Source organism: Siphateles boraxobius, unplaced genomic scaffold (assembly GCF_051911475.1).
Source record: "Siphateles boraxobius isolate OS27281-9 unplaced genomic scaffold, OSU_SipBor_1 19, whole genome shotgun sequence".
Classification (NCBI taxonomy): domain Eukaryota; kingdom Metazoa; phylum Chordata; class Actinopteri; order Cypriniformes; family Leuciscidae; genus Siphateles; species Siphateles boraxobius.
In genome coordinates, this window is record NW_027508799.1 from 4,150,544 (window position 1) to 4,222,632 (window position 72,089).

The window sequence follows — 72,089 nt, forward strand, 5'->3', positions numbered from 1 at the left end:
CGTCGTGAGGGTAGCCCAGCGGGCCCCGGGGCGAGATCCTTAGTTTCAAGGTTCTACGTGGTTCCCAAGTGTGCGTTTCGGCGGTTCGGCCTGATCCACACATGGTTCAGCTTTCTCCATCCCCCAGGGTCTTTCTGGGCCCCAGTGACAGCAGGCAGATCAAGTTTGGGGCCGCCAGGGCCCCCGGGGGCCGAACGGCAAAGCGTCCCACGTACAACTTATCCCATTGATTTTCATAGGTGTTCTGTGGACATTGGGCCACAAGTGGTTTTTTTGTGTGACTAGACGCTCCCCTCTCTGTGTGCCTTCCGGGGCCGAGTGACGCAGCTTTCCAAGAAGTTTCGGGCCCCTAGCACCTCCAGGGGCCGAACGAGGTTCAGTGACACGTGCAACTTATTCAATGCGATTTCACAGGTACTTGGTGGACGGTGGTCCGATCGGCCCGAAATTGACACGTACGTCCCGTCACGGGCCCCTGGGACGGGTTCTGGAGTTCCGCGTCCCTCTTACCTTTTTTCGCGCTAATTGGCCACCAACAGCCCCATGGAATAAGTTGCACGTGGGACGTCAAAAAATCAGGGGCCAAAAGGGGTCGAAAGGTCGCAGCGGCCCCAAATTCGGCACGACGGTTGTCCGGGGGCCCCCGGTTCTAGATCACGGGTTTGGTGGTTCTAGATCGGTTCTAAGTATGTGTTTCAGCAAAACGGTTCGAAGGAAACGCCCGACCGGCCCGAAACAGACATATGCGTCCCTTCACGGGCCCCGGGGACGGGTTCTAGAGTTCCGTGCCCAAAACTGCTCGTTTGGCCGAAAAAAGCCCCCCTTGACCTGGAAGCGCCTGTGAAGTTTAAACTGAATAAGTTGCACGTGGGAGGGCGGAAATACAGGGGTCGAAAGGTCGCACCGCCTCCAAATTCGCCGCCCTGGTAGTCGAGGGGCCCCCGGTTCTAGATCCCGGATCGCAGGGTTCTAGATCGGTTCCAAGCGTATCATTTTTTAGTGCAAAAATCTCCTCACTTTGGTTCTACTGAGCATATGTCTTTCTGTGTGTGCAAGAGGGCTGCCATTAATTGGGCCATGTGCTCGGTGAAGGGTGGACAGAAAGGTCCGATCGGCCCGAAACTGACGTATGCGTCCCGTCACGGGCCCCTGGGGCGGGTTCTAGAGTTCCGTGTCCCTCTGACCTTTTTTCACGCTAATTGGCCAGCAACAGCCCCATGGAATAAGTTGCACGTGGGACGTCAAAAAAACAGGGGCCAAAAGGGGTCGAAAGGTCGCAGCGGCCCCAAATTCGGCGCGGCGGTGGTCCGGGGGCCCCCGGTTCTAGATCACGGATTTGGTGGTTCTGGATCGGTTCTAAGTATGTGTTTCAGCCAAACGGTTTGAAGGAAACGCCCGATCGGCCCGAAACCGACACACGCGTCTCGTCACGGGCCCCGGGGACGGGTTCTAGAGTTCCGCGTCCCTCTGACCTTTTTTGGTGCAAATTGGCCACCAACAGCCCAGTGGAATAAGTTGCACGTGGGACGTCAAAAAAACAGGGGCCAAAAGGGGTCGGAAGGTCGCTGCGACCCCAAACTCGACACGGCGGTGGTCCGGGGGCCCACGGTTCTAGATCCCGGGTCGCAGGGTTCTAGATCGGTTCCGAGTGTGTTTTCAGTTTGACCCTTCAAGAGGGAATGCCAGTCTATGAGCTGACTATGAGTGCAAGTGGCCTTTGAAGAGAAACTTGAACAAATTTGGAAAAAAAATTAGCTCTGAGTTCTAGAGACTCGTCCTCCTGATATGTCGTTCGGGGGCCCGAGGGGGCCCGGCACGCAGTGTTTGGGGCCCGTGGGACCTCCGGGGGCCGAACAGGGGCCACTGACACGTGTGACTTATCCCATTCATTTTCACAAGTGTTTGGTGGACGTGTGACAGAAAGGTCCGATCGGCCCGAAACTGACGTATGCGTCCCGTCACGGGCCCCTGGGACGGGTTCTAGAGTTCCGCGTCCCTCTGACCTTTTTTGGCGCAAATTGGCCACCAACAGCCCAGTGGAATAAGTTGCACGTGGGACGTCAAAAAAACAGGGGCCAAAAGGGGTCGGAAGGTCGCTGCGACCCCAAACTCGACACGGCGGTGGTCCGGGGGCCCACGGTTCTAGATCCCGGGTCGCAGGGTTCTAGATCGGTTCCGAGTGTGTTTTCGGTTTGACCCTTCAAGAGGGAATGTCAGTCTATGAGCTCACTATGAGTGCAAGTGACCTTTGAAGAGAAACTTGAACAAGGGTTGAAAAAAAATTAGCCCTGAGTTCTAGAGACCCGTCCTCCTGATATGTCGTTCGGGGGCCCGAGGGGGCCCGGCACGCAGTGTTTGAGGCCCGTGGGACCTCCGGGGGCCGAACAGGGGCCACTGACACGTGCGACTTATCCCATTCATTTTCACAGGTGTTTGGTGGCCGTGTGACAAAAAGGTCCGATCGGCCCGAAACTGACGTATGCGTCCCGTCACGGGCCCCTGGGACGGGTTCTAGAGTTCCGCGTCCCTCTGACCATTTTTCACGCTAATTGGCCACCAACAGCCCCATGGAATAAGTTGCACGTGGGACGTCAAAAAAACAGGGGCCAAAAGGGGTCGAAAGGTCGCAGCGGCCCCAAATTCGGCACGGCGGGGGCCCGGGGGCCCCCGGTTCTAGATCGCGGATTTGGTGGTTCTAAATCGGTTCTAAGTATGTGTTTCAGCCAAACGGTTCGAAGGAAACGCCCGATCGGCCCGAAACCGACATATGCGTCCCTTCACGGGCCCCGGGGACGGGTTCTAGAGTTCCGTGCCCAAAACTGCCCGTTTGGCCGAAAAAAGCCCCCCTTGACCTGGAAGAGCCTGTGAAGTTTGAACTGAATAAGTTGCACGTGGGAGGGCGGAAATACAGGGGTCGAAAGGTCGCACCGCCTCCAAATTCGCCGCCCTGGTAGTCGGGGGGCCCCCGGTTCTAGATCCCGGATCGCAGGGTTCTAGATCGGTTCCGAGCGTATCATTTTTTAGTGCAAAAATCTCCTCACTTTGGTTCTACTGAGCATATGTCTTTCTGTGTGTGCAAGAGGGCTGCCATTAATTGGACCATGTGCTCGGTGAAGGGTGGACAGAAAGGTCCGATCGGCCCGAAACTGACGTATGCGTCCCGTCACAGGGCCCTGGGACGGGTTCTAGAGTTCCGCGACCCTCTGACCTTTTTTCACGCTAATTGGCCCCCAACAGCCCCATGGAATAAGTTGCTCGTGGGACGTCAAAAAAACAGGGGCCAAAAGGGGTCGAAAGGTCGCAGCGGCCCCAAATTCGGCACGGCGGGGGTCCGGGGGCCCCCGGTTCTAGATCACGGATTTGGTGGTTCTAGGTCGGTTCTAAGTATGTGTTTCAGCCAAACGGTTTGAAGGAAACGCCCGATCGCCCCGAAACCGACACACGCGTCTCGTCACGGGCCCCGGGGACGGGTTCTAGAGTTCCGCGTCCCTCTGACCTTTTTTGGCGCTTATTGGCCACCAACAGCCCCATGGAATAAGTTGCACGTGGGACGTCAAATAAACAGTCGCCCTAAGGGGTCAAAAGGTCGTAGGACCTCGAGATTCGTCACGGACGACCGCCACGGGCCCCCGAATCGGGCCCCAGAGTATCGTGGCTCTAGATGCTTCCTGAGCCTAGTAGGCCCTCTAATCCTAACTGCTGAATTAACCCTAGCAGACACATGCTCCCATAGAGATCAATGGGAGACAGAGAGGTGCATAAAAAATAGCTAAATATAAACTTGGCATGTCTCGACCTAGCCCGCTCGGTCTGACGCAGAGGGCCACGCGACGCAACTTTATGCCGAGTTTGGGGCCCCTCGGACCCCCGGGGGCCGCGCGGGAGCCACTGACACGTGCAACTTATCCCATTCATTTTCATAGGCGTTGGGTGGACATCCGCACGTAACGGTCCCAATAGCTCCGAATGGCTCCAATTTGAAATCTGTGGCCCCTCAGGGTCCCCTCAGACGGTCCGCAAAGACTGGGGTCCGTAGTACCCCGTTAAGTGCGTTAGAGTCAAAAACAGCATCCCACCTGTAACCTATTTGACTGGTGCCCTAAATGCTGTCCGTGGACAGTCCATTTTTAGGCTAATTATGCATAATTAATAGCTTTAATGTACATCAGTGTGTTGTATTGTGGCCCCTGTGTGGTGTACAGTAGGTTTCACCTAATAAAACCACTGTAATTATGAAATATGACCTATTAATGCATTGACCACGGGCTGCCTATTTGGACCCCGTCAAATAAGTTGCAGGTGGGACTTCACCACATGTGATGAAATCGCCTAATCTTTACGGGGATTCACCCGCTGAAAATGTCTAAGTAAAAAACAGCATCCCACCTGTAGCTTATTCGACAGGGTCCAAATAGGCTGTTCATGGACAGTCCATTCGTGATCACATATGCGGTCAGTGGGACGAATAGGCTCTCTGTGGTCAGTGGGCAGGGCCACGGGCTGTCACTTAGATTGGCCGTGGACAAACAGGCCATTCAAATAAGTTGCAGGTGGGATGCTGTTTTATATTTTGATGTCATGACTGATAAAAATGAATAAAATTGATTAAATATCAATTTTACGTTCATTTCTGGGCCCCCCTGAGCGATTTGCAGCCTTCAGAACCCCGAAATTCCACTGTCCACGAACAGCCTAAATTTTTGAATGGGATAGATTGTACGTGGGACGTCCAGATCTCAGCCTCTGGACACAATTTGGAGCTGAAACCTGCGCTCCTGCACTCATCTGGACGTGCCCAGACAGTGCTGTGAATTTCAGGGAGTTTGGAGAAACTTGAAAATCCGACCCAAAAAATCTCAAAGATTTTGAGATTTTTTGGGTCGGATTTTCAAGTTTCTCCAATCTCTTTGAAATTCACACCATGGGCAGGGCATGTCCAGATGAGAACAGGAGCGCAGGTTTCATCTCCAAATTGTGTCCAGAGGCTGAGATCTGGACGTCCCACCTGCAACTTATCCCATTCAAAAATTTAGGCTGTTCGTGGACAGTGGAATTTCGGGGTTCTGAAGGCTGCAAATCGCTCAGTGGGGCCCATAGATTATCGTAAAATTGATATTTAATTATTTTTATGCATTTTTTAATCAATCATGACATTAAAATATAGAAAAGATCCCACCTGTAACTTATTCAACAGGGTCCAAATAGGCTGTTCGTGGACAGTCCATTTTTAGGCTAATTATGCATATTTAATAGCTTTAATGTACATCAGTGTGTTGTGTTGTGTCCCCAGTGTGGTTTACAGTAGGTTTGACCACATAAAACCACTGTAATTATGAATTATGACCTATTAATGCATTGACCACGGACAGCCTATTTGGACCCCGTCAAATAAGTTACAGGTGGGCCCTTACTTTGCCCACCTGTAACTTATTTGACAGGGTCCAAATAGGCTGTCTGTGGATAGTCCATTTTCAGTGGGCCCTTACTTTGCCCACCTGTAACTTATTTGACAGGGTCCAAATAGGCTGTTCGTGGACAGTCCATTCGTGGTCACATAGGCGGTCACATAGTGGGACGAATAGGCTGTCCGTGGTCAGTGGGCAGGGCCACGGGCTGTCACTTAGATTGGCCATGGACGAACAGGCCGTTCGTGGTCACTAGGCGGTCAGTGGGACGAATAGGCTGTCCATGGTCACTGGGCAGGGCCACGGGCTGTCACTTAGATTGGCCATGGACGAACAGGCCGTTCGTGGTCACTAGGCGGTCAGTGGGACGAATAGGTTGTCCATGGTCACTGGGCAGGGCCACGGGCTGTCACTTAGATTGGCCATGGACGAACAGGCCGTTCGTGGTCACATAGGCGGTCAGTGGGACGAATAGGCTGTCCATGGTCAGTGGGCAGGGCCACGGGCTGTCACTTAGATTGGCCGTGGACCTAACAGGCCGTTCGTGGTCACATAGGCAGTCAGTGGGATGAATAGGCTGTTCGTGGTCACATAGGCGGTCAGTGGGATGAATAGGCTGTCCGTGGTCAGTGGGCAGGGCCACGGGCTGTCGCTTAGATTGGCCGTGGACGAACAGGCCGTTCGTGGTCACATAGGCGGTCAGTGGGAAGAACAGGCTGTCCATGGTCACTGGGCAGGGCCACGGGCTGTCACTTAGATTGGCCATGGACGAACAGGCCGTTCGTGGTCACTAGGCGGTCAGTGGGACGAATAGGTTGTCCATGGTCACTGGGCAGGGCCACGGGCTGTCACTTAGATTGGCCATGGACGAACAGGCCGTTCGTGGTCACATAGGCGGTCAGTGGGACGAATAGGCTGTCCATGGTCAGTGGGCAGGGCCACGGGCTGTCACTTAGATTGGCCGTGGACCTAACAGGCCGTTCGTGGTCACATAGGCAGTCAGTGGGATGAATAGGCTGTTCGTGGTCACATAGGCGGTCAGTGGGATGAATAGGCTGTCCGTGGTCAGTGGGCAGGGCCACGGGCTGTCACTTAGATTGGCCGTGGACGAACAGGCCGTTCGTGGTCACATAGGCGGTCAGTGGGACGAACAGGCTGTCCATGGTCACTGGGCAGGGCCACGGGCTGTCACTTAGATTGGCCGTGGACCTAACAGGCCGTTCATCGTCACATAGGCCGTCAGTGGGACGAACAGGCCGTTCGTGGTCACATAGGCGGTCAGTGGGACGAATAGGCTGTCCATTGTCAGTGGGCAGGGCCACGGGCTGTCACTTAGATTGGCCGTGGACCTAACAGGCCGTTCGTGGTCACATAGGCAGTCAGTGGGATGAATAGGCTGTTCGTGGTCACATAGGCGGTCAGTGGGATGAATAGGCTGTCCGTGGTCAGTGGGCAGGGCCACGGGCTGTCACTTAGATTGGCCGTGGACGAACAGGCCGTTCGTGGTCACATAGGCGGTCAGTGGGACGAACAGGCTGTCCATGGTCACTGGGCAGGGCCACGGGCTGTCACTTAGATTGGCCGTGGACCTAACAGGCCGTTCGTCGTCACATAGGCAGTCAGTGGGACGAACAGGCCGTTCGTGGTCACATAGGCGGTCAGTGGGACGAATAGGCTGTCCATGGTCAGTGGGCAGGGCCACGGGCTGTCACTTAGATTGGCCGTGGACGAACAGGCCGTTCGTGGTCACACAGGCTGTCAGTGGGATGAATAGGCTGTTCGTGGTCACATATGCGGTCAGTGGGATGAATAGGCTGTTCGTGGTCACATAGGCGGTCAGTGGGATGAATAGGCTGTACGTGGTCAGTGGGCAGGGCCACGGGCTGTCATTTAGATTGGCCGTGGACGAACAGGCCGTTCGTGGTCAAATAGGCGGTCAGTGGGACGAATAGGCTGTCCATGGTCAGTGGGCAGGGCCACATGCTGTCACTTAGATTGGCCGTGGACCTAACAGGCCGTTCGTGGTCACATAGGCAGTCAGTGGGATGAATAGGCTGTTCGTGGTCACATAGGCGGTCAGTGGGATGAATAGGCTGTCCATGGTCACTGGGCAGGGCCACGGGCTGTCACTTAGATTGGCCGTGGACCTAACAGGCCGTTCGTTGTCACATAGGCAGTCAGTGGGACGAACAGGCCGTTCGTGGTCACATAGGCGGTCAGTGGGACGAATAGGCTGTCCGTGGTCAGTGGGCAGGGCCACGGGCTGTCACTTAGATTGGCCGTGGACGAACAGGCCGTTCGTGGTCACACAGGCTGTCAGTGGGATGAATAGGCTGTTCGTGGTCACATATGCGGTCAGTGGGATGAATAGGCTGTTCGTGGTCACATAGGTGGTCAGTGGGATGAATAGGCTGTTCGTGGTCACATAGGCGGTCAGTGGGATGAATAGGCTGTACGTAGTCAGTGGGCAGGGCCACGGGCTGTCATTTAGATTGGCCGTGGACGAACAGGCCGTTCGTGGTCACATAGGCTGTCAGTGGGACGAATAGGCTGTCCTTGGTCACTGAGCAGGGCCACGGGCTGTCATTTAGATTGGCCGTGGACGAACAGGCCGTTCGTGGTCACACAGGCGGTCAGTGGGACGAATAGGCTGTCCGTGGTCACACAGGCGGTCAGGGGGACGAATAGGCCGTTCGTGGTCACATAGGTGGTCAGTGGGATGAATAGGCTGTTCGTGGTCACACAGGCGGTCAGGGGGACGAATAGGCCGTTCGTGGTCACATAGGTGGTCGGTGGGATGAATAGGCTGTTCGTGGTCACACAGGCGGTCAGGGGGACGAATAGGCCGTTCGTGGTCACATAGGTGGTCGGTGGGATGAATAGGCCGTTCGTGGTCACACAGGCGGTCAGGGGGACGAATAGGCCGTTCGTGGTCACATAGGTGGTCGGTGGGATGAATAGGCCGTTCGTGGTCATATAGGTGGTTATGGGGACGAATAGGCTGTTCATGTCAGTGGGCGGGGCCCCGGGCCGTCACTTTGGTTGGCCGTGGGCGAAAAGGCCGTTCGTGGTCACACAGGCGGTAAGGGGGACGAATAGGCTGTTCGTGTCAGTGGGCGTGGTCAGGGGGCGGTCCCAGGCTGTTCGCAGGTCACAGGTGGGACGAACGGGCGCTTCGTGGTCGGTGGTTGTGGTCAGGGAATTGCGCGAAAAGGCGGTCAGGGGGATGCGCGTGCGCTCCGTGGACGCCCGCCCGCAACCTGTTCGGCGCGCGTCGGATCGACTGCGGGTGGTCGGCGGGTCGCCCCCTTATGGCCGATGCCCGGATTGCGAGCGAGGGGGCCGGATTTCGTCGTCCTCCCGCGGGGCCCCCGAGGCCCCCGGGCCCGAGGCGACGCCTCTGGCCCGCCCCGTCGGGCCCCCCCTGCGGCTTGGCGCCGTCGGCCGGGCCCCGAAAAATCATCTAGGGGGCGTCGCGCGGGGGTCCACTAACCTCCTACCACGAACTACCTTTTAAGCTGTCCGCGGACCCCTTCCCTAACGTGGTGGCCTAAAGAGAGTGGGGGAAGTTTGAGATGACAAGAATGAGCTTTAGTCAATGATTACGATTAAAAATGAAATAAAACCTTTTACATACACCTTTAAATTATCTTTTTTCCTTTGAGGATGTTAACTCAAAGAGTGAATGTAGATTGACACCTGAGAAGTGCCATTCCTCTGTGTTGTGAAATAAAATAATATGTCATTTAAAAAATAACTGTTTTGTTTTATTTGTAATTGTTTGTAAAATATTGTTTAAGATTTACATACCTTGAGGAAGTTGTTCCTCAGCTTGCGAGGCTACAGTTGCCATCTCCAGGTCATCTTCCTCCTCAAAAAAATCCGTAGCAGCAGAGTCTGTAAAATAACATAAAACACTAAGCACATGTCACCAACACACTTGTATGCGTTAAGTGATACTCACCACATGTAAAGAGCTGTCTCCGGGCTGCGGACTCAGACGCAGGTGGTACACGTGGTCCTGCAGCTGTTGAACACGTATTTTCGTTAGACATATATACTGCATAATATATACTGTAATGATTTTAAAGCTTGCAAATCACTTACAGGGTTTGGCTGGAGACAAAATCTTTTGTGCCAGCTGTGAAGCAGATAAATGCTTCCCCCACGCCAACAGGGCCTTCACATTGGTCGCCAGCAGTGGGCTGTTCTTAGTGGCAGTAGGTGGAGGAGGAACAGACACAGTGGCAGTGGGCACAGCAGCAGTGAGGACAGATGCAGTGGGCAAAGTGGTGGTGGGCACGTGGGCTAGAGCCTGCCTCTTCAGCACGTATGGTTTGAAAAGGGCCATATTGGTGTTAGGCCTGGCCTTTGCCTTCTTCAGGTAGGTGATGAGAGCCTGGGCCTCCTTGCTTGGGTCCTCATACACCTCCTTCATTGACCTACCCTTAAAATCCCCAAACTCCACCATCAGACATCCAGAGTCTCCTGTCCTCTGGGCCTCCTGCAGCATGACCTGTTTTTTTCTGATACACCTCTACAGCCTCGCCTACCTCCCTGATCTGCGAGGTGTATCTGAGGAACAGGTGTTTGTTGTCCGACAGCGGGTTGTCCCTTTCCTCCTCCCCCAAAACGCTGCTGACCAGATAGCAGGCATACCACAGTGAGTTCTTCAGCAGCCACAGGAACCTCTGACCCTGGTGTTTCCCAAACTGGATCTTGCAGTGAGCCAGAACCAAGAACTGGTCTCCAGGATTCCCTCCATTCTGCCTCACAAAGGCAGTGGCCTCAGCCAGGACCTCCTCTTTACACCTGGCCCTCCCTGCCAACACGATCTTCCTCCTATTGGCCTCCTCAGTTGGCCCCATAAGGAGTCGACCCTCAGAGGTTCTTCGTAAAACCGGGTATGCATACATAATCTGAAAGGACACAGGCATAAACAGAACGTTACATAGCTGTCATATTCCAACTGAAAGTATTTTACTACAGCATTTTTTTTATGTAATTAATTATTATAATATTATAATAATTAATGATTATTATTATTATGAGCATAAGCATTATTGTTTTTTATACAACTGTGAATCACTTTGAATTGCCTTGTGTACAAATTGTAAATAGTGTGATGAACTAATTAATAAGAAAATAAATAACACTTCTTGGTACAATCTTGCTGGTATCATGCCATGCTTAAATCGTTTTGTTTTGTTTAGCTTTTGTGGCAGAGATTACTAAGAAACACCAAATATAACATAAAAGCGTTTATGACAATTCATAATAATATGATCATCAAACAGATCTAAAACTTAAAATGGTATATCAAATCGTTTTGGTATATCTTTTATAACATAGTTGAGAATCATTTGTTGAAACAAAAAAACACTTGTTTTTGCCTATTCATGTCTTTTTAAATATGTATAACATAGTATTTAAAAAGATAACATAAATATGTATACTGGTGTATAACATAGTATAGTATAACATATATGAATTAAACTTTTTTTTTAAAGGTTTTAGTAAAAATCTCCTTGTGCTCAAAATAATGTAATGAATGACACAAAAAATACTAAATTAACAACAACAAAAAAAATGGTTTAAGGAGGATATAGCTTAATTAGCGGTCGGCTAATTATCTTGACAGTAGTGGCATGTTTTTTACTGTATATCATGGTAAAGTTGCAGGTTCACATGTACAGAAGAAAACGTGTGCTATTACACGCTAGCTAGCTTTATTGGCATGTTTAATTGTCTAAAAACAAACACTGTTTATTAATAAATAATGATCGATTATACAGTCGTGAAGAATAGACTTACCTGTTGCAAAGATGACGATAATTACTACGGATGACGACTACTTCCTGCTCAGCTACTGTTCGGACGCTCTCGCTTACTGCTCCGCGCTTTGCTCTATCGCTTTTATATTTCTATAATTTATCTCCTTTTATCACCTAATTTTAACTTCAGCAAATCAGCACAGTGCTCAAACGCTTGGATTACTACAAAAAAAAGCAGAATTATTTAATTCGACCAGCCTCCCACTGAAAGCTTACATTCCGGGGAAGAAAAAACACAACTGCCTACATTCATAAGGATAAGAAAATGCCTCCTCTGGAATCTACTTGCTGCTCCAACTGCCACAGACTTTTACAAAGGATTGCAATTCTTGAAACAAAGTTAATTGCGGGACCACCAAACCAGACGGAACACACAACAGAGCTTTGTCATGGACGTCCTCAGCATACAGCCGGTGAGTCCTATGAATCTAGTGCTTCTCGACAGGCCATGCTGAGTGTAGAGAAACAAGCCGATCGTTTTACTAATCGATGGCACAAACAGGGTGCGAGACCCAAAGGCACTCGAGACATCAGATTGTCACGAGCATCACATATTACTGCAGTAGCATCCTCTACCCCAGATACGGCACTGACAAGGACTGCAAACACTGGTCTCCTACCACCGCCTATACATCTTGAGAACAGATTTGAAGTATTAATGAATGAGGAATCCCCAAATTTGATGAATGTGATCGCACACAGACAGAATCAGCCAGTAGCTAACACTGATGCTAACTGGGGCTCAAGGTCGAGCAGACAGCGGCACTCAGCTCACAGTGCAGCCGAGCCCAGGACTCTGATAGTGGGCGACTCCGTAATCAGAAACATTAATAGCAGGGATACAACAACGTGCTGCCTTCCACAAGCAACAACTTCTGATGTAAACAGGGAACTTCAGAACATTCTGATGAAACATAAGACTGCAAATCGACTCATCATTCATGTGGGGAAGAATGATATTCATAAAGAGCAGTCGGAACTTCTTAAAAAGGATTTCAATGAACTTTTTGAAACACTTAAAAGACTGAAAGTTCAAACATTCATCAGTGGACCACTCCCAGCAAGAGGAACAAACAGGTTTTCACGGTTGCTTGGGCTTAATACATGGCTGCAAAAAACCTGCAATATAAAAGGAGTGAACTTTATTGACAACTTCAATCTTTTCTGGAGTCAGAGGCAACTGTTTCAACAGGATGGCCACCACCCAACCAAACTTGGTTCAAGAGTGCTAAAGGACAATATCTACTTCTCCCTCCGTCATCCTTCTGCAATGTGTGCCAATCCACTCAACCTGAATGGCACACACACACCTGGATACAGTATGAATGACCACAGGATTTCATTTCAGCACCTGAATGGACATGCGGTTGACACATCACACAAGGACAGTGATAACACCACTCAGCCACAACAACCTCTGCTCACGGACACAATCTCAGCTGAGCCCTGCCCACAGAGCTCACCACAGACAGACTGTGACATACCAGCACTGCTCCAAGATACAGCACCCATAGACGACTTTCTGGAAAACAGCCAGGGAAACCAGGACAGCATATTACAGCCTCCAATAACACCAGAGCAAAAATCCCTCTCACCGGAAACATTATCACTCTCTCCAGCATCTCCACTTCTGTGCTTCTCAGAGAAAATGGAACAACTGGTGCATGCTGGAACTAGACTATCCCACTCTTTTGCTGCGAGCCCCCAGATACCAACCAAAAAACGCCAGGCCCCACAACCACCAAAGCCTGCGGGCCCAGCTCGCCCTCCCCCTCCTCCTGTGAGCTCTTCGGCCTCTGCCACAGCGCCAGGGCCCACACCCTCCCCCAGCGGCTCGAGGTGAACCAAAAACAACTGATACCAGCTCTCAGTGATATGTGTCGGGTCCCCGCTATGATAACAATAACTTTCTCAAATGTTTACAGAACCAGCGGGAACCCAGTGTGCCTGTATCTTTTTCTATTGCTGTTCGATTACATGATAGAAAGTCTAAGGCCTTCAAAAGCCGTACAGCATACCCATCTAATCTGGTGCCTATTACACGACATACCAAGATTGCTGTGGGGACAAAAAGTAAGACTGTTAAGTTAGCACTTTTATACATCCGCTCACTTAAAAATAAATCCCTTTTAGTCAACGACTTAATAACCACATACAACCTGGATTTTATGTTGCTAAATGAAACTTGGCTAGAAGAAAGTTGCAGTGCAACAGTCCTCAATGAAACAGCCCCTCCTAACTTTACTTTTATGAGTGTCTGCAGAGCTGTCAGAAGAGGTGGAGGTTTAGCTGCTCTTTATAAAGATGTCTATCAATGTAAGCAAATATCATTTGGGAATTACCCGTCTTTCGAGTATCTCGGTATTGTGTTAAAAGGTGCTCCACGCATTTTACTTATCATTGTTTACAGGCCTCCAAAATACTCTCCAGCTTTTGCTGAGAACTTAACAGAACTGTTATCAACAATTTCCTCAGAGTTTGACTGCTTTGCCATTGCTGGAGATTTTAACATTCACATAGATAATGCAGAAAACAATATGGCAAAAGAAATCAAAACTGTTTTAAAAACTTTTGATCTGACTCAGCATGTACATGGACCCACACATAATCGTGGACACACTCTAGATTTACTTATCAGTAAGGGTCTAAACATTTCATCAATTGTTATTAAGGATGTAGCACTGTCTGATCATTTTTGTATTTTCTTTGATATATTGATCTCTCCTGCCATTGAAGCTAGATCTGTGTCTGTCAAGAAGAGATGCTTAAATGAGAACACTAGTTTACTATTTATGAAGGCTATATCTTTAACACCAAGCATATCTGCTGACTCTGTTGATTTTCTCCTTGATTCTTTTAACTCAAAAGTTAAGAGTGTAATTGATGATATTGCTCCTGTGAAAGTCAGGAAGAAGAGTGGCAGACAAAAAGCACCTTGGAGAAACTCAACAGCAGTGCAAAATATGAAAAGACAATGCACAAAAGCAGAGCGCATGTGGCGGAAGACAAAACTTGTAGTCCATTATAACATCTACAAAGAGAGCATCCATGCTTTCAATAAGGAACTAAGCAAAGCTAGACAGACTTTTTTCTCGAATATTATAAACAGCAATATAAACAACACGCGCACTCTTTTTGCTACTGTAGAGAGACTGACAACCCCCCCAAGCCAGATTCCCAGTGAAATGCTCTCAGTGAGAAAGTGCAGTGAGTTTACTTCTTTCTTCTCTGAGAAAATCAATAATATCAGAAAGGTGATCAGCTCATCCTTGAGTTGCGCTGGGGTCAGGCAGATCAGACAACAGCACGAGAAAGTAGCCACTATGTCTGATTTCGAAGAAATTGATGGCAAAATTTTGGAAGAAACCGTACAGCAACTAAAAACATCAACCTGCGCCCTTGACGCACATCCCACATCTTTTTTCAAAAATGTGTTACACAGCTTAGAAGCAGATCTCCTGGAAGTGGTAAATGCCTCACTTCTCTCTGGGAGTTTTCCGACCTCCCTGAAAACTGCTGTCGTCAAGCCCCTCCTGAAAAAGAGCAATCTGGATAAGACCATATTAAACAACTATAGACCGATATCAAATCTTCCTTTCATAGGCAAGATCATTGAAAAAGTTGTCTTCAATCAGCTGAACAAATTCTTAAGCTCGAATGGATACTTTGACCATTTTCAATCTGGTTTCCGACCGCACCACAGTACAGAGGCCGCGCTCATAAAGATAATAAATGATATTCGCTTAAATACTGATACAGGCAAATTATCAGTGCTGGTACTACTCGACCTCAGTGCTGCATTTGACACTGTCGATCACAAAATACTTCTTGACAGGCTGGAAAACTGGATCGGGCTTTCTGGGATAGTCCTAAAATGGTTCAGGTCATACTTAGGAGGCAGAGGTTATTATGTGAGTATAGGAGACCATAAGTCTGAGTGGACATCCATGACATGCGGAGTCCCTCAAGGCTCAATTCTTGCGCCACTCCTATTCAACCTGTACATGCTCCCAATGAGCCAAATAATGAGAAAGAACCAAATCGCTTACCATAGCTATGCAGACGACACACAGCTCTACTTATCCCTATCGCCTAACGATTACAGCCCCATTGACTCCCTTTGCCAATGCATTGATGAAGTAAACAATTGGATGTGCCAAAACTTTCTTCAGTTAAACAAAGACAAAACTGAAGTCATTGCGTTTGGAAACAAAGATGAAGTTCTCAAGGTGAACGCATACCTTCAGTCTAGGGGTCAAACAACTAAAAATCAAGTCAGGAATCTGGGTGTGTCTCTAGAGTCAGACCTTAGTTTCAGTAGTCATGTCAAAGCAATAACTAAATCAGCATATTATCACCTGAAAAATATTGCAAGAATTAGATGCTTTGTTTCCAGTCAAGACTTAGAAAAACTTGTGCATGCTTTCGTCACCAGTAGGGTGGATTATTGTAATGGACTTCTCACTGGCCTTCCCAAAAAGACCATAAGACAGTTGCAGCTCATACAGAACGCTGCTGCTAGGATTCTGAGCAGAACCAGAAAATATGAACACATCACACCAGTCCTCAGGTCTTTACACTGGCTGCCAGTTACATTTAGGATTGATTTTAAAGTATTATTACTGGTATATAAATCATTCAATGGCATAGGACCTCAATACATTGCAGATATGCTCAGTGAATATAAACCCAACAGATCACTCAGATCATTAGGATCACATCGGCTAGAAATACCAAGGGTTCACTCTAAGCATGGCGAGTCTGCTTTTAGCTACTATGCCAGCCGCAGCTGGAACCAGCTTCCAGAAGAGATCAGATGTGCTCCTACAGTAGTCACATTCAAATCCAGACTCAAAACACATCTGTTTAACTGTGCATTTACTGAATGAGCACTGTGCCACTGTTCGTCCGACTGTTTGCACTGTATTTTATTTTATGTTTTAATTATTCTGATTTCATTTGATTATTTCTGTATTTTATCTTTTATTCCAAACTGTTTTAATTATTCTGATTTCTTTTGATTATTTTAATTTCTTCTATGTAAAGCACTTTGAATTACCATTGTGTATGAAATGTGCTATATAAATAAACTTGCCTTGCCTTGCCTAATAATAGCGGTCGCCGATTGGTCAAAGGTAAGCCACAGGAGAGAAACGCGATTGGTCAAAAGTAAGCCACAGGAGAGAAAGGCGATTGGTCAAAAGTAAGCCACAGGAGAGAAACACGATTGGTCAAAAGTAAGCCACAGGAGAGAACGCGATTGGTCAAAAGTAAGCCACAGCAGAGTAACACGATTGGCTCACGTGGGCTTACTTTGGGCTTACTTTGGCTCAATCGGTAGGAAGCAGTAGGCGCAAGCGAGAGGTAGTGGGATCGATGCCTGCATTCTCCAGTGCTGTCCATCCTTTTTACGCCCCCCTTCAAGGGGCACTACCTAGATGAGCTCTTGCGGCTCAGTGCTGCCTAAAAAGTTTTTTCGAACGAGGTACTGCACACATTCCTGGCAAAAGCAGGTCCCACCGAGATTTGAACTCGGATCGCTGGATTCAGAGCCCAGAGTGCTAACCATTACAACATGGAACCTTGGCGTGTGTCAACTTTTCCCATGAGCAGCAGAGATTTAAGTCATTGAGTCCAGAAGCACGAAAGCAAGGATTTAAGTCATTGAGTCCAGAAGCACGATAGCAAGGAGCAAATGAAGCCTTTGCTTTTTAAGCCCATGTTTCCCCAATTCCGACTCGGTTTGAAAGTGCCAATTTCACCGCCACGTCAGCAGTTGGGCATCACCTCTGTTTTTTCCCTCCCTTCCGCAAAGAACCTAAAAAGGTTCCACCGAGATTTGAACTCGGATCGCTGGATTCAAAGCGCAATTTTTTGATTAAATCTACAATTAAAAAGTTGCCAGCACAGAGGAAATGCGGCCTGTTTTTTTGTGGTCATTGGAAATCACGCTGCAGCACCTGCACACGTGCTAGGGATCGCGCCTCGTCTTTGTCTTTGAGAGCGATGGACACCTTCTCTCCATCATCGAGGGGAATTAGCTCAAATAGTAGAGCGCTCGCTTAGCATGCGAGGGGTAGCGGGATCGATGCCTGCATTGTCCAGTGCTGTCCATCCTTTTTACGCCCCCCTTCAAGGGGCACTAACTAGATGAGCTCTTGCGGCTCAGTGCTGCCGAAAATGTTTTTTCGAACGAGGTACTGCACACATTCCTGCAAAAGCAGGTCCCACCGAGATTTGAACTTGGATCGCTGGATTCAAAGCCCAGAGTGCTAACCATTACACCATGGAACGAACACACCCTGCTAGCTGGCTGTCTGAGAGGCAGATAGCGATGAGGCTAGGTGGAATCAGGTAGATAGGAGCTGGCGATTGGTCAATGGACCACCTCGACTGAGAGAGGCAGACGTGGTTCCTCTGCCGAAACCCTAGATTGAACCAGGGACCTTTAGATCTTCAGTCTAACACTCTCCCAACTGAGCTATTTCGGCCAGTTACTTGTGCGGTTTAGCCAGCAGGCATGTCTGGGAGACCGCCAGTCATTTTCGAGAAGAGCAGAGTGAAGGTCCCAGAGAGAAAATGAGTTGCCCGCACGGGGATTGAACCCTTGACCTTGGCGCTATTAGCACCACGCTCTAACCAACTGAGCTAACCGGCCTCTCTTTGGCTCATTTTATCCCCACTTTCTCAGAAATATCCTGGTTGCCCTAATCAGGCTGAAGAGATTAAAAGCAAAGGCTGATAATGGGCTCGTCCGGGATTTGAACCCGGGACCTCTCGCACCCTAAGCGAGAATCATACCCCTAGACCAACGGGCCGAAAACATTTCAGCTTGCATGGCTTAAAGTGCAATACTTTAATTAAATCTACAATTAAAAGGTAGCCAGTGCAAAATTACCAGCACAGAGGAAATGCGGCCTCTTTTTTTGTGGTCATTGGAAATCACGCTGCAGCACCTGCACACGTGCTAGGGATCGCGTCTCGTCTTTTTTATTTTTAGAGCGATGGACACCTCCTCTCCATCATCGAGCAGAATTAGCTCAAATGGGGCACTACCTAGATGAGCTCTTGCGGCTCAGTGCTGCCGAAAAACTTTTTTCGAACGAGGTACTGCACGTATTCCTGGCAAAAGCAGGTCCCCCCGAGATTTGAACTCGGATCGCTGGATTCAGAGCCCAGAGTGCTAACCATGACACCATGGAACCTTGGCGTGTGTCAACTTTTCCCATGAGCAGCAGAGATTTAAGTCATTGGCTACGTTCCAAACCGCATACTCAATGAGTAGGTACTTAATTTCAATAAGTACTTACTTAACGAGCGCTAAAAGAGTAGGTACTTTATAGCCAAATCTCGTTTAGTATGAATGCGAACCGGACATCTGCCATGTTGACGTTATCATGTGACCTACGACGCGTTATCACAAGTGCAACAACTTAAAAGATATGAACGACACGTTTAATTAATCTCTGTAATATCTTGATATTGATTAAACCTGCTTATTTTGTTATTGTAGTATAACCAATACATTTAGGGTCGATTTAAGTTCTTATTTGTAACGCTTCTAATGTGACCCACAGTTTAAATATGCTATATATATATTAATACTTATATATAACACCTTAAATATATAATTTTTCATTACAAAAAACCTAAATCGTCATCTCTTGAATATGTTTTTAATTTCTTTATTTTAAATCCAAAATGTTCACCCACCAGCAAAAAGCCCTTTTGGGCCCCTAAGGGCTGTCCTTTATGTTTTCCTCTTTTTCTTGTTGAATGTTTCATCCCTCTGGATTATAAATAACAACAACAACATCAGTTTGTTTGTACCGCTATTATTCAAAGATATTTAAACTTGTCATTGTTCTTTTTTTCCTGTGTATATAATATCATATTATGATGGATGCAAACCCATATTTATGTTTTCTGTCATTATGATTGTTCATCCTGATCTTGTATGTAACTATAAGTTCTGCAATAAAAAATGATATGAGCGACAGGTGCACTAACACCTCATAACATCAGTAACTCGACAGCCATACCTAGAACAGTTTTCCTCAGCGTTTGTAATGTCTGCACATTGCTCACAGCACACGACTGCTCGAAGATCTCACCTTTGGAGAAGACTGTTGATTTTTATACTAGAAAAATGTAAGTATCACTCCTTAAAAAACAAGATTACCCCAGAATGAATTGCATCGCTAGCCCACCCCAAAACTTACACAATAATAATGATAAATGCTGACCAAAACTTGTTTTTACTGAAAATTGTATATTTTAGTAAAAACAAGCAAAATGTAATTTGTTTTGTCATATGACATATGCATGAATACACACTAGATAAATGCAGTAAATACAGTTATAGTCAAGCAATGAATTAAAGCATAAATATATTAAATAATTGTATTTTATTTACTGAAAACAACAATAAGAAACATGGATAAGTAAAATAATGAATAAAAGTAACCATCAGAATAAACAAATGCATATACAAGTCAACAACACAAACAAAGCTTTATTCAAACTACAAGCATGTATTTACAGGCGCTGAACCCCACATCCTACTGCCATCTCCACACAGCGGTTCTCATTCTGTGGCTTTATTCTGATGAATCAGCTGACCACCAGGTGACCGTGCCTCCGTGCCGGAGGTTGTTCTGAGGCGATAAGGGCCGGTGGAGTGATGGAGGGTCTCATCCATGGCACCATTTCCAGGATTCAGCTCCGGGCTCTCCATCCTCAGTGCTCACACCAGTCTGCAGACATTTCAGATCCGAATGAGAAAAGTGCTGTAATAACTGTGTTTGAAATTACAATAATTAAAATAAACTACAACTTAAGATTTAAATAGATTTTGTTATTCATTTCTGTAGTATACTCATTCAAAGCCTTTGATGCAGCATTCAGCTTCATGAGCCACTCTCCTCTCCCCCAAATGTTCCTCAATTTATCAACAGTACTAATGGACAAATAAATAGATAACATGTTTAGTTACTTTATAGATTTGTGTATTTACCTTACTTACAGCACATTTATCTAATGTAAACAGTGTTGCCACAACAGTAAATTCTAAAATAGCACACATACATCAGATGTCTATTTCATGTTGTGATGTGCTCATCTGCAATACTTATAGAAGATTTTCCTGTCAGATGTAAATAGACATTTAAAATAAGCATCTTTAAGAGGTATATGGTTTATGTACATCTACTTTGGAGATGTGTGCTTACTGGAGCTCTCCTGATAGCAATACACAATAACGTGTTTTTACAGCAAAATCACAACTATACTATACTGTCTAACGTCTTTAAACCTTCAACAATTCGACAGTTTACTGTAGTCTTCTGTATTTCAACACGTTTTAACACAAGGAACCGTGTTTACTCACATTTGAAAACACCCGCGTCGCTGATCGTAATTTTGGATAATGACGTATCCTCTCCCGTGGCCTCCTGGGATAGAAAAGTATCCGTCGATGGTTGCTTCAGAATCTGGGCTGAAGCAGTAAGCCATCCGGGAACTTCTCGCCTACTCTTTTATGAGTACTGAGGTTTCGGACATACTACTCCTTTCAAATACTGTTTTCGCCTACTATATAGTAGGAAAGTAGGAATATTCGGACGCACTATAAGTATACGTGAGCCCGAATCTCGCGATAATTAGTATGTCACTCTGGTAATTCTCGCCTACTCTTTTATGGATACTAAGGATTCGGACATACTTATTCGCTCGCCTACTGCTTTTTCCCTACTATATAGTAGGGAAGTATGCGGTTTCGGACGCAGCCTATGAATGCGATCCGGACATCATCCGCCATGTTGATGCTATCATGTGACCTACGACACGTTATCACAAGCGCAACAACTTAAAAGATGAACGACACGTTTAATTCATCTATCTGTAAACATCTTGATATTGATGAAACTTGCTCATTTTGTGGTATTGTTGAAGAAACAGCTGCCAATTTATTTTGTGAATACATTTAGGGTTGATTTAAGTTGTTATATTTTAAACCCTTCTAATGTGACCCACAGTTCCTTATAACGATTTTTTAAGAAACCCCAAAATCGTTATCTCTTGAATATGTTGTTAATTTCTTTATTTTATACCCAAAAAGTTTCTCCTTCAAGTTTTCCTCTTTTCTTGATGAATTTACCTCTCGTTTCATCCCTCAGACAATAACAACAAAACTATTTTTTAATGTATTATGAAGAACTATTTATATTTAAAGATATTTAGCCTTGTTATTGTTCTTTTTTCCTGTGTATAAATATCATATTATGATGTACACAAACCAATGATCTTTATGTTTTCTGTTTTGTCATTATGATTGTTCATTGTTAGATACAACTAGTATCTTTCCATGATCTTTATGTAATAAGTTTATAAGTTTAAATTATATGAGCGACAGGTGCACTAACACTTCATAACATCAGTAACTCGACAGCACAACCTAGAACAGTTTTCCTCTGCGTTTACTGTCTGCAGTGCACAAGGAGACGGGCCGCTGCTCGAAGATCTCCTTTGGAGAAACTGTTGACTTTATACTCGAAAAATGCAAGTATCGCTCATAAAAAATTAATATTACCTCAGAATGAATTGCATTGTTAGCCCACCCCAAAACTTAAACAAAATAATATTAAATGCTGACCAATACTTAAGTATATTACTTTTTTTATATACTAAAAATGATATAATTTAATAAAACAAGCAAAATGTAATTTGTTTTGTCATATGAGTTATGGATGAATACACGTGAACATCTCAATTGTCAGTCAAGCAATGAATTAATGCATACATTAAATAATTATATTTTATATACTGACAACAATAAGAAACATGAGTAAATGAGTAAAAGAACAAATAAAAGTAACCATCACACAATAAACAAATGCATGCACATGAAACAAATCTTTATTCAAACTACAAGCATGTATTTGGGCGCTGAAGCCCACATCCTACTGCCATCTCAACACAGCGGTTCCCATTCTGCGGCTTTATTCTGATGAATTCACCAGAGGTGACCGAGCCTTCGTGCCGGAGCTTGTTGCTGCTCTGCGCATCACAATCTGAGGCGATAAGGGCAGATGGAGAGATCTTATGACAGTCTCATCCATGGCACCGTTTCCAGGATTCAGCTCTGGGCTCCTCATCCTCAGTGCTCACACCAGTCTGAATAAAAACATGTTTAGTTACTTTATAGATTTGTTTATTTACCTTATTTACAGCACATTAGTCTAATGTCAACAGTGTTGACAACAGTGAATTAACGTTATCCTATCCTATGATAATGCCACACATACATCACTCAGATGTCTTTTTCATGTTGTGATGTGCTCATCTGCAATATGTCAATACTTACAATATTTTCCTTTCAGATGTAAATAGACATTTTAAATAAGCGTGTTTAAGATGTATATGGTTATGTAAATCCACTTTAGAGACGTTACATGTGCTTAGAGCTCCCCTGTTAGCTAGCTATACAAAACATGTTTTTACAGCAAAATCACAACTATACTATACTGTCTAACTACTTTACACCTTCAACAGTTAAAACGTCTACTCTATTGTAGTTTAACACATAAGGAACCGTGTTTACTCACATTTGAAAACCCCCGGCGTCGCTGATCTCCGTGATGTTTGATAATGACGTATGCTCTCGCGTGGCCTACTGGGATAGATGAGTACAAGCTGAAAAGCACTCAAATGTCTGGGCGAAAGCAGGAGATCATCCGGGAACTTCTCGCCTACTCTTTTAGGAATACTGATGTTTCGAACGTACTGCTTCTTTCACGTACTGTTTTCGCCTACTATATAGTAGGAAAGTAGGCATATTGGAACGCACTTATTTGGACGCATCGTCCAAATCTCGCGATAATTAGTACGTCAACCAGGTAATTCTCGCCTACTCTTTTATGAATACTGAGGATTCGAACTTACTTTTTTTGCTCGCCTACTCTTTTTCCCTTATTATATAGTAGGGAAGTATGCGGTTTGGAACGCAGCAATTGAGTCCAGAAGCAAGATAGCAAGGAGCAAATGAAGCCTTTGCTTTTTAAGCCCATGTTTCCCCAATTCCGACTCGGTTTGAGAGTGTCAATTTCACTGCCATGTCAGCAGTTGCGCATCACCTCTGTTTTTTCCCTCCCTTCCGCAAAGAACCTAAAAAGATTCCACCGAGATTTGAACTCGGATCGCTGGATTCAAAGCCCAGAGTGCTAACCATTACACCATGGAACCAACACACTCTGTTAGCTGGCTGTCTGAGAGGCAGATAGCGATGAGGCTAGGTGGAATCAGATAGACGTGGTTCCTCTGCCGAAACCCAGGATTGAACCAGGGACCTTCAGATCTTCAGTCAAACGGTCTCCCAACTGAGCTATTTCGGCCAGGTACTTGTATGGTTTAGCCAGCAGGGATGTCTGGGAGACCGCCCATCATTTTCGAGAAGAGCAGAGCGAAGGTCTCAGAGAGAAAATGAGTGGCCCGTACGGGGATCGAACCCGTGACCTTGGCGTTATTAGCACCACGCTCTAACCAACTGAGCTAACCGGCCTCTCTCTGGCACATTTTATCCCCAATTTCTCAGAAATATCCTGGTTGCCCTAATCCCGGGATTTGAACCCGGGACCCCTCGCACCCTAAGCAAGAATCATACCCCTAGACCAACGAGCCGAAACATACATCGTCCCTGCTGCTGCCGGGCCGCAAAAATTTCAGCTTGCATGGCTTAAAGCTCAATTTTTTGATTAAATCTACAATTAAAAGGTAGCCAGTGCAAAGTTTTCAGCACAGAGGAAATGCGGCCTCTTTTTTTGTGGTCATTGGAAATCACGCTGCAGCACCTGCACACGAATAATGAGAAGCTTACTTACAGGAGCCTGGTCTGCAACACTGGACCCAGTTGATGTTGCAGGAGCAGAGGCAACACTTGGCTGGACAGAAGGCTGTGGAGGAGACTGCAGAGGAGGCTGAGCAGGGCGCAGAGGAGGAGACGGCAGAGGAGGCTGGGCAGGGCGCAGAGGAGGAGACTGCAGAGGAGGCTGGGCAGGGCGCTGCAGTCCTGTGGGTGGCTGTAGTGAGGATGGTCCTGGTGCAGAGGGACAGGGGTTGAAGGCCTTGCTGGAAAGATGGGAGTTGCTCTTTCCAGTGGACAGGAAGCTCTGCAGGCGACTGGGACACCTGGCCAGGGGTCCACAATGCTGGAGGAGCAGGATAAGGGGCAGGAGCAGGGGCAGTAGCACGAGCTGGGGCAGGAGCAGGGCCTCTCGAGCCTGCAGTGGCTGGAGCGTAAAAAAACACAACAAAATTATCTTATTGTTTTAGACTTTCACTGCATGACTTTCTCAGCTCTGCTGGACAGCTACTGCGATTACAAGGTTTACTGCAAAGCATGTATGATTAGTAGAGAGATGACATGATGATGAAAAGATGGAAGGAAGCAGTGAAAATCATCCTGTTTTTCATCCAAGCACCATTAGAAGAAATACAAGAAGAAAAAAAGATGGGATCAGCCAAGTGTGAAGCGAAGCAGATCAAACACTACAACAGCCACTTATTCCAAGGGGAGTGTGAGATGACAAGAATGAGCTTTAGTCAGTGATTACGATAAAAAATGAAATAAAACCTTTTTACATACACCTTTAAATTGTCTTTTTTCCTTTGAGGATGTTCACTCAAAGAGTGAATGTAGATTGACACCTGAGAAGTGCCATTCCTCTGTGTTGTGAAATAAAATAATATGTCATTTAAAAAATACTGTTTTGTTTTATTTGTAATTGTTTGTAAAATATTGTTTAAGATTTACATACCTTGAGGAAGTTGTTCCTCAGCTTGCGAGGCTACAGTTGCCATCTCCAGGTCATCTTCCTCCTCAAAAAAATCTGTAGCAGCAGAGTCTGTAAAATAACATAAAACACTAAGCACATGTCACCAACACACTTGTATGCGTTAAGTGATACTCACCACATGTAAAGAGCTGTCTCCGGGCTGCGGACTCAGACGCAGGATGTACACGTGGTCCTGCAGCTGTTGAACACGTATTTTCGTTAGACATATATACTGCATAATATATACTGTAATGATTTTAAAGCTTGCAAATCACTTACAGGGTTTGGCTGGAGCCAAAATCTTTTGTGCCAGCTGTGAAGCAAATAAATGCTTCCCCCGCGCCAACAGGGCCTTCACATTGGTCGCCAGCAGTGGCCTGTTCTTAGTGGCAGTAGGTGGAGGAGGAACAGACACAGTGGCAGTGGGCACAGCAGCAGTGAGGACAGATGCAGTGGGCACAGTGGTGGTGGGCACGTGGGCTGGAGCCTGCCTCTTCAGCACGTATGCTTTGAAAAGGGCCATATTGGTGTTAGGCCTGGCCTTTGCCTTCTTCAGGTAGGTGATGAGAGCCTGGGCCTCCTTGCTTGGGTCCTCATACACCTCCTTCATTGACCTACCCTTAAAATCCCCAAACTCCACCATCAGACATCCAGAGTCTCCTGTCCTCTGGGCCTCCTGCAGCATGGCCTGTTTTATATGATACACCTCCACAGCCTCGCCTACCTCCCTGATCTGCGAGCTGTATCTGAGGAACAGGTGTTTGTTGTCCGACAGCGGGTTGTCCCTCTCCTCCTCCCCCAAAATGCTGCTGACCAGATAGCAGGCATACCCCAGTGAGTTCTCCAGCAGCCACAGGAAAATCTGACCCTGGTGTTTCCCAAACTGGATCTTGCAGTGAGCCAGAACCAGGAACTGGTCTCCAGGATTCCCTCCATTCTGCCTCACAAAGGCAGTGGCCTCAGCCAGGACCTCCTCCTTACACCTGGCCTTCCCTGCCAACACGATCTTCCTCCTATTGGCCTCCTCAGTTGGCCACATAAGGAGTCGACCCTCGGAGGTTCTTCGTAAAACCGGGTATGCATACATAATCTGAAAGGACACAGGCATAAACAGAACGTTACATAGCTGTCATATTCCAACTGAAAGTATTTTACTACAGCATTTCTTTTTTATGTAATTAATTATTATAATATTATAATAATTAATGAATATTATTATTATTATTATGAGCATAAGCATTCTTGTTTTTTATACAACTGTGAATCACTTTGAATTGCCTTGTGTACAAATTGTAAATAGTGTGATGAACTTATTAATAAGAAAATAAATAACACTTCTTGGTACAATCTTGCTGGTATCATGCCATGCTTAAATCGTTTTGTTTTGTTTAGCTTTTGTGGCAGAGATTACTAAGAAACACCAAATATAACATAAAGGCGTTTATGACAATTCATAATAATATGATCATCAAACAGATCTAAAACTTAAAATGGTATATCAAATCGTTTTGGTATATCTTTTATAACATAGTTGAGAATCATTTGTTGAAACAAAAAACACTTGTTTTTGCCTATTCATGTCTTTTTAAATATGTATAACATAGTATTTAAAAAGATAACATAAATATGTATACTGGTGTATAACATAGTATAGTATAACATATATGAATTAAACTTTTTTTTTAAAAGGTTTTAGTAAAAATCTTCTTGTGCTCAAAATAATGTAATGAATGACACAAAAAATACTAAATTAACAACAACAAAAAAATGGTTTAAGGAGGATATAGCTTAATTAGCGGTCGGCTAATTATCTTGACAGTAGTGACATGTTTTTAACTGTATATCATGGTAAAGTTGCAGGTTCACATGTACAGAAGAAAACGTGTGCTATTACACGCTAGCTGGCTTTATTGCCATGTTTAATTGTCTAAAAACAAACACTGTTTATGAATAAATAATGATCGATTATAGAGTCGTGAAGAATAGACTTACCTGTTGCAAAGATTGCAAAGATGACGATAATAACAGCGGTCGCCGATTGGTCAAAAGTAAGCCACAGGAGCAGAGCCAGGAGAGAAATGCGATTGATCAAAAGTAAGCCACAGGAGAGAAAGGCGATTGGTCAAAAGTAAGCCACAGGAGAGAAACACGATTGGTCAAAAGTAAGCCACAGGAGAGAACGCGATTGGTCAAAAGTAAGCCACAGCAGAGAAACACAATTGGCTCACGTGGGCTTACTTTGGGCTTACTTTGGCTCAATCGGTAGGAAGCAGTAGGCGCAAGCGAGAGGTAGTGGGATCGATGCCTGCATTCTCCAGTGCTGTCCATCCTTTTTACGCCCCACTTCAAGGGGCACTACCTAGATGAGCTCTTGCGGCTCAGTGCTGCCGAAAAAGTTTTTTCGAACGAGGTACTGCACACATTCCTGGCAAAAGCAGGTCCCACCGAAATTTGAACTCGGATCGCTGGATTCAGAGCCCAGAGTGCTAACCATTACACCATGGAACCTTGGCGTGTGTCAACTTTTCCCATGAGCAGCAGAGATTTAAGTCATTGAGTCCAGAAGCACGATAGCAAGGATTTAAGTCATTGAGTCCAGAAGCACGATAGCAAGGAGCAAATGAAGCCTTTGCTTTTTAAGCCCATGTTTCCCCAATTCCGACTCGGTTTGAGAGTGCCAATTTCACCGCCACGTCAGCAGTTGCGCATCACCTCTGTTTTTTCCCTCCCTTCCTCAAAGAACCTAAAAAGGTTCCACCGAGATTTGAACTCGGATTTCTGGATTCAAAGCCCAGAGTGCTAATCATTACACCATGGAACCAACACACTCTGCTAGCTGGCTGTCTGAGAGGCAGATAGCGATGAGGCTAGGTGGAATCAGGTAGACTAAAAGAGGCGGACGTGGTTCCTCTGCCGAAACCCGGTATTGAACCAGGGACCTTTAGATCTTCAGTCTAACGCTCTCCCAACTGAGCAATTTCGGACAGATACTTGCATGGTTTAGCCAGCAGGGATGTATGGGAGACCGCCAGTCATTTTCGAGAAGAGCAGAGCGAAGGTCCCAGAGAGAAAATGAGTGGCCCGTACGGGGATGAAACCCGCGACCTTGGCATTACTAGCACCACGCTCTAAGCAACTTAGCTAACCGGCCTCTCTCTGGCACATTTTATCCCCAATTTCTCACAAATATCCTGGTTGCCCTAATCAGGCTGAAGAGATTAAAAGCAAAGCCTAATAATGGGCTCGTCTGGGATTTGAACCCGGGACCTCTCGCACCCTAAGCGAGAATCATACCCCTAGACCAACGAGCCAAAACATACATCCTCCCTGCTGCTGCCGGGCCGCAAACATTTCAGCTTCCATGGCTTAAAGCGCAATTTTTTGATTAAATCTACTATTAAAAGGTAGCCAGTGCAAAGTTTCCAGCACAGAGGAAATGCGGCCTCTTTTTTTGTGGTCATTGGAAATCACGCTGCAGGACCTGCACACGAATAATGAGAAGCTTACTTACAGGAGCCTGGTCTGCAACACTGGACCCAGTTGATGTTGCAGGAGCAGAGGCAGCACTTGGCTGGACAGAAGGCTGTGGAGGAGACTGCAGAGGAGGCTGAGCAGGGCGCAGAGGAGGAGACTGCAGAGGGGCTGGGCAGGGCGCAGAGGAGGAGACTGCAGAGGAGGCTGGGCAGGCCGCAGAGGAGGAGACTGCAGAGGAGGCTGGGCAGGGCGCAGAGGAGGAGACTGCAGAGGAGGCTGGGCAGGGCGCTGCAGTCCTGTGGGTGGCTGTAGTGAGGATGGTCCTGGTGCAGAGGGACAGGGGTTGAAGGCCTTGCTGGAAAGATTGGAGTTGCTCTTTCCAGTGGACAGGAAGCTCTGCAGGCGACTGGGACACCTGGCCAGGGGTCCACAATGCTGGAGGAGCAGGATAAGGGGCAGGAGCAGGGGCAGTAGCACGAGCCGGGGCAGGAGCAGGGCCTCTCGAGCCTGCAGTGGCTGGAGAAAAAAGAAAAAACTTACCCACTTACAGGGTTTGGCTGGAGACAAAATCTTTTGTGCCAGCTGTGAAGCAAATAAATGCTTCCCCCGCGCCAACAGGGCCTACACATTGGTCGCCAGCAGTGGCCTGTTCTTAGTGGCAGTAGGTGGAGGAGGAACAGACACAGTGGCAGTGGGCACAGCATCAGTGAGGACAGATGCAGTGGGCACAGTGGTGGTGGGCACGTGGGCTGGAGTAATGTATATAATAATGTAATGAATGACACAAAAAAATACTAAATTAACAACAACAAAAAAATGGTTTAAGGAGGATATAGCTTAATTAGCGGTCGGCTAATTATCTTGACAGTAGTGGCATGTTTTTTACTGTATATCATGGTAAAGTTGCAGGTTCACATGTACAGAAGAAAACGTGTGCTATTACACGCTAGCTAGCTTTATTGGCATGTTTAATTGTCCAAAAACAAACACTGTTTATGAATGAATAATGATCGATTATACAGTCGTGAAGAATAAACTTACCTGTTGCAAAGATTGCAAAGATGACGATAATAATAGCGGTCGCTGATTGGTCAAAAGTAAGCCACAGGAGCAGAGCCAGGAGAGAAACGCGATTGATCAAAAGTAAGCCACAGGAGAGAAAGGCGATTGGTCAAAAGTAAGCCACAGGAGAGAAACACGATTGGTCAAAAGTAAGCCACAGGAGAGAACGCGATTGGTCAAAAGTAAGCCACAGCAGAGAAACACGATTGGCTCACGTGGGCTTACTTTGGGCTTACTTTGGCTCAATCGGTAGGAAGCAGTAGGCGCAAGCGAGAGGTAGTGGGATCGATGCCTGCATTCTCCAGTGCTGTCCATCCTTTTTACGCCCCCCTTCAAGGGGCACTACCTAGATGAGCTCTTGCGGCTCAGTGCTGCCGAAAATGTTTTTTCGAACGAGGTACTGCACACATTCCTGGCAAATGCAGGTCCCACCGAGATTTGAACTCGGATCTACAATTAAAAGGTAGCCAGTGATCGCGCCTCGTCTTTGTCTTTGAGAGCGATGGACACCTCCTCTCCATCATCGAGGGGAATTAGCTCAAATGGTAGAGCGCTCGCTTAGCATGCGAGAGGTAGCGGGATCGATGCCTGCATTCTCCAGTGCTGTCCATCCTTTTTACGCCCCCCTTCAAGAGGCACTACCTAGATGAGCTCTTGCGGCTCAGTGCTGCCGAAAAAGTTTTTTCGAACGAGGTACTGCACACATTCCTGGCAAAAGCAGGTCCCACCGAGATTTGAACTCGGATCGCTGGATTCAGAGCCAAGAGTGCAAACCATTACACCATGGAACCTTGGCGTGTGTCAACTTTTCCCATGAGCAGCAGAGATTTAAGTCATTGAGTCCAAAAGCACGATAGCAAGGAGCAAATGAAGCCTTTGCTTTTTAAGCCCATGTTTCCCCAATTCCGACTCTGTTTGAGATTGCCAATTTCACTGCCACGTCAGCAGTTGCGCATCACCTCTGCTTTTTCGCACCCTTCCGCAAAGAACCTAAAAAGGTTCTACCGAGATTGGAACTTGGATCGCTGGATTCAAAGCCCAAAGTGCTAACCATTACACCATGGAACCAACACTTCCTGATAGCTGGCTGTCTGAGAGGCAGATAGCGATGAGGCTAGGTGGAATCAGGTAGACTAAAATAGGCGGACGTGGTTCCTCTGCCGAAACCCGGGATATAAATATCCTGGTTGCCCTAATCAGGCTGAAGAGATTAAAAGCAAAGCCTAATAATGGGCTCGTCCAGGATTTGAACCCGGGACCTCTCGCACCCTAAGCGAGAATCATACCCCTATACCAATGAGCCGAAACATACATCCTCCCTGCTGCTGCCGAGCCGCAAACATTCCAGCTTGCATGGCTTAAAGCGCAATTTTTTTATTAAATCTACAATTAAAAGGTAGCCAGTGCAAAGTTTCCAGCACAGAGAAAATGCGGCCTCTTTTGTTGTGGTCATTGGAAATCACGCTGCAGCACTTGCATACGAATAATGAGAAGCTTACTTACAGGAGCCTGGTCTGCAACACTGGACCCAGTTGATGTTGCAGGAGCAGAGGCAGCACTTGGCTGGACAGAAGGCTGTGGAGGAGACTGCAGAGGAGGCTGAACAGGGCGCAGAGGAGGAGACTGCAGAGGAGGCTGGGCAGGGCGCAGAGGAGGAGACTGCAGAGGAGGCTGGGCAGGGCGCAGAGGAGGAGACTGCAGAGGAGGCTGGGCAGGGTGCAGAGGAGGAGACTGCAGAGGAGGCTGGGCAGGGCGCTGCAGTCCTGTGGGTGGCTGTAGTGAGGATGGTCCTGGTGCAGAGGGACAGGGGTTGAAGGCCTTGCTGGAAAGATGGGAGTTGCTCTTTCCAGTGGACAGGAAGCTCTGCAGGCGACTGGGACACCTGGCCAGGGGTCCACATTGCTGGAGGAGCAGGACAAGGGGCAGGAGCAGGGGCAGTAGCACGAGCCGGGGCAGGAGCAGGGCCTCTCGAGCCTGCAGTGGCTGGAGCGTAAAAAAACACAACAAAATTATCTTATTGTTTTAGACTTTCACTGCATGACTTTCTCAGCTCTGCTGGACAGCTACTGCGATTACAAGGTTTACTGCAAAGCATGTATGATTAGTAGAGAGATGACATGATGATTAAAAGATGGAAGGAAGCCGTGAAAATCATCCTTTTTTTCATCCAAGCACCATTAGAAGAAATACAAGAAGAAAAAAAGATGGGATCAGCCAAGTGTGAAGCGAAGCAGACCAAACACTACAACAGCCACTTATTCCAAGGGGAGTGGGGGAAGTGTGAGATGACAAGAATGAGCTTTAGTCAGTGATTACGATAAAAAATAAAATAAAACCTTTTACATACACCTTTAAATTATCTTTTTTCCTTTGAGGATGTTCACTTAAAGAGTGAATGTAGATTGACACCTGAGAAGTGCCATTCCTCTGTGTTGTGAAATAAAATAATATGTCATTTAAAAAATACTGTTTTGTTTTATTTGTAATTGTTTGTAAAATATTGTTTAAGATTTACATACCTTGAGGAAGTTGTTCCTCAGCTTGTGAGGCTACAGTTGCCATCTCCAGGTCATCTTCCTCCTCAAAAAAATCCGTAGCAGCAGAGTCTGTAAAATAACATAAAACACTAAGCACATGTCACCAACACACTTGTATGCGTTAAGTGATACTCACCCCATGTAAAGAGCTGTCTCCGGGCTGCGGACTCAGACGCAGGTGGTACACGTGGTCCTGCAGCTGTTGAACACGTATTTTCGTTAGACATATATACTGCATAATATATACTGTAATGATTTTAAAGCTTGCAAATCACTTACAGGGTTTGGCTGGAGACAAAATCTTTTGTGCCAGCTGTGAAGCAGATAAATGCTTCCCCCACGCCAACAGGGCCTTCACATTGGTCGCCAGCAGTGGCCTGTTCTTAGTGGCAGTAGGTGGAGGAGGAACAGACACAGTGGCAGTGGGCACAGCAGCAGTGAGGACAGATGCAGTGGGCACAGTGGTGGTGGGCATGTGGGCTGGAGCCTGCCTCTTCAGCACGTATGCTTTGAAAAGGGCCATATTGGTGTTAGGCCCGGCCTTTGCCTTCTTCAGGTAGGTGATGATAATAGCCTGGGCCTCCTTGCTTGGGTCCTCATACACCTCCTTCATTGACCTACCCTTACAATCCCCAAACTCCACCATCAGACATCCAGAGTCTCCTGTCCTCTGGGCCTCCTGCAGCATGGCCTGTTTTATATGACACACCTCCACAGCCTCGCCTACCTCCCTGATCTTCGAGGTGTATCTGAGGAACAGGTGTTTGTTGTCAGACAGCGGGTTGTCCCTCTCCTCCTCCCCCAAAATGCTGCTGACCAGATAGCAGGCATACCCCAGTGAGTTCTCCAGCAGCCACAGGAACCTCTGACCCTGGTGTTTCCCAAACTGGATCTTGCAGTGAGCCAGAACCAGGAACTGGTCTCCAGGATTCCCTCCATTCTGCCTCACAAAGGCAGTGGCCTCAGCCAGGACCTCCTCCTTACACCTGGCCCTCCCTGCCAACACGATCTTCCTCCTATTGGCCTCCTCAGTTGGCCCCATAAGGAGTCGACCCTCAGAGGTTCTTCGTAAAACCGGGTATGCATACATAATCTGAAAGGACACAGGCATAAACAGAACGTTACATAGCTGTCATATTCCAACTGAAAGTATTTTACTACAGTATTTCTTTTTTATGTAATTAATTATTATAATATTATAATAATTAATGATTATTATTATTATGCGCATAAGCATTATTGTTTTTATACAACTGTGAATCACTTTGAATTGCCTTGTGTACAAATTGTAAATAGTGTGATGAACTTATTAATAAGAAAATCAATAACACTTCTTGGTACAATCTTGCTGGTATCATGCCATGCTTAAATCGTTTTGTTTTGTTTAGCTTTTGTGGCAGAGATTACTAAGAAACACCAAATATAACATAAAGGCGTTTATGACAATTCATAATAATATGATCATCAAACAGATCTAAAACTTAAAATGGTATATCAAATCGTTTTGGTATATCTTTTATAACATAGTTGAGAATCATTTGTTGAAACAAAAAAACACTTGTTTTTGCCTATTCATGTCTTTTTAAATATGTATAACATAGTATTTAAAAAGATAACATAAATATGTATACTGGTGTATAACATAGTATAGTATAACATATATGAATTAAACTTTTTTTTTAAAGGTTTTCTTAAAAAACTTCTTGTGCTCAAAATAATGTAATGAATGACACAAAAAAATACTAAATTAACAACAACAAAAAAATGGTTTAAGGAGGATATAGCTTAATTAGCGGTCGGCTAATTATCTTGACAGTAGTGGCATGTTTTTTACTGTATATCATGGTAAAGTTGCAGGTTCACATGTACAGAAGAAAACGTTAAAATGGTATATCAAATCGTTTTGGTATATCTTTTATAACATAGTTGAGAATCATTTGTTGAAACAAAAAAACACTTGTTTTTGTCAGGAATCAATCAGATTCATTCCCATCCACCACTCAAAGGTCACTCTCCCCGGAATATTAACCAGTCACACCTGTTCACAATCAGTCACCTCGTTACCCAGCCCTATAAAACACTCACGCACACCCCAGTCATTGTCAAGCCTCCAACAGGAGAAGACCGTTACCCACGATTTCCCGAAGTTTCCAAGTCTGCCAACGAAGATCCATCACGTAACTATACTCACCCCTGAATATACTCACCTTTGTCTCCCTGTCTTGCTGTCTCCAGTATTCCAGTCTGGTTCCCTGTTTCCCGAGTCCTGCCATTTGAAGCCAAGTGCTCCACGTGTCCACCGAGATCTCCCTGTTCCTCCCTGGATCTGAAACAGAAAAGTATTCGTATCACTGGACATTGTCTACCCACGTCCAACTCTCTGAAGAAGGGTCTGCTCACCTGGGATCCTCTGCACGACGTGATCGTCAACGCACCTGCACATGAACTTTGTCTCTGCACATATATCACTGTAAATAAACTCACGTTTGCTTTCACTTACCTCCGCCTCTGTGCCTGTATCCTGACAGAAGGCTTGACCAGAACAGAAAAGTTAAACAGCGCGATGGAAGCTACCCGCCATGGTGATAACCCTGTACAGTCTACAGCCGCTGTTCAAAATTCCGGTCAGTCTACGCTCAGCACTTCCGCAGACTCCACTTCTTCGATGATATGCTTCGCTAACCAAGCATCACGTCCAGCGCCATTCTCCGGACGGGTGGAGGATTGCAACGGGTTCCTGCTTCAGTGTTCGCTCGCTCTGGAACAGCAAAATCAGTTATATCCCACAGAAAGATCGAAAATCGCTTTTATCATCCAACAGTTATCCGGGGCTGCTTTGAGATGGGCTGAAACCATGTGGTTACAGGAGTCCACTACAACCTCATCGGTACAAGGGTTTGTAGACCATTTTAAAGAAGTTTTCGGACGACCAGTTGATGATTCTTCCACCAGTGACAAACTACTGCAACTATACCAAGGTCGAAGATCGGTTTCTGAGTATTCGTTGGAATTTCGCACTTTATCCTCTGCAAGTGGGTGGAACGAGAAGGCGCTCATTTCTGTTTACTGACATGGTCTGAATCCTGCTCTCCGTCTGCAAATGGCGATATATGATGACAGTCTGGGTGTTGAAAAATTTATCCAACAAGCTCTCCGTGTGCATCAACGATCTCAGGGCTGTTATCTAGAAAATCGCCGACCCACTAGTAATTCTCAGTATCCCACGGAAGCTCCGCCCGAAGCAGATGGAGAAAAGATGCAATTGGATACTTACCGACTGTCCCCAGCGGAACGTGCCCGGCGCCGTGAACTCAGGTTATGTCTGTATTGTGGAATGGGAGGACACTTTCGTCAGTCATGTCCGACTCGACCCCCCAGAATGCTTGTGAGTTCTGTCTTTACGGCCGATTCGGTATCAGCCCCACTAACTATTTCAGTGGGGGTGTAGGTGTGCATCCAGAACTGCCGAGTTGGCGACCACATCCATCGTTGATGCACTTAACATTGTCCCAGTAAACTCAACCTCCATCGAAAGCCCCACTGAGAGTCTGTCCGTTTCCATACCTACCTGTTATTCCTCGTTTGCAGATGTGTTCAATCCTGTCGAGGCTGCTAAATTACCCCCTCATCGAGCTTGGGATTGTGCGATCGACCTTGTTCCAGGAGAACCCATTCCTAAGGGACGAATCTACTCCCTGTCTATTCCCGAACAGAAAGCCATGCAACAGTACATTGAAGAGGCTCTGAAACAGGGGTATATCCGTTCCTCCACGTCACCTGCTGCTGCCAGCTTTTTCTTTGTTCCTAAGAAGGATGGCGGACTACGTCCTTGTATCGACTATCGAACCCTGAACAGAATAACCTTGAAGCTCAGCTATCCACTACCGTTGGTTCCTTCCTCACTGGAGCAGCTGCGTGAGGCCAAGATGTTCACTAAACTGGACTTGAGGAGTGCATATAACCTCATCCGAATTCGAGAAGGCGACGAATGGAAAACCGCGTTCATCACCCCTGCTGGCCACTACGAATATTTGGTTATGCCGTATGGACTGGTCAACGCTCCTTCCATCTTTCAAAGCTTTATGGACGAGGTACTCTGAGATTATCTGAACCGATTCGTAATAATCTACATCGATGACATTTTAATCTATTCCAAGGATCCAGTGGAACACCAACGACACGTCTCCTTAGTCCTCCAACGGCTACGTGAGTTCTCTTTGTTCCTAAAAGCAGAAAAATGCTCATTTCACCAAACTTCAGTCGAATTCCTAGGCTATCAACTCAGTGAAAGAGGAGTACAGATGGACGATCGCAAGACCAAGGCGATCACTTCCTGGCCAACCCCACAGACGGTAAAAGAATTGCAAAGATTCCTTGGCTTTGCCAACTTTTATCGGAGGTTCGTTTACCAGTACAGCCTGCTAACAGCTCCTCTAACGTCACTCCTAAAGGGAAAGCCAAAAACGCTGCTCTGGACTGAGGAAGCCGACCACGCATTCCAGTCTTTGAAAACCGCCTTCACCACTGCCCCTCTACTCCGACATCCTAATCCCGAAGAGATGTTCATCGTAGAAGTCGATGCCTCCACCACTGGAGTAGGAGCAGTGTTGTCTCAGTATTCCAATTTGTCACCCAAACCTATGCCATGTGCGTTCTTCTCCCACAAGTTGTCACCCGCCGAAGTAAACTATGATATTGGCAATCGGGAACTCCTGGCGGTAAAACTTGCGCTTGAAGAATGGCGACACTGGTTGGAGGGCGCCAAACACCCGTTCCTGGTTCTCACCCACCATAAGAACCTCCAGTATCTGAAAGAAGCAAAACGACTCAATCCACGCCAGGCTAGATGGGCGCTTTTCTTCACTCGATTTCACTTCCAGATCTCCTATCGTCCAGGCTCCAAGAACGTCCGAGCGGATGCTCTGTCTCGTCTCCATGCTCCTGAAACTCACCATGAAGAACCCGAGAACATCTTGCCAGAGAAAATCTTTGTCAATCCCATTCAGTGGGACTTAAACGAACAACTGATGGAATTGTCTCGAAACCAACCCAGTCCTACGGAATGCCCAGCTGGGAAAATCTACGTACCCGATGAATTCCGTATATCACTTATCTCCTCAGCGCACTCCTCCGTTGGTACGGGTCACCCAGGAGTCACCAAAACCTGCTCCACTCTCCAAAACTGCTACTGGTGGCCCAACATGCTCCGAGACCTCAAATCATTCATCCAGGGGTGCATCCTATGTGCAATGAACAAAAACCCTCGTCATTTGCCCGCAGGAAAACTCATGCCTCTACCCGTTCCCCAAAGACCCTGGTCGCACATTGGGGTGGATTTTGTGACTGATCTTCCACCCTCCGAAGAGAACACCTGCATCCTGGTGGCCGTCGACCGCTTTTCGAAAGCGTGTAAGCTGATTCCCCTGAGAAACTTACCCACAGCATTTGCAACCGCAGAACTTTTAATGGAACATGTCTTCCAGAATTTCGGCCTCCCAGAGGACATTGTATCAGATAGGGGGCCTCAATTCATTTCAAAAGTTTGGCGAGCCTTCTTTGCACTGATGAATGTCACCGTAAGTCTCACTTCAGGGTATCACCCACAGGCTAATGGTCAGGCAGAACGAAAAATCCAGGATGTCAGCCGTTTCCTCCGAACTTTCTGCCATGCCAATCAGCACCTCTGGAGTCGTTACCTCGTGTGGGCAGAGTATGCCCAAAATTCCCTTAGACAAACCTCCACCAACCTGACTCCGTTCCAATGCATTCTGGGTTACCAACCTCCACTGTTCCTGTGGTCCGGGGAACCCTCAGAAGTCCCAGCAGTTAACGCCTGGTTCCGGGACAGTGAGAGAATATGGAACCAAGCTCACCATCACCTCCAACAAGCCATAAACCGTCACAGTCACTTTGCAGACACTCACCGAAGCAACACCCCCGAATACCAACCTGGACAATTGGTTTGGCTCTCAACAAAAGATATCCGGTTGAGACTACCCTGTCGCAAGTTAAGTCCAAGATACATCGGTCCATTTCCCATAACAAGACAAATCAATCCAGTTACCTACCAGCTCCGTCTGCCAAGTCACTTCCGCATCCACCCCTCATTCCATGTTTCCCTCCTGAAGCCCCATCACTCACCTGTTCCAGTCCCCTCTACAGATCTAGCACAAGATGAAAATCCTCCGGTACCCCCTATTGAAACAGAATCCATCTTCGCTGTAAGAGAGATCCTGGACTCCCGACGTCGGGGTGGTCTACTCGAGTATCTGGTTGACTAGGAAAATTATGGACCGGAAGAGAGGTGTTGGATACCTCGTAAGGACATCCTTGATCCCATGCTACTCACTGCCTTCCACGAACAACACCCTGACAAACCTGCTCCTCGACCTCGAGGTAGACCCCCACGACGTCGGGGTCCTAGGTCCGCTGGCGCGGACGCTGGAGGAGGGGGTAGTGTCAGGAATCAATCAGATTCATTCCCATCCACCACTCAAAGGTCACTCTCCCCGGAATATTAACCAGTCACACCTGTTCACAATCAGTCACCTCGTTACCCAGCCCTATAAAACACTCACGCACACCCCAGTCATTGTCAAGCCTCCAACAGGAGAAGACCGTTACCCACGATTTCCCGAAGTTTCCAAGTCTGCCAACGAAGATCCATCACGTAACTATACTCACCCCTGAATATACTCACCTTTGTCTCCCTGTCTTGCTGTCTCCAGTATTCCAGTCTGGTTCCCTGTTTCCCGAGTCCTGCAATTTGAATCCAAGTGCTCCACGTGTCCACCGAGATCTCCCTGTTCCTCCCTGGATCTGAAACAGAAAAGTATTCGTATCACTGGACATTGTCTACCCACGTTCAACTCTCTGAAGAAGGGTCTGCTCACCTGGGATCCTCTGCACGACGTGATCGTCAACGCACCTGCACATGAACTTTGTCTCTGCACATATATCACTGTAAATAAACTCACGTTTGCTTTCACTTACCTCCGCCTCTGTGCCTGTATCCTGACAGTTTTTGCCTATTCATGTCTTTTTAAATATGTATAACATAGTATTTAAAAAGATAACATAAATATGTATACTGGTGTATAACATAGTATAGTATAACATATATGAATTAAACTTTTTTTTTTAAAGGTTTTAGTAAAAATCTTCTTGTGCTCAAAATAATGTAATGAATGACACAAAAAAATACTAAATTAACAACAACAAAAAAAATGGTTTAAGGAGGATATAGCTTAATTAGCGGTCGGCTAATTATCTTGACAGTAGTGGCATGTTTTTTACTGTATATCATGGTAAAGTTGCAGGTTCACATGTACAGAAGAAAACGTGTGCTATTACACGCTAGCTAGCTTTATTGGCATGTTTAATTGTCTAAAAACAAACACTGTTTATGAATAAATAATGATCGATTATACAGTCGTGAAGAATAGACTTACCTGTTGCAAAGATGACGATAATTACTACGGATGACGACTACTTCCTGCTCAGCTACTGTTCGGACGCTCTCGCTTACTGCTCCGCGCTTTGCTCTATCGCTTTTATATTTCTATAATTTATCTCCTTTTATCACCTAATTTTAACTTCAGCAAATCAGCACAGTGCTCAAACGCTTGGATTACTACAAAAAAAAGCAGAATTATTTTATTCGACCAGCCTCCCACTGAAAGCTTACATTCCGGGGAAGAGAAAACACAACTGCCTACATTCATAAGGATAAGAAAATGCCTCCTCTGGAATCTACCTGCTGCTCCAACTGCCACAGACTTTTACAAAGGATTGCAATTCTTGAAACAAAGTTAATTGCGGGACCACCAAACCAGACGGAACACACAACAGAGCTTCGTCATGGACGTTCTCAGCATTCAGCCGGTGAGTCCCATGAATCTAGTGCTTCTCGACAGGCCATACTGAGTGTAGAGAAACAAGCCGATCGTTTTACTAATCGATGGCACAAACAGGGTGCGAGACCCAAAGGCACTCGAGACATCAGATTGTCATGAGCATCACATATTACTGCAGTAGCATCCTCTACCCCAGATACGGCTCTGACAAGGACTGCAAACACTGGTCTCCTACCACCGCCTATACATCTTGAGAACAGATTTGAAGTATTAATGAATGAGGAATCCCCAAATTTGATGAATGTGATCGCACACAGACAGAATCAGCCAGTAGCTAACACTGATGCTAACTGGAGCTCAAGGTCGAGCAGACAGCGGCACTCAGCTCACAGTGCAGCCGAGCCCAGGACTCTGATAGTGGGCGACTCCGTAATCAGAAACATTAATAGCAGGGATACAACAACGTGCTGCCTTCCACAAGCAACAACTTCTGATGTAAACAGGGAACTTCAGAACATTCTGATGAAACATAAGACTGCAAATCGACTCATCATTCATGTGGGGAAGAATGATATTCATAAAGAGCAGTCGGAACTTCTTAAAAAGGATTTCAATGAACTTTTTGAAACACTTAAAAGACTGAAAGTTCAAACATTCATCAGTGGACCACTCCCAGCAAGAGGAACAAACAGGTTTTCACGGTTGCTTGGGCTTAATACATGGCTGCAAAAAACCTGCAATATAAAAGGAGTGAACTTTATTGATAACTTCAATCTTTTCTGGAGTCAGAGGCAACTGTTTCAACAGGATGGCCACCACCCAAACAAACTTGGTTCAAGAGTGCTAAAGGACAATATCTACTTCTCCCTCCGTCATCCTTCTGCAATGTGTGCCAATCCACTCAACCTGAATGGCACACACACACCTGGATACAGTATGAATGACCACAGGATTTCACTTCAGCACCTGAATGGACATGCGGTTGACACATCACACAAGGACAGTGATAACACCACTCAGCCACAACAACCTCTGCTCACGGACACAATCTCAGCTGAGCCCTGCCCACAGAGCTCACCACGGACAGACTGTGACATACCAGCACTGCTCCAAGATACAGCACCCATAGACGACTTTCTGGAAAACAGCCAGGGAAACCAGGACAGCATATTACAGCCTCCAATAACACCAGAGCAAAAATCCCTCTCACCGGAAACATTATCACTCTCTCCAGCATCTCCACTTCTGTGCTTCTCAGAGAAAATGGAACAACTGGTGCATGCTGGAACTAGACTATCCCACTCTTTTGCTGCGAGCCCCCAGATACCAACCAAAAAACGCCAGGCCCCACAACCACCAAAGCCTGCGGGCCCAGCTCGCCCTCCCCCTCCTCCTGTGAGAGCTCTTCGGCCTCTGCCACAGCGCCATGGCCCACACCCTCCTCCAGCGGCTCGAGGTGAACCAAAAACAACTGATACCAGCTCTCAGTGATATGTGTCGGGTCCCCGCTATGATAACAATAACTTTCTCAAATGTTTACAGAACAAGCGGGAACCCAGTGTGCCTGTATCTTTTTCTATTGCTGTTCGATTACATGATAGAAAGTCTAAGGCCTTCAAAAGCCGTACAGCAAACCCATCTAATCTGGTGCCTATTACACGACATACCAAGATTGCTGTGGGGACAAAAAGTAAGACTGTTAAGTTAGCACTTTTAAACATCCGCTCACTTAAAAATAAATCACTTTTAGTCAACGACTTAATAACCACATACAACCTGGATTTTATGTTGCTAAATGAAACTTGGCTAGAAGAAAGTTGCAGTGCAACAGTCCTCAATGAAACAGGCCCTCCTAACTTTACTTTTATGAGTGTCTGCAGAGCTGTCAGAAGAGGTGGAGGTTTAGCTGCTCTTTATAAAGATGTCTATCAATGTAACCAAATATCATTTGGGAATTACCCGTCTTTCGAGGATCTGGGTATTGTGTTAAAAGGTGCTCCACGCAATTTACTTATCATTGTTTACAGGCCTCCAAAATACTCTCCAGCTTTTGCTGAGAACTTAACAGAACTGTTATCAACAATTTCCTCAGAGTTTGACTGCTTTGCCATTGCTGGAGATTTTAACATTCACATAGATAATGCAGAAAACAATATGGCAAAAGAAATCAAAACTGTTTTAAAAACTTTTGATCTGACTCAGCATGTACATGGACCCACACATAATCGTGGACACACTCTAGATTTACTTATCAGTAAGGGTCTAAACATTTCATCAATTGTTATTAAGGATGTAGCACTGTCTGATCATTTTTGTATTTTCTTTGATATATTGATCTCTCCTGCCATTGAAGCTAGATCTGTGTCTGTCAAGAAGAGATGCTTAAATGAGAACACTAGTGTACTATTTATGAAGGCTATATCTTTAACACCAAGCATATCTGCTGACTCTGTTGATTTTCTCCTTGATTCTTTTAACTCAAAAGTTAAGAGTGTAATTGATGATATTGCTCCTGTGAAAGTCAGGAAGAAGAGTGGCAGACAAAAAGCACCTTGGAGAAACTCAACAGCAGTGCAAAATATGAAAAGACAATGCAGAAAAGCAGAGCGCATGTTGCGGAAGACAAAACGTGTAGTCCATTATAACATCTACAAAGACAGCATCCATGCTTTCAATAAGGAACTAAGCAAAGCTAGACAGACTTTTTTCTCGAATATTATAAACAGCAATATAAACAACACGCGCACTCTTTTTGCTACTGTAGAGAGACTGACAACCCCCCCAAGCCAGATTCCCAGTGAAATGCTCTCAGTGAGAAAGTGCAGTGAGTTTACTTCTTTCTTCTCTGAGAAAATCAATAATATCAGAAAGGTGATCAGCTCATCCTTGAGTTGCGCTGGGGTCAGGCAGATCAGACAACAGCACGAGAAAGTAGCCACTATGTCTGATTTCGAAGAAATTGATGGCAAAATTTTGGAAGAAACCGTACAGCAACTAAAAACATCAACCTGCGCCCTTGACGCACTTCCCACATCTTTTTTCAAAAATGTGTTACACAGCTTAGAAGCAGATCTCCTGGAAGTGGTAAATGCCTCACTTCTCTCTGGGAGTTTTCCGACCTCCCTGAAAACTGCTGTCGTCAAGCCCCTCATGAAAAAGAGCAATCTGGATAAGACCATATTAAACAACTATTGACCGATATCAAATCTTCCTTTCATAGGCAAGATCATTGAAAAAGTTGTCTTCAATCAGCTGATCAAATTCTTACGCTCGAATGGATACTTTGACCATTTTCACTCTGGTTTCCGACCGCACCACAGTACAGAGACCGCGCTCATAAAGATAATAAATGATATTCGCTTAAATACTGATACAGGCTAATTATCAGTGCTGGTACTACTCGACCTCAGTACTGCATTTGACACTGTCGATCACAAAATACTTCTTGACAGGCTGGAAAACTGGGTCGGGCTTTCTGGGATAGTCCTAAAATGGTTCAGGTCATACTTACGAGGCAGAGGTTATTATGTGAGTATAGGAGACCATAAGTCTGAGTGGACATCCATGACATGCGGAGTCCCTCAAGGCTCAATTCTTGCGCCACTCCTATTCAACCTGTACATGCTCCCAATGAGCCAAATAATGAGAAAGAACCAAATGGCTTACCATAGCTATGCAGACGACACACAGCTCTACTTATCCCTATCGCCTAACGATTACAGCCCCATTGACTCCCTTTGCCAATGCATTGATGAAGTAAACAATTGGATGTGCCAAAACTTTCTTCAGTTAAACAAATACAAAACTGATGTCATTGCGTTTGGAAACAAAGATGAAGTTCTCAAGGTGAACGCATACCTTCAGTCTAGGGGTCAAACAACTAAAAATCAAGTCAGGAATCTGGGTGTGTCTCTAGAGTCAGACCTTAGTTTCAGTAGTCATGTCAAAGCAATAACTAAATCAGCATATTATCACCTGAAAAATATTGCAAGAATTAGATGCTTTGTTTCCAGTCAAGACTTAGAAAAACTTGTGCATGCTTTCATCACCAGTAGGGTGGATTATTGTAATGGACTTCTCACTGGCCTTCCCAAAAAGACCATAAGACAGTTGCAGCTCATACAGAACGCTGCTGCTAGGATTCTGAGCAGAACCAGAAAATATGAACACATCACACCAGTCCTCAGGTCTTTACACTGGCTGCCAGTTACATTTAGGATTGATTTTAAAGTATTATTACTGGTATATAAATCATTCAATGGCCTAGGACCTCAATACATTCCAGATATGCTCAGTGAATATAGACCCAACAGATCACTCAGATCGTTAGGATCACATCGGCTAGAAATACCAAGGGTTCACTCTAAGCATGGCGAGTCAGCTTTTAGCTACTATGCCAGCCGCAGCTGGAACCAGCTTCCAGAAGAGATCAGATGTGCTCCTACAGTAGTCACATTCAAATCCAGACTCAAAACACATCTGTTTAACTGTGCATTTACTGAATGAGCACTGTGCCACTGTTCGTCCTACTGTTTGCACTGTATTTTATTTTATGGTTTAATTATTCTGATTTCATTTGATTATTTCTGTATTTTATCTTTTATTCCAAACTGTTTTAATTATTCTGATTTCTTTTGATTATTTTAATTTCTTCTATGTAAAGCACTTTGAATTACCATTGTGTATGAAATGTGCTATATAAATAAACTTGCCTTGCCTTGCCTTGCCTAATAATAGCGGTCGCCGATTGGTCAAAAGTAAGCCACAGGAGCAGAGCCAGGAGAGAAACGCGATTGGTCAAAAGTAAGCCAAAGGAGAGAAAGGCGATTGGTCAAAAGTAAGCCACAGGAGAGAAACACGATTGGTCAAAAGTAAGCCACAGGAGAGAACGCGATTGGTCAAAAGTAAGCCACAGCAGAGAAACACGATTGGCTCACGTGGGCTTACTTTGGGCTTACTTTGGCTCAATCGGTAGGAAGCAGTAGGCGCAAGCGAGAGGTAGTGGGATCGATGCCTGCATTCTCCAGTGCTGTCCATCCTTTTTACGCCCCCCTTCAAGGGGCACTACCTAGATGAGCTCTTGCGGCTCAGTGCTGCCGAAAAAGTTTTTTCAAACGAGGTACTGCACACATTCCTGGCAAAAGCAGGTCCCACCGAGATTTGAACTCAGATCGCTGGATTCAGAGCCCAGAGTGCTAACCATTACACCATGGAACCTTGGCGTGTGTCAACTTTTCCCATGAGCAGCAGGATTTAAGTCATTGAGTCCAGAAGCACGATAGCAAGGATTTAAGTCATTGAGTCCAGAAGCACGATAGCAAGAAGCAGATGAAGCCTTTGCTTTTTAAGCCCATGTTTCCCCAATTCCGACTCGGAATTGAGAGTGCCAATTTCACCGCCACGTCAGCAGTTGCACATCACCTCTGTTTTTTCCCTCCCTTCCGCAAAGAACCTAAAAAGGTTCCACCGAGATTTGAACTCGGATCGCTGGATTCAAAGCGCAATTTTTTGATTAAATCTACAATTAAAAGGTAGCCAGTGCAAAGTTGCCAGCAGAGAGGAAATGCGTCCTGTTTTTTTGTGGTCATTGGAAATCACGCTGCAGCACCTGCACACGTGCTAGGGATCGCGCCTCGTCTTTGTCTTTGAGAGCGATGGACACCTTCTCTCCATCATCGAGGGGAATTAGCTCAAATGGTAGAGCGCTTGCTGCACAAAAGAATGGGCCCAATCTTTGCGCCCCCGCACACAAGCCAAAAAGACGCGAAAAACGAGAATTTGCCCACAAATTTCCCCTGCAACATTATTAGGGCTATATTCCTGTGCATTATGAAGGAGTTTAGTCACATTTGAAACAAGTCACCCTCCGCGGGCTGGATTCGAACCCGTGTTCTGCGTGTGATCAACTGCGCCTGCGTCTTCATTTATCTATGACATCATTATATTGATTTATATTTTTGTTGTGTGTATTATTATTTTTAAATATTGCACATTACATGTAGTTGATTATTTAATAAAATGAATAAAAATGGAGGGATATGATTTCATTGACATGATTTATCAGATTTGTTGTAAGACACTTCAAATGTTTTATTAAATGTTTTTTTTTGTGTATATTATTTTTTAAAAATTGCATATTACATGTTGTTTATGATTGAATAAAATGAATACAAATGTTTCTTCAAATATGTGTGTTTTTTGTGAGGGATATGATTTATTAGATTACTTTAAGACACTTTAAATGTTTTATTAAAATGAATACATACAAATATTTCAATGACACTTAAAATGTTTTATTAAGGACTAGTGACAATGACCCAGGTGCTGAAATGGGCTGCACAACTCCTGATGCTGTGGGGGCAGGTGCAATGGGGCACACCATGGTGGTGGCAGCAGCAGGCCGTCGACCTGGTCGCAGAAGAGGAGCCTGTCCTTCTCAATTTGGCGGAAGGGTAAATGTATGTTTTGGGCGTGAGGTCGATGCCGCTTCATCCAATTTTTCCCTCGGTGGAGGAAGCTGCGTATCAGCCACAGCAATTGGGTCAGGTGGAGTCAGTCCCTGAGCGAGGACACTCATTTCCTGTTTTTTCTGCTGCCGTTGAAACCTGAAAATAAATTACATGTATTATATATATGTTTAAAAAAGTATTCAGTTAATTTGAAGAAAATAATGTGCCTTGCTTACCACTGAATGAGTGTCTTCTGGTTTAGCTCAAACAGCTGGATCATTGTTTCATCCATCAGCCTGCGATTGTTAAGCAACAGCTCTCGGATGTGGTGGTAATCCGAGAGGATTTTAGACCACCTGGGGCGGCAAACTCCAGCCTTCTTGGTCGGCGACTTGTGTAAAGCACACAGCTTTGTACAAATGGCCTCAACCAAGCGGCTGGTGCTGGGCCACTGTGCTGGTCCCCCGGGATGTCCAATCAGACACCGTTTTACAATCTCCACACCCGGTGTGACTCCGGACCGCTTTGGTGCCTTAAAGCGTCCATGTGTCAGCTGAGGCTGATGTCGAGGCTGATAGTTGACCCGCTGTTTGTCTATGTCATGGAGAGCTGTCCACAGCTGAATGGCCTCTGTCACCTGCAGGTCAGTGAGGTAAGGAGCCTCACGAAGACCAACCAGGTAACCTGCCATATCCTGGACCTTGTCCCACCCAGCAATGCCATCGGGCCCAATGACTGCTCCCTAGTAAATTCAGATTAATGTTAATATATGTGGAATAAAACGAGATTGAAATTAAATAAAGCCCTTAAAGTGTTTTACCTGAGCCTCGTCGGAGAAACTGCTTCCAGTGTCAGATGGCTGTGACAACACTGAAGGGGCAGGGGCAAGTTGGTGTCCTTCTCTAGTTGATGTGGATGGCTCAGCCAGTGACACGTCAGCCATTGATACATCAGCCAGTGATGCTGGGGACTGAGGCTGAGGCAAAGATGAGGGGCTGTTTGCGAGATCATGGCAGGGGTCATTCTCGTACAGCACTGGAACTGTGATGTCCTCCGTGATCTCTTCCTCAAACCCCTCATCTTGCAGGTCTTGGTCATCAATTTCCTCCACCAGCCTGTCTTCATCCTCTGGGTTCTGGAGCACTGGAGTCAGTGTTTTGCCAGTCTGGCTGTAAAGGTACTCTATTCCTAGCAATTCACCTACGAGAATAAAAGGGGAAAAAAATGTCTTAATATATTGTCTAGTACATTTAAGGCTAAATTGATACTTAGTAGAGTATTACAAAATAACAAATTAATGAATGTCTTGCCTGTATATGCTCCAGGAGGGCGATAGCGCTCATCCCAGGGCTTCCCAAAGACTGTCTTGCTAAGCTGGTCCACAACCTCTCTCATGGCACTGCCATATGACCGGATGGAGGACGCTACTTTTATGGCATCTTCCATCCGGTGATCATTCCAACGCATCAAGCCCTCAAGGAGATAGGCTTGAAAATGCGCATCACTGGCACTGGTTCCTAAAAGTAAAAAAATTAAAAAAATAAAGGGTTTTATATGTCACATATGTACAATATATTTACTACACATGAGGTGCTATGAAGTAGCTGGTTACATGTAATAGAGTTATGTAATTACATAAAAAAAATTATTGTCATTATAACCAGAGTTATTAGTGATTTGTGAGGCAAGACAGCTTTGTCAATGCTTTTATGACATCAGAAAAGAACTGTAAAAGTGTGACATTTATTAATGTGACATTAATTTAACGTAATGGAAGCAGTTACAGTGCTTATATTTTTTTACAGAAAAATTACTAATCCATATGTATGTAATACCTGGAATAAAACGGTTCAGGTGGAGGTGGAATGACTCCAAGGAGGTAGAGCCTCGAGCACACCTGTAGCAGCACAGCTCCACACCGCCTTTCTTCAGTGTCCCCTTCTTTATGTAGAGCGGAAAGTGCTCTGGGTCTTGGATACACTGTACATGCTTCCGCTGTTCTTTCCATATCTGCTGGATCCGTTCATGGTTCAGAAGTGGAACTCCCAGGGTATCCTTCCCGTCCGCACTGTCAAACTGATCAATCAGTGACCCAATTAATATGGTGGTCTCCTCCTCCCCCCTGGTCCTCCTCCGGCAGTGCAGTGCCAACTCCCTCCGGTTAATGCTAGCACTGACCGCCTTTTCTGAGATGTAGCCAGTCTTCTTTGCTGCCAGCTCACCCTCCTTTGCACGGCGAAGAGCAGCCACATCCTCTGAATCCCACTGGAATATGGACATGGATAGACGTGCCATGAAGATCCCATAGAGCGGATGAGCCTCTGTCGTGACACCTGCAGCAAATCGCCGCATGAAATGCCAGATGTCCAGGCGCACTTCAAGCTCATCCCACTCCGAAAACATGGCCTTCACCTGAGACTGGCCGTGCTGACTGCAGCAATCTCTGTCCACGTACATCACCTTTGGGGATGCCTCTCGGTAGCGTTTCATTAGGCCAGCTGCCATGGGGTCCAGTGCATGTCCCTCGGCGGCTGTTAGGACAGAGACAAGGACTTGGCCGTGTTCGTTACCAACATTTGTGCACCAGGCAGCTGTTCCTGAAGCAGCACCGGCAAGCTTTTTTGTGACCTATTGAAGAAAAAAAAAGATTTTTAAAAACAAAACAAAATAAAAACTCATAACTGTGCATTATGTACACACACACACATATCCATATCTGGACAATTTCTGGATATGAACAGGGCTGTGATACCTTTTTTGTGGAGTCCATCTTGAGAAAACAGCCAAATACAGATGTTATTTTGACCGCGTCCAGTCGCCCCAGAAAATCCCTGGCGTACACAGCTAACAGCCACTTAGGTTTAGGAAGGGCAGGTAAAAGGGGAGGCTCAGCAAACACAGGAGGCTGCACAAGGGAGGACCTTGTGAATGGTTCACAGGCAGTCAGGTACTGCAGGACACGCTGTGTCCATGCCTCACTGTGTTGTTCCATCAGCTTCTTGTAGAGCTGAGTCACACTGTTGCCCAGTGTCCTCTCCCTCATCATCCTCACCACCCGGTTGTCACATGAGTATCTAAAGAAACAACAGTATAATCATGCAAATGCTTTGGTTGGAAAAAATAACAAATAAAAGCGCCTGATAATGAATGATTGTCATTATGAATTACCTGTATGTCAGCAAAGCTGGAAATTGACTGCGGTGGCCCATATCCAGCTGTCCTAAGATGTCCTCATTCCAAGCTGGATACTTCTTTTTGCAGCGTTTGCACTCCAGACACTCAGTGGCAAGGTCATACCACCCATCAATGTCCAAGACCTTGCGCACGGTACGGTAAAGTCCTGCCGCTGTAAGTCTGTGCTTACCACAGTCTGGGCGAACGCAGACAAGAGGAAACAACCACATCTTTAGCGGCATCCATAAGAAAATGGGCCGACAGAAGAGGAGGTCAGGTGAGGCGGGTGGCTGGGTGTTTATTAAAGGGGGCTGAGGAGGATACCACCAAAGCTTCAGCTGGGACACTATTTCTGGCTTTTCGGTTCGCATGTTGGCCTTAAACAGTGTGTTCCGGATCCACTCATGCTGGAAAGGTGGAAGATGATCTCTCCAGTGACTAGGAAGCTCAGCTGGTGGCTGATGATGAGGAAGAGCTGGTGTTTGTGCTGTTTCCGCTGATGGAGACGGACCGGCACAGGCCTCTGAGTGAACAGTAACATAAACAATATAAGGATGACTGTTATTTGATAGTAATATGCCATAAATGCAGTCCACAAACAGCCGGCGAAGCAGTAATTTTAAACAAGTATTAATAATAATTATGATTATATTTAGGAATAACAGTGAAGAAAATGGTATTAGTGTCAAGAAGCAAAGAACACAGTGTACACTTTATTGATGTAAGGAATATGGGATCAATATAGCTCTTTGAGAATGAGGATTAGATGGAATGAAAGAAGGAAAATGAGTCGTGATGAATTCAGTAAAAAAAAGTATGATGCCCACAGACATGAAGCATGCACACAGACACAATAAGGAAAAACTGTTCCTCTAATTATTAGAACAATGAATCTCCACCATCCTGTCTGCTCAGGTTGAGTGAGTGAGAAGAGCAAGCAGTGTGAAAAAGTTATCCAGTGATTGTTTAGCAACAGGTAAGTTCGGAAACGCAAATAAATACACTGACACCTTTGGACATCCTTAAGGTTTGGAAGAAGTGCACTCAAAGAATGCCTCCCGCTTGAGGCATGATGTCACATAATTCTGTATTGTAAACAAAATTTTTTTAAAAATGTTTATTTATTTTCAAAAATAATGATTCTCAGTGGGTTTCCACAAAACATTCTTATAATATTTGCATTTGTGTCATATGCCACACCTGTATTTAGCTGTGCTTCACATTGTGATGCAGCAAATACCAGCTCCTCATCATCATCTTCAGCAGTGGGAATGGAAGTGCCTGGAGCACAAATGTTAAAACTATTACTGTGATCAATACATGGAGACAAACATATGTAAGATGTTGCTTACTTACCAGTAGCGAAAAGCTGCTTTGGGACCAAATGTTTGGCTGGGGGTTCTGCTGCCGGAGGAGGTAAAGTGGACTGCAGTAATGGATCTGGAAACAACAAGTGGACAAGTTTGCCATGACGATAAATGAATACATGTAGAACTGCTGTAGGGAAAATTCTATATTTACACTCCTACTCACAGGGTTTAACTGGTGACATTAGATTTTTTGCCAGCTGTGAAGGTGACAAATGTTTGCCACGCGCCAACAGTGCTTTCACAGTGGCGGTCTGCTGTAAACCAGTTTGGATGGCTGTAGGTGGACGTGCAGAGGCACTAGAGGTTGCAGGTGGACGTGCAGAGGTACTGGAGGCTGCAGGTGGACGTGCAGGCTGATGTACACTGGTGCCCATATCAGAAGCCCGTCTTTTCAGGACATACGCCTTGAAAATGGCCATGTTAGTGTTGGGCCTGGCATCTGCCTTAACCAAGTACCTGATGAGGGATTCGGCCTCATTGCTCTGGTCTTCATAAACATCCTTCATGGACCGGCCCTGAAAGTCACCAAACTCCACCATCAAGCAGCCCTGGTCTCCAGTTGCCCGGGCTTCTGCTTGCATTTCCTGCTTCCTCTTATACTTCTCTACTTCTTCTGCCATCTCTCTAATATGAGAAGTGTACTGTAGGAACAGTGTCACGGTGGGTAGTGGGAATAAATCCGTGGACTCAGGTGCAGAGTGAATAAGTATTTTAATAAAGACTAAACATAAAATAAACAAATCAACAAAAGAAAACCATGATCATACTAACTAAATCCAGAAACAAACAAGGCAGGGCAAGACAGGCACGGAACTAAACGCAACAACATATGTAACAAATACAACGAACGAGCACAGGACAGCAAACACAGGAAGACTAAATAGGGAGGCAAACAAAGGAGGGTAACGAGACAGACAGGTGGAGCAATTAAACCAATAATCAGATAACAAGGGGGAGGGATTAAACAATGACAAGAGCACATGGCTCAAAATAACAAAACACCCATGTGCATAACAAGACAGGACAGACATGTGACAAACAGTTGTTTATTTTCTGACAGGGGGGTTGTCTGCGCTTTCTCACTGGAAATGCTGAGCACCAAATACACTGCGTACCCCAGAGAGTTTTCCAGGAGCCATCTAAATCTCTGACCCTGGTACATCCCAAACTGAAGTTTGCAGTGAGCCAGTACTAAAAACTGGTCACTGGGATCTCCACCGTTTGTGCAGACAAAAGTACTTGCCTCTGCCAGCACCTCCTCCTTCGATTTGGCCCTTCCAGACACCACATTTTGAAGTTGCTTCGCCTCCGCCGATGGCGCCATGAGGAGACGGTTTGATGTTGCTGACTGGCGACGAAAAACGGGGTATGCGTACATTTTCTGAAATGAAAATCAGAAAGAGACTATTACCTGTGTCAATCTAAAAGATACCTGTATGTTAAGTGTGTTACAATAATTTAGCAAACTACACAGCAGGACTTAAATCATGTTTTTCAGGCATTTTGGGTGACAATATGGAAAGAAATTATATGAAATATTAGATATTATTATGAAAATCTTGGCAATTACTACTAACTCCCATTATTCGGTTCTTTTTTCATTACATGTTGCCCCAAGAATACATTAATATGCAAATTAGATACATAGATACATTGTATAAAATGGGAAAACCCGCTTTCCTGGAGTGTCTGTTCCAGAGCTGGAGCCAGTGGCTGTTTTAGAGCCAGAGCCGGTGCCGTCTGTTCCAGAGCCAGTGTCTGCTGTTCCAGAGCCGGTGTCTGCTATTCCTGAGCCAGTGTCTGTTCCAGAGCCTCTGCCATGGCCGCCCGAAGGGTCTTCACCGCCCTGGCCGCCCGAGGGGTCTGCTACGCCCTGGCCGCCCGAGGGGTCTGCTCCGCCCTGGCCGCCCGAGGGGTCTGCACCGCCCTGGCCGCCCGAGGGGTCTTCACCGCCCTGGCCGCCCGAGGGGTCTGCACCGCCCTGGCCGCCCGAGGGGTCTTCACCGCCCTGGCCGCCCGAGGGGTCTTCAACGCCCTGGCCGCCCGATGGGCCGTCTGCTTCGCCCTGGCCGCCCGATGGGTCGTCTGCTTCGCCCTGGCCGCCCGATGGGTCGTCTGCTTGTTTTTGCGTTTTCCCCGGGTGTCCACTAGAGGTCTCTTTCCCTTACTGTCACCATTCATTCTGGAACTGCATTTCCCACGATCTTTTGTCTGTTCTCATCACTCATCATTGCACGCAGCTGTTTTCCATTACATTGTTTAGTTCTGTGTATAAATACCCTGTCTGTTTCAGTCCATGTCACGGAGTCGTTGTTTTATGTCCCCACACTTCTGAGGTTTGTTTCTGCTCGTTTCTCGTTTTTGTTGTTTTGTTCTAGGATTGCTTATACGGTGTTTGACCCTTGCCTGGACTGGATTACGTGTACGGATTACCCAATAAATATACTGCTTCTGGATCTACTGTTTCCCTGTGTGTGCGTCGTGACAAAAAGAACTGTAAAAGTGTGACATTTATTAATGTGACATTAATTTAACGTAATGGAAGCAGTTACAGTGCTTATATTTTTTTACAGAAAAATTACTAATCCATATGTATGTAATACCTGGAATAAAACGGTTCAGGTGGAGGTGGAATGACTCCAAGGAGGTAGAGCCTCGAGCACACCTGTAGCAGCACAGCTCCACACCGCCTTTCTTCATTGTCCCCTCCTTTATGTAGAGCGGAAAGTGCTCTGGGTCTTGGATACACTGTACATGCTTCCGCTGTTCTTTCCATATCTGCTGGATCCGTTCATGGTTCAGAAGTGGAACTCCCAGAGTATCCTTCCCGTCCGCACTGTCAAACTGATCAATCAGTGACCCAATCAATATGGTGGTCTCCTCCTCCCCCCTGGTCCTCCTCCGGCAGTGCAGTGCCAACTCCCTCCGGTTAATGCGAGCACTGACCGCCTTTTCTGAGATGTAGCCAGTCTTCTTTGCTGCCAGCTCACCCTCCTTTGCACGGCGAAGAGCAGCCACATCCTCTGAATCCCACTGGAATATGGACATGGATAGACGTGCCATGAAGATCCCATAGAGCGGATGAGCCTCTGTCGTGACACCTGCAGCAAATCGCCGCATGAAATGCCAGATGTCCAGGCGCACTTCAAGCTCATCCCACTCCGAAAACATGGCCTTCACCTGAGACTGGCCGTGTTGACTGCAGCAATCTCTGTCCACGTACATCACCTTTGGGGATGCCTCTCCTGCCTCTCGGTAGCGTTTCATTAGGCCAGCTGCCATGGGGTCCAGTGCATGTCCCTCGGCGGCTGTTAGGACAGAGACAAGGACTTGGCCGTGTTCGTTACCAACATTTGTGCACCAGGCAGCTGTTCCTGAAGCAGCACCGGCAAGTTTTTTTTGTGACCTATTGAAGAAAAAAAAGATTTTTAAAAACAAAACAAAATAAAAACTCATAACTGTGCATTATGTACACACACACACATATCCATATCTGGACAATTTCTGGATATAAACAGGGCTGTGATACCTTTTTTGTGGAGTCCATCTTGAGAACAGAGCCAAATACAGATGTTATTTTGGCCTTGACCTCGTCCAGTCGCCCCAGAACATCCCTGGCGTACACAGCTAACAGCCACTTATTATTATTATTATTATTATTAGACTTTATTGTCCACCTTGGTGGAAATTTGTCTTTGACTTCTCCAAACATATATGCATCAGTGACACAACAGTTAAAATGACAAAATACACACAGTTTAAAAGTATGACACTACCACCGTCAACATACAACAACAGAAAATGGAAAGCAGCGCAGCCGATTAGAAGTTATATAAAACACAAAGACGCTTTCAGTTTAAATTAAGTTCCTGTATGGCATGGGGAATAAAGGATCTCTTATAAATGTTCCGGCTCGCCCTTGGGACCCTGAATCTACGGCCAGATGGGAGCAACTCAAACTCTGAGTTGAGTGGGTGTAGGGTGTCTGCTGATATCTGTCTGGCCTTCCTGAGTACCGCCCTATCATACACATCCCCAAGCTGCCTTTGTGACTTGGCAATCACCTTCCCTGCAATATTAACAATTTTGGAAAGCTTGTTTTTGTCTTTCACATTCAGATTGCCATACCAAGCTGTTATATTGAACTGTAAAATGCTTTCTACCAGACCCCTATATGCCATCTCAAGAATGTGTTGACTGACCTTGAAGCTCCTCACCTTTCTAATTAAAAACAATCGCTGGTTAGCTCTCTTAAAAATACTCTCTGAGTTAACATTAAAACTTAAAGTGCAATCAATGATTGTACCCAAGTACTTAAAATTTTCCACTACTTCCACAGGCCGGCTGTTAAGTACAACAGGGGTGATGTTACTGGCCCCTCTTGGTTTCGTTCGTATTATAAGTTCTTTTGTTTTAGTCACATTAATTTCCAGTTTAACAGTCTGACACCAGTCCTGCAGTAAAGTGACTTGGCTAAAATAAGCTTCCTCATGTGCTGCATTATTTTCTGTGAGAAGTCCTACCAAGGCCATGTCATCAGCATACTTAAGTAAACTAACATTGGTGCTGTGCACAGTCATGTCATTTATATAGATTGAAAACAACAGAGGTGACAACACGCAGCCTTGTGGTGCTCCAGTATTTATGACAAGCTCATCTGAGTAGACCCCATTCATTAAGACTCTCTGAGGGCAGTCAGTTAATAAACTTCTAATCCAGTGAATGAGCCCACCATTCACATTCATCCTATGAAGTTGTTCTAAAAGAATATCAATTTGCATTGTATTAAAAGCAGATGTAAAATCAATAAAAAGAACCCGAGCAAGTGATTTTGGTTGTTGCAGATGTTTAGCTATTTGATTTACAAGAGTAAGAGTTGCGTCCTCTGTGCCCCTGTGTGACCTATAGGCAAATTGAAGGGGGTCAAGTTGATTCCCAACAGAAGCCATAAGATGGGTGCTGACCACTCTCTCCATACACTTGGCTAAGAGTGGAGTGAGTGCCACCGGTCTAAAGTCTCCAAGGTCTGTAGCCCTAGAGACCTTAGGCACAGGTATTATTGTGGACTTCTTCCATACGTTTGGAAAAACACCACAATTCAGCAAAATTTGGAACAGCTGAGTAAGAACCCCTTTAAGCTGTTGAGAGCATACCTTTAGCACCCTTCCTTGGAGGCCATCAGGCCCAGGGGCTTTGTTTGGTCTGATTTTAGAGAGACACATGGCTACTTCTTCTTCAGAAAGCTGTACATGTTCATAACTACCAATCTGATCACAGGTAATATTGCACCCTATTTTTGGGTCTCTCACATCGTATCTTCCATAGAAAATGTTTAAATCATTAACAAATTTGCCACAATCTGCCACGTTTACACTTTGTTTTTTTCTTTCCCTACCCATTATTGTATTTAATCCCTCCCATGCTTGTTTTGCATTGCCTGTACAAAATCTTTGCTCAACCTTATTCTTAAAATCTATTTTTGCTGTAAAAGCTTTACGCTTGAAATCCTTCTCTTTCTCCTTTACTAAGTCAGCTTCTCCTCTCAAAAATGCAGCCCTTTTCTCATTCAGACACATTTTAAGATCCTTTGAGAGCCATGGCTTGTTATTACTAAACACTTGAACTATCTTGGAAGTGATAACAGTTTCTTCACAGAACTTGATATAGCATGTGATTGTGTCTGTCAATTCGTGATGATCAGAGCATGCGTCAAAAAACATGCGCCAATCTGTAGAGTCAAAACAATCTCTTAGCTCCTCCTCCCCATCCTCAGTCCATTGACGTACAGTTTTCAGGAGTGGTTTTTCACGCCTGAGTTTCTGTCTGTATGTTGGAAGGAGATGAATGACATTGTGATCGGACTTACCAAGAGGAGGGCGACTCACTGCCTTATATGCGTCTGGGATGTTACCGAAGCACTGATCCAGTATGCGAGTGGAGCGAGTGGGCGTGGTGACATACTGCTGCAGAGTGGGTAGATGAGGTGACAGCTGACATGTGTTGAAATCCCCCAAAATAAACACCGGCTGATCTGCTGATCGGGAGAGAGCAGCATTGAAGCTGTCGGTTATTATTTCCGCAGCTTCTTTGTTATTAGGCCCTGGGACATAAACAAGAATAATGGTGATTTGCCCAAACTCCCGCGGAAGGTAAAACGGCCTGATAGATACAGACAGCAGCTCATAGTCTCTAGTGCACACTCTCTTGAGTACTTTGAATTGTGAAGCCCAAGCGCTGTCAATAAACATACAGAGTCCTCCCCCGATGGATTTTTGAGATGACACCTTATCACGATCTGCTCTTATAACTGTAAATCCCTCCATATCAATGCAAGTGCTGTCCTCGTGAAGCCATGTCTCTGTGAAGCAGAGCAAATTACTCCTCCGAAAATCCTCATCAAACCGGAGACGTGTTGTGATCTCATCCAGTTTATTATTTAATGATCTGACGTTTGACAGAGTTATGATGGGAAGCGGGTGTCTGTTTCCTCGCCTTCTCAACCTGTTACGAACGCCCCCCCTCGAGCCTCTTTTCTTCGTTTTCCTACCTTGGGCTTTTCCATGAGGGGTTGATGATACGTGATTTAAGTCCACAGACACAGCTTTATTCCTTAGGGCAAGAAGAAATTCCGTCGAGTATGTAATCAGTGGCGACGTTCGTTCACTTCCTTCATTGTTCCCGGCTAGGGCAAAGTTCTCTCTAACGACAGCATATAGGATAAAAAAGATCACCACTGCGCGCAAGTAATCCATTTCCATGTTGCTTAACTCAAGGACGTGAACAAAACAAAAGTTTACAACACGATTAACGCCAAAAATTCACAAACAACAAACAAACGAACGGAGAAGCACAGGGTCAGCAGCCGTGCCGCGCCCCCTAGTTCAACTTAGGTTTAGGAAGGGCAGGTAAAAGGGGAGGCTCAGCAAACACAGGAGGCTGCACAAGGGAGGAGCTTGTGAATGGTTCACAGGCAGTCAGGTACTGCAGGACACGCTGTGTCCATGCCTCACTGTGTTGTTCCATCAGCTTCTTGTAGAGCTGAGTCACACTGTTGCCCAGTGTCCTCTCCCTCATCATCCTCACCACCCGGTTGTCACATGAGTATCTAAAGAAACAACAGTATAATCATGCAAATGCTTTGGTTGGAAAAAATAACACAAATAAAAGCGCCTGATAATGAATGATTGTCATTATGAATTACCTGTATGTCAGCAAAGCTGGAAACTGACTGCGGTGGCCCATATCCAGCTGTCCTAAGATGTCCTCATTCCAAGCTGGATACTTCTTTTTGCAGCGTTTGCACTCCAGATACTCAGTGGCAAGGTCATACCACCCATCAGTGTCCAAGACCTTGCGCACGGTACGGTAAAGTCCTGCCGCTGTAAGTCTGTGCTTACCACAGTCTGGGCGAACGCAGACAAGAGGAAACAACCACATCTTTAGCGGCATCCATAAGAAAATGGGCCGACAGAAGAAGAGGTCAGGTGAGGCGGGTGGCTGGGTGTTTATTAAAGGGGGCTGAGGAGGATACCACCAAAGCTTCAGCTGGGACACTATTTCTGGCTTTTCGGTTCGCATGTTGGCCTTAAACAGTGTGTTTCGGATCCACTCATGCTGGAAAGGTGGAAGATGATCTCTCCAGTGACTAGGAAGCTCAGCTGGTGGCTGATGATGAGGAAGAGCTGGTGTCTGTGCTGTTTCCGCTGATGGAGACGGACCGGCACAGGCCTCTGAGTGAACAGTAACATAAACAATATAAGGATGACTGTTATTTGATAGTAATATGCCATAAATGCAGTCCACAAACAGCCGGCGAAGCAGTAATTTTAAACAAGTATTAATAATAATTATGATTATATTTAGGAATAACAGTGAACAAAATGGTATTAGTGTCAAGAAGCAAAGAACACAGTGTACACTTTATTGATGTAAGGAATATGGGATCAATATAGCTCTTTGAGAATGAGGATTAGATGGAATGAAAGAAGGAAAATGAGTCGTGATGAATTCAGTAAAAAAAAGTATGATGCCCACAGACATGAAGCATGCACACAGACACAATAAGGAAAAACTGTTCCTCTAATTATTAGAACAATGAATCTCCACCATCCTGTCTGCTCAGGTTGAGTGAGTGAGAAGAGCAAGCGGTGTGAAAAAGTTATCCAGTGATTGTTTAGCAACAGGTAAGTTCGGAAACGCAAATAAATACACTGACACCTTTGGACATCCTTAAGGTTTGGAAGAAGTGCACTCAAAGAATGCCTCCCGCTTGAGGCATGATGTCACATAATTCTGTATTGTAAACAAAAAATATTTAAAAATGTTTATTTATTTTCAAAAATAATGATTCTCAGTGGGTTTCCACAAAACATTCTTATAATATTTGCATTTGTGTCATATGCCACACCTGTACTTAGCTGTGCTTCACATTGTGATGCAGCAAATACCAGCTCCTCATCATCATCTTCAGCAGTGGGAATGGAAGTGCCTGGAGCACAAATGTTAAAACTATTACTGTGATCAATACATGGAGACAAACATATGTAAGATGTTGCTTACTTACCAGTAGCGAAAAGCTGCTTTGGGACCAAATGTTTGGCTGGGGGTTCTGCTGCCGGAGGAGGTAAAGTGGACTGCAGTAATGGATCTGGAAACAACAAGTGGACAAGTTTGCCATGACGATAAATGAATACATGTAGAACTGCTGTAGGGAAAATTCTATATTTACACTCCTACTCACAGGGTTTAACTGGTGACATTAGTTTTTTTGCCAGCTGTGAAGGTGACAAATGTTTGCCACGCGCCAACAGTGCTTTCACAGTGGCGGTCTGCTGTAAACCAGTTTGGATGGCTGTAGGTGGACGTGCAGAGGCACTAGAGGTTGCAGGTGGACGTGCAGAGGTACTGGAGGCTGCAGGTGGACGTGCAGGCTGATGTACACTGGTGCCCATATCAGAAGCCCGTCTTTTCAGGACATACGCCTTGAAAATGGCCATGTTAGTGTTGGGCCTGGCATCTGCCTTAACCAAGTACCTGATGAGGGATTCGGCCTCATTGCTCTGGTCTTCATAAACATCCTTCATGGACCGGCCCTGAAAGTCACCAAACTCCACCATCAAGCAGCCCTGGTCTCCAGTTGCCCGGGCTTCTGCTTGCATTTCCTGCTTCCTGTTATACTTCTCTACTTCTTCTGCCATCTCTCTAATATGAGAAGTGTACTGTAGGAACAGTTGTTTATTTTCTGACAGGGGGGTTGTCTGCGCGTTCTCACTGGAAATGCTGAGCACCAAATACACTGCGTACCCCAGAGAGTTTTCCAGGAGCCATCTAAATCTCTGACCCTGGTACATCCCAAACTGAAGTTTGCAGTGAGCCAGTACTAAAAACTGGTCACTGGGATCTCCACCGTTTGTGCAGACAAAGGTACTTGCCTCTGCCAGCACCTCCTCCTTCGATTTGGCCCTTCCAGACACCACATTTTGAAGTTGCTTCGCCTCCGCCGATGGCGCCATGAGGAGACGGTTTGATGTTGCTGACTGGCGACGAAAAACGGGGTATGCGTACATTTTCTGAAATGAAAATCAGAAAGAGACTATTACCTCTGTCAATCTAAAAGATACCTGTATGTTAAGTGTGTTACAATAATTTAGCAAACTACACAGCAGGACTTAAATCATGTTTTTCAGGCATTTTGGGTGACAATATGGAAAGAAATTATATGAAATATTAGATATTATTATGAAAATCTTGGCAATTACTACTAACTCCCATTATTACACTTCTTTTTTCATTACATGTTGCCCCAATAATACATTAATATGCAAATTAGATACATCGATACATTGTATAAAATGGGAAAACCCGCTTATGGCCATTTTACACACATATTGCATAAAGCAAAATGGAAGTCTATATCAAATCATTCTGTTATCTTTTATAACATAGTTGGGAATCATCTTCATACAAAGTTTGGTATATAAAATCCTGAAACCTAAACAATTTCAGGATATAAAACACTGATATAATTAAGCTATATCCTCCTGAGACCAAAAAAAGTTTAGTTAATTTAGTATTATGTGTGTCATTACATTGTTTAGAGCATAAGAAAGTTTTTTGCAAAAACGTTTTTTTTTTTAATAATGTTCATATAGGTTATACTATGTCTTCTGTAGAGGACACTAGGACTAATTTTTTATTATTATTTTATTTAAAGACATGAATAGGCAAAAACAATGGTTTTTTTTTAGATCACGTCTTTTTAAATAAAATAATAATAAAAAAATGAGTCCTAGTAGTGTCCTATACAGAAGACATAGTATAACCTATATGAACATTATAAAAATAAAAATAAACGTTTTTGCAAAAAACTTTCTTATGCTCTAAACAATGTAATGACACACAAAATACTAAATTATTAACTAAAATTTTTTTGGTCTCAGGAGGATATAGCTTAATTAGCGGCCGGCTAATTAACTTAACAGTAGCTACATGTTTTCTTTTCTGTATTTTATCATGGGAAAAGTTACAGGTTCACAGGTACTGAAGTAAACCTGTAATATACACGCTAGCTAGCTATATTGGCATGTCTAATTTTCCAAAAATACACAATGTATATGAATAAATATTAAACGATTATACAGTAATGAAGAATAGCCTTACCTGTTGCAAAGATGACAATAATAGGAGCCGCTGATTGGTCAAAAGTACGTCACAGAAGAGAAACACGATTGGTCAAAAGTAAGCCACAGGAGAGAAACGCGATTGGTCAAAAGTAAGCCACAGCAGAGAAACGCGATTGGTCAAAAGTAAGCCACAGCAGAGAAACGCGATTGGTCAAAAGTAAGCCACAGGAGAGAAACGCGATTGGTCAAAAGTAAGCCACAGGAGAGAAACGCGATTGGTCAAAAGTAAGCCACAGGAGAGAAACGCGATTGGTCAAAAGTAAGCCACAGGAGAGAAACGCGATTGGTCAAAAGTAAGCCACAGGAGAGAAACGCGATTGGTCAAAAGTAAGCCACAGCAGAGAAACGCGATTGGCTCACGTGGGCTTACTTTGGGCTTACTTTAGCTCAATCGGTAGGAAGCAGCAAGCGCAAGCGAGAGGTAGCGGGATCGATGCCTGCATTCTCCAGTGCTGTCCATCCTTTTTACGCCCCCCTTCAAGGGGCACTACCTAGATGAGCTCTTGCGGCTCAGTGCTGCCGAAAAAGTTTTTTCGAACGAGGTACTGCACACATTCCTGGCAAAAGCAGGTCCCACCGAGATTTGAACTCGGATCGCTGGATTCAGAGCCCAGAGTGCAAACCATTACACGTGGAACCTTGGCGTGTGTCAACTTTTCCCATGAGCAGCAGAGATTTAAGTCATTGAGTCCAAAAGCACGATAGCAAGGAGCAAATGAAGCCTTTGCTTTTTAAGCCCATGTTTCCCCAATTCCGACTCTGTTTGAGAGTGCCAATTTCACTGCCACGTCAGCAGTTGCGCATCACCTCTGTTTTTTCCCACCCTTCCGCAAAGAACCTGAAAAGGTTCTACTGAGATTGGAACTTGGATCACTGGATTCAAAGCCCAAAGTGCTAACCATTACACCATGGAACCAACACTTCCTGATAGCTGGCTGTCTGAGAGGCAGATAGCGATGAGGCTAGGTGGAATCAGGTAGACTAAAAGAGGCGGATGTGGTTCCTCTGCCGAAACCCGGGATATAAATATCCTGGTTGCCCTAATCAGGCTGAAGAGATTAAAAGCAAAGCCTAATAATGGGCTCGTCCGGGATTTGAACCCGGGACCTCTCGCACCCTAAGCAAGAATCATACCCCTATACCAATGAGCCGAAACATACATCCTCCCTGCTGCTGCCGGGCCGCAAACATTTCAGCTTGCATGGCTTAAAGCGCAATTTTTTGATTAAATCTACAATTAAAAGGTAGCCAGTGCAAAGTTTCCAGCACAGAGGAAATGCGGCCACTTTTTTTGTGGTCATTGGAAATCACGCTGCAGCACCTGCACACGAATAATGAGAAGCTTACTTACAGGAGCCTGGTCTGCAACACTGGACCCAGTTGATGTTGCAGGAGCAGAGGCAGCACTTGGCTGGACAGAAGGCTGTGGAGGAGACTGCAGAGGAGGCTGAACAGGGCGCAGAGGAGGAGACTGCAGAGGAGGCTGGGCAGGGCGCAGAGGAGGAGACTGCAGAGGAGGCTGGGCAGGGCGCAGAGGAGGAAACTGCAGAGGAGGCTGGGCAGGGCGCTGCAGTCCTGTGGGTGGCTGTAGTGAGGATGGTCCTGGTGCAGAGGGACAGGGGTTGAAGGCCTTGCTGGAAAGATGGGAGTTGCTCTTTCCAGTGGACAGGAAGCTCTGCAGGCGACTGGGACACCTGGCCAGGGGTCCACAATGCTGGAGGAGCAGGATAAGGGGCAGGAGCAGGGGCAGTAGCATGAGCCGGGGCAGGAGCAGGGCCTCTCTAAGCCTGCAGTGGCTGGAGCGTAAAAAAACACAACAAAATTATCTTATTGTTTTAGACTTTCACTGCATGACTTTCTCAGCTCTGCTGGACAGCTACTGCGATTACAAGGTTTACTGCAAAGCATGTATGATTAGTAGAGAGATGACATGATGATGAAAAGATGGAAGGAAGCAGTGAAAATCATCCTGTTTTTCATCCAAGCACCATTAGAAGAAATACAAGAAGAAAAAAAGATGGAATCAGCCAAGTGTGAAGCGAAGCAGACCAAACACTACAACAGCCACTTATTCCAAGGGGAGTGTGAGATGACAAGAATGAGCTTTAGTCAGTGATTACGATAAAAAATTAAATAAAACCTTTTACATACACCTTTAAATTATCTTTTTTCCTTTGAGGATGTTCACTCAAAGAGTGAATGTAGATTGACACCTGAGAAATGCCAATCCTCTGTGTTGTGAAATAAAATAATATGTCATTTAAAAAATACTGTTTTGTTTTATTTGTAATTGTTTGTAAAATATTGTTTAAGATTTACATACCTTGAGGAAGTTGTTCCTCAGCTTGCGAGGCTACAGTTGCCACTCCAGGTCATCTTCCTCCTCAAAAAAATCCGTAGCAGCAGAGTCTGTAAAATAACATAAAACACTAAGCACATGTCACCAACACACTTGTATGCGTTAAGTGATACTCACCACATGTAAAGAGCTGTCTCCGGGCTGCGGACTCAGACGCAGGATGTACACGTGGTCCTGCAGCTGTTGAACACGTATTTTCGTTAGACATATATACTGCATAATATATACTGTAATGATTTTAAAGCTTGCAAATCACTTACAGGGTTTGGCTGGAGCCAAAACCTTTTGTGCCAGCTGTGAAGCAAATAAATGCTTCCCCCGCGCCAACAGGGCCTTCACATTGGTCGCCAGCAGTGGCCTGTTCTTAGTGGCAGTAGGTGGAGGAGGAACAGACACAGTGGCAGTGGGCACAGCAGCAGTGAGGACAGATGCAGTGGGCACAGTGGTGGTGGGCACGTGGGCTGGAGCCTGCCTCTTCAGCACGTATGCTTTGAAAAGGGCCATATTGGTGTTAGGCCTGGCCTTTGCCTTCTTCAGGTAGGTGATGAGAGCCTGGGCCTCCTTGCTTGGGTCCTCATACGCCTCCTTCATTGACCTACCCTTAAAATCCCCAAACTCCACCATCAGACATCCAGAGTCTCCTGTCCTCTGGGCCTCCTGCAGCATGGCCTGTTTTATATGATACACCTCCACAGCCTCGCCTACCTCCCTGATCTGCGAGGTGTATCTGAGGAACAGGTGTTTGTTGTCCGACAGCGGGTTGTCCCTCTCCTCCTCCCCCAAAATGCTGCTGACCAGATAGCAGGCATACCCCAGTGAGTTCTCCAGCAGCCACAGGAAAATCTGACCCTGGTGTTTCCCAAACTGGATCTTGCAGTGAGCCAGAACCAGGAACTGGTCTCCAGGATTCCCTCCATTCTGCCTCACAAAGGCAGTGGCCTCAGCCAGGACCTCCTCCTTATGTAGAAGATTTTATTATTTAGAAAACAAGTAATTTTGCTATATATTTGGACACAATTATTTCTTCTGTCTGTGACTTTGGATTTCCTCTGTCTATGTGAAAGACCTTGAATGGAATGTTGTTTGCTGCAGAAAATTCTATTCTGAGAAGTCACATGGTAAAAGACCTTTACCCAAAACTATCTATAGGGTGTGTTACCTTCTTTGGAAGAAGAAGTATGTATATAACTCTGAACCAAAATGTACTCGGGAGCGCACTGGAAGGCCAGAGGGCCAGAGAGCGTTAGAGCGCCGTTCTATGGAACGGGACGGCGTTCGAAAATAAAGTCTAATTATTTCTGGCATCAAAGATCTCTGTGAAGTTATTTTTCAGAAAGATTGAAAACCACAACATTTGGCGACCCCGGCAGGACTTGGGTTGAGGCTGAAGGAACCACGAAAGGCAACACTGGTGACCGACACAGACAACAGTGGCCACTGTAATTTGAGGTGAGCAATTTTTGCTTTTGAAAAAGTATGTGTTGTCACCAGTGAGCCAGAGTGGTAAAACCCTTTAAAATGCTTCTCCAAGTTTAAAGAACTAAAAAATTGAAAAGAGGATCTTTGATTATAGAAATAAGTGTCTATTGTTGTTGATGATATCAAGTACTGTGTTATAGCGCGGCGGAGCTCCCGTTAGTGTTTGCCAGTGTTTATATAATCTGATGCAGGTTGTATGAATATTGGTACTGCTGACGTGCCGCTAAAGGTTTTGTCGTACGTATGAAAGAATCTGTGTTTGCTAAATAAAGAGGGCCTGGATGGATGATTAGCAAGAGTTTGAGTTTATTGGTAAAGGTTACCAACTTATTGTAGATTTTAATGGTATTGGGTATCATTAAGCATACTGGTAAAGGTTACCAACTTATTGTAGATTTTAATGGTATTGGGTATCATTAAGTATACTGGTAAAGGTTACCAGAACTTTGTGTTACTTATTAAGAGGGCCTTGAGGATAATAAGTTAATTGCATGTGCACAGATTAAGTTTGGTTTATTGTTACCGCCTTGTTATAGGTTAACAAGGGACTGGGTAAGTTTTATGTGGATTTCGCCAAGAGGGCCTGGAAGGATGGCGAATATTGCACAGATAAGTTTAGCCTTTGGTTACCGGCTTGTTATAGGTTAACAAGGGACTGTACGAAAAAGCTATGTAGTATATGACTCTGTTGTGTCGGAGGAAGTGAATCGCAGAGGTCTTATAGTTTAAAGTTATTGTATTGTCAATGTGTTGTGTGAGTAGAGTGAATGTAGGATCCTGTCCTGTGTGTCTGCTTGACTGTGACTGTGGTTAAAAATAGGTGACAAGGAATGTGTGAATGTGCTTGAGAGACAAGTACTTTATAAATGAGTATTAAAAGTAAAGGAAATAGTAAAAGAAAACAATTGTTTCAAGATATTAGTCTTGCAGATTATTGTAGTATAAATAAGTTAAAGTATAAAATATATATTAATAAATGGACTGATATATATTAATGGATAAATAAATAAGAATGCACGTGCTTAATATATTATATCTTATATCTGAAGACGTCTAAAATTTGTATCTCATTATCCCTGAAGACAAAGTGAGAAAAATGATTCCATTGTAGATAATTAAGGTTGTGCTAAGAAAAAATAACTTGTGCAGTGTGCTAAAAGTGAACAAGATTGAGTGACAAAGTTTCAACAGTCATAAATAATTTACAGCAATCTTAGAATTGTAGTAAATGGGAATTGTTGGGAATGGGTGAGGAAAAATGTATTCACCATGTTAGATTATTTTGAGCACAGCATGCAAATACAGAAGAACGATTGAAGGCTGATTTTATGATAGGGAAAATTATTTAATTGTATTATACTCAGAAAATCAAAGTTAGATTATTGCTGATATTGCAATGAAGAAATAGCTTGCTTTTTCCTGCAACGAAGAACTTGCTTTACTAAAAATAGAATGGGAGAACTGCTGTTGTCAACCAGTGATTATTATATAGTAAAAAAGAACTAGGAAAAAGATGGTTAAAAGTGGAATTTAGATAAAGAGCTAATAGCTCAGGAACAAATATTTATAAAGACTAATTTGATCTATGCAGCTCTCTGAGTGTTCAAGTTTCAGATGGCTTCAGTGTCGAATGGAAGAGGTGAAAGGTCAAAGACGACTGCAGAGAGAAGAAGAAGAGAGGGTGAGGGGCTTTCAGCTCCCCTTCTGAAGATGACCACTTTCTGGCATGGAGAAAGACTGATTTAATGCTGGAAAAGGTGAAACGTTCACTATTTCACTGGAGACTTTTTCCTGAGGACAAGAGGAAAATCCTGAGATGCAAAGCTGTGGCAAAATCTATCAAAGCCCAAACTGAGAAGGGGCAGAGAAACAACAGAGCCTATATTCCTGTTTACACCAAGCCTTGAGTGAAGCTAGGCTGACGACACATGCAGAGCGACAGCCAAGAAGCTTCAACAGACTGATCATCTAAAAACAGAAGAACTGACCGAAACCCTTCCCTTACGGGCAACACAGGTGTGGCAACTTCAATGATCACTCTAGAGACTGCTTCAAATTTAGTTATTATATTAACTTTATTCATTCTGATTATTCACTGGTCTCATAAGCAATTCTTTATATTCTCTGCTAAACTAACCCTCTTTGCTTTTCCAGTAGGTTCAAGTCCAGCCATATAAAAAAGAAAGAGAATACACTGAAAGAGAGAAGTGGGTGCTCAACTCACTAGTTCAAACTGAGGCTGGATTTGTTATAGTGAGGGCTATTATATTAAACAATTATAGGGCTAAAAGCATGAAAAATTATTCTGTAGCAAAGAAAAAGATAGACGCAAAATGTCAAAGAATTATTATTATTGTTTGCAAAACAATGATACTGGTCACTCCATTTTGTTTTGCTAAGTTTTTAGAGATATAGATTGGAGAAAAAATTACTCCAAAAGTCCAAGCTTATGAAATCGCAAAAAATGCTGTCAGAACTGGGATAATGAGATGGAAATGTTGTTGGCCATGGATCCAAGATTACGCAGAGATCTCCAATTTCTTAAAGCAGCTCATGAGCAAAAAAACAAAACAAAAAAGATTAGGAAAAATCAGAAAAACAAATGACAAAATGTATTTGAAAAATTACAATTGGCAGGCTTATTATTCTAAAATACTTAGTCTATTAGAATTTGTAAAAAGAAAAAAAGGATTATAACAACGGTGTTAAACTAAACCTTATGATCATTGACACTTCACAGTAGTGTTTGAGATAGCTGTGTTGACCTGATCAACCCTTGGCTAAAATTATAGGATGCCACATTTAGAGCACAACCTGTAAGAGTGTATGCTGGCCAGCGTGTGTGAGAGAGACACTGAGTGTGAATGCGTGAGAGATGGTGTCTGAAGAGACACTAAGGCAAATCAATTATTTTGCCAATACAGCTGTATTTAAAATTTAACATGTGGGCCCACAGGGCAAATTCTGCCCAATAAAATAATGACCATGGATGCATATGGTTAAATTTCCTGGTCAGGAACTGAAGTAACAATATGAAAAAACAAAGAATAAAAAGAGAAAAATAAAAATAGAAAAAACAGTGCCACATTTGCGCAGCGCATAACATATCTGACTTCCTTTGCAGCATAACACGTCTGCCTTTCTTTTCAGCATATCATGATGGAGCTGATCTTTGTCAAAAGTATGAAATATTGTCTTGTAACTTTTGTCAAAGTGGGTTGAGTATTGTCCAAGATGCCTAATAAATAATGTGCTTATAGTGGAACTCAAGACAAAGAGATAACTGAGTTGAATTGCCTAATTATAAGAGTACATTGAAATTTATTGTGAGAAAAATGCAAAAAGTTGCAAATAATGATCAAAAGTCAAATTTATGAAAAACAAATGAGAATATATGGATTAAAGTCCTGCTGTTAATGAAGGCAGAAAGGACACCACTCAGCCCACATGACCTTTCTACAGGTAACATCGAGAAGGACAATGGGACAGATGAGCAGATGATTGAAATTATATGTTGTTGTCACTAACAAAAATAATTAAGCTTTAATTTACAGATAGCAGCAGCTCAATTCCAGGAAGGATTCTGGGACGAGTCTGACAAAAAGAACCAGTAACTATGCTTTGTAATTTCAGAAGAAGTGATCAACAGTGTGACATTTGAGTCCATGCCTCTCAACTTAAAATAAACCAACTGACTTCAGCAAGCCCCCACAACTGAAGTGAGGGATCAAGGACATGCTGACAATGAGAGAAAGAGTCCATTGCAACGAACGACTCACTGGAGACACCCTGGTGAAAGATGTAATGATTGATGACAAGGTTAACAGAATAATCAAATCATGAATGGAAGAAAAGACAAACTTAACCAGAAACACAGGAATGAGAAGAACTGTGCAAAAGAGAGACTCAACAGAGATGAGTACAAGCTCAAACAATAGTCAACATCAACCAACTTTCCTATGATTGAATGTTCAGCCCTTGAATAGATTCAGTAGCAACTTAATAATAACCCCACCATAACAAAAATGATTGAAAGTAAAAATATATTAAAGCAACATAGAAAACAATGATAATGAAAAAAAGAAAAGAAACTAAAATAATGTTAACAATTAATTTAAGAAATCGATATAGCATAATGGGAATTAAGACAATACATGAAGGAAAATTTTAGAACTAAAAATAACTTTAAAATAAACTTAATGGGTACTCAGATGTAACTTGTCAATACAAGGATATACTTAATTAATTTAAGGCTACAGTTGAAATTAAAGCAAGTATTAACACTGGGTATTAACAAATATTCAATGTCAAAATTGAATTTATAAGATTTGATTCAATATGCAATTGACTAATATTAAGTAGTACTTATAGAAAGTTTATAGACTTACAAGAAGTTATTGAAATTCAGTAACAAACAAGCCCTTGTGAACAATCTAAATGGCACCAGAGGGGGGTCAAAAATAGATATTTGGCATTTCACATGAAGGACAGATTGTCGAACCAATGAATACTTTTGAATATTCTCAGTCCAGATGCGCAATGGTTTTAAACCAGTGCGCAAAGGGGGGAGTAAGATAAGGAAATTAAAAATTAAAATGAAGATAAAATTAAAGGCATTTTAAATTAAAAGGCATTTTTGCAAAGTTTTGTGAAATTTGTGGCAAAAACAAAGTTAAGAAAAGAACAGCGACAAAAATAGGCCATATATCAGTATACCATGTGGACATGATATAGATGGGTAAAAGCAATGAAATCAACAGAGGAGGGCAGGAACAGAAATTAAATCTCTGACAGAGAAGTAATCCTTAGATTGGAAGTCTAAGCAAAAATAACGTCAGATAATGGGTCAACTAAACAGAAGTATTGAAGATTGAAAATAAATTGCATACGAATACAAGGAAGTTTTAATAATAATTAAGTTATAATGCTAATGGTTTAAAAGGATGATAGACAAACTTTTAGATTGTTAGATATAAAGAAAAAGAAATGTACATATAAGGAATATGTAAGAGTGCAAAAAGTTGTTCTCTAGAGTTATTTTTCTAATTGTCTAATAAGTTTATTGAATGACTTTTATGAGATAAATGTAACATTGCTCTGAAGCTTTCTTAGTTAGAGTGATTACATGACACATAATTAGTTTATTCATGATAGTTTATTTAGAAATTAGTAGAAACGAAGAAAATGTATTCAGTTTAGTCTTGAACTGAGGAGCTACAATGAGAATGAGAAGCAACACGCAAGATTAAAAAGGTCAAAATGGAATTTATTGTTTAAATTTGGTAATAAAATAGAAAGTAAGTGAAATGTATTGCAATTTATTAGATGGGTGTAAAGTGTTCTGTTCACTAAAATTGACTGACTAAAAGATGGATTCTTTGAATCTAAGAAATGATATTCTCTCATAAGAAGTGATAAAAATGAGAGAGTTATGTTTACCCAGCCATATTTTGAATTAATAGTCATATGGATCAAGTAGAACAAAAATGCATAATAAATCAATTAGACTACTATAATAAGCAGATATTTATTATAATGCTTTGTCTGCATTAGGAGAAAAACAATTATATGAAAAAAGTAGAATGACTTATGTTTGGTGATCAGTGTTGCACTTTTACTAAACAATATTGCGCAGGGAGGAAAATTTAGCGATTATGATCATGTTAAAAAACCTTAAGAGCAAAAGTTAAGGAAAACTTAATGTAAAGTCTGGAAAATTATGATTTTCTCAATTAGAGATATTGAAAGTGGGTTATTATTCTGTTGTGTACTTTGTATATTAAGATCACTAGTTGGAAAACCACGGTTAAACGAATGAAAATGCGGGAAAAAGATAATGAAAACTAATTTGAGAGGGCAACCAAATTGATATTTACAAACCCTGGATGTTGATTCCATTAAATGAGGAATTGAGGACGAAGAAGATAATTGATGAGCCAGACCCTAGAGGACATCTGCACCGCAAGAAAACTTTCAATAGTATAAGAGACTTTTATGTTTGATATAGTCTACATAACTGTGACAATAACATGCAATGCAAGAACAAAGGTATACACACACTTATAACAATGTTTCAGTTTGTCTGACTAGGAGACCTCGATTCTTTTACTTTTTCCAATAAACAAAAAAGAAAGAACAACTAAAAGAAATAAAATGTATGGAAGAAGATGTTTGGCTCGAGTGCTCCTCCGGAGTGTGGTGGCTTAATCCAGTAATTGGAAAGGAGAATGAGTGACTCAAATTGAGTCACCAGGTAGCATAACTGAGGGAGCTGGATTTTGAAATTACACTCTGGAAAAAGCTAGTGAAAGTGAGGCTTAGATAAGCCTCAGAGGAGGGAATGTAGAAGATTTTATTATTTAGAAAACAAGTAATTTTGCTATATATTTGGACACAATTATTTCTTCTGTCTGTGACTTTGGATTTCCTCTGTGTATGTGAAAGACCTTGAATGGAATGTTGTTTGCTGCAGGAAATTCTATTCTGAGAAGTCACATGGTAAAAGACCTTTACCCAAAACTATCTATAGGGTGTGTTACCTTCTTTGGAAGAAGAAGTATGTATATAACTCTGAACCAA

At 44.5% G+C, this 72,089-nt stretch overlaps 8 non-coding genes across 8 annotated transcripts; all 8 read right to left on the reverse strand.

Moving 5' to 3' along the window:
* Window positions 1-16,750: 16,750 nt before the first annotated feature.
* trnaq-cug (transfer RNA glutamine (anticodon CUG)) lies at window positions 16,751-16,822 on the reverse strand. The gene has a single exon. It is a non-coding gene; the product is annotated as a tRNA-Gln (tRNA).
* A 1,163-nt stretch (window positions 16,823-17,985) lies between these two features.
* On the reverse strand, window positions 17,986-18,057 carry trnap-agg (transfer RNA proline (anticodon AGG)). The gene has a single exon. It is a non-coding gene; the product is annotated as a tRNA-Pro (tRNA).
* Window positions 18,058-23,407: 5,350 nt separating this feature from the next.
* trnaq-uug (transfer RNA glutamine (anticodon UUG)) lies at window positions 23,408-23,479 on the reverse strand. Its single transcript has one exon. It is a non-coding gene; the product is annotated as a tRNA-Gln (tRNA).
* A 242-nt stretch (window positions 23,480-23,721) lies between these two features.
* trnai-aau (transfer RNA isoleucine (anticodon AAU)) lies at window positions 23,722-23,795 on the reverse strand. Its single transcript has one exon. It is a non-coding gene; the product is annotated as a tRNA-Ile (tRNA).
* Window positions 23,796-27,504: 3,709 nt separating this feature from the next.
* Window positions 27,505-27,576, reverse strand: trnaq-cug (transfer RNA glutamine (anticodon CUG)). Its single transcript has one exon. It is a non-coding gene; the product is annotated as a tRNA-Gln (tRNA).
* Window positions 27,577-27,817: 241 nt separating this feature from the next.
* Window positions 27,818-27,889, reverse strand: trnaq-uug (transfer RNA glutamine (anticodon UUG)). Its single transcript has one exon. It is a non-coding gene; the product is annotated as a tRNA-Gln (tRNA).
* Window positions 27,890-28,307: 418 nt separating this feature from the next.
* On the reverse strand, window positions 28,308-28,379 carry trnap-agg (transfer RNA proline (anticodon AGG)). Its single transcript has one exon. It is a non-coding gene; the product is annotated as a tRNA-Pro (tRNA).
* Window positions 28,380-45,142: 16,763 nt separating this feature from the next.
* Window positions 45,143-45,214, reverse strand: trnaq-cug (transfer RNA glutamine (anticodon CUG)). The gene has a single exon. It is a non-coding gene; the product is annotated as a tRNA-Gln (tRNA).
* Window positions 45,215-72,089: the final 26,875 nt, after the last annotated feature.